Source organism: Salvelinus namaycush, chromosome 22 (assembly GCF_016432855.1).
Source record: "Salvelinus namaycush isolate Seneca chromosome 22, SaNama_1.0, whole genome shotgun sequence".
NCBI lineage: Eukaryota > Metazoa > Chordata > Actinopteri > Salmoniformes > Salmonidae > Salvelinus > Salvelinus namaycush.
The window spans coordinates 1,487,153-1,553,519 of record NC_052328.1 but is presented as its reverse complement, the minus strand read 5'-3'; the positions used below and the strand labels follow the sequence as shown (position 1 = coordinate 1,553,519).

At 42.8% G+C, this 66,367-nt stretch overlaps 3 protein-coding genes and 1 pseudogene across 4 annotated transcripts; 1 reads left to right on the top strand and 3 right to left on the bottom strand.

The window, feature by feature from the left end:
• Positions 1-532: 532 nt before the first annotated feature.
• LOC120066972 (protein transport protein Sec31A-like) lies at positions 533-12,963 on the bottom strand. The gene is made up of 15 exons (XM_039018309.1): positions 12,839-12,963; positions 11,557-11,671; positions 10,976-11,099; positions 10,665-10,860; positions 10,375-10,470; positions 9,739-9,879; positions 7,912-8,054; positions 7,442-7,541; positions 7,105-7,266; positions 6,557-6,709; positions 3,946-4,179; positions 3,191-3,358; positions 2,837-2,972; positions 2,419-2,597; positions 533-727 (listed from the first exon to the last, which is right to left on the bottom strand). The coding sequence occupies exons 2-15, from the start codon at positions 11,633-11,635 to the stop codon at positions 533-535; spliced, it is 2,106 nt and encodes a 701-aa protein (XP_038874237.1). The 5' UTR covers positions 11,636-11,671; positions 12,839-12,963.
• An 8,411-nt stretch (positions 12,964-21,374) lies between these two features.
• LOC120017448 lies at positions 21,375-26,957 on the bottom strand (annotated as a pseudogene).
• Positions 26,958-28,229: 1,272 nt separating this feature from the next.
• On the bottom strand, positions 28,230-29,262 carry LOC120017449 (glutathione peroxidase 6-like). The gene is made up of 4 exons (XM_038960200.1): positions 29,178-29,262; positions 28,639-28,769; positions 28,393-28,523; positions 28,230-28,287 (listed from the first exon to the last, which is right to left on the bottom strand). The coding sequence occupies exons 1-4, from the start codon at positions 29,260-29,262 to the stop codon at positions 28,230-28,232; spliced, it is 405 nt and encodes a 134-aa protein (XP_038816128.1).
• Positions 29,263-30,584: 1,322 nt separating this feature from the next.
• On the top strand, positions 30,585-53,195 carry LOC120017447 (F-box/LRR-repeat protein 15-like). Of its 2 annotated transcripts, none has more exons than XM_038960199.1 (6): positions 30,585-30,727; positions 31,000-31,159; positions 31,282-31,784; positions 33,675-33,822; positions 34,117-34,201; positions 52,507-53,195. In XM_038960199.1, exons 1-5 carry the CDS (start codon positions 30,702-30,704, stop codon positions 34,156-34,158), a joined length of 879 nt encoding a protein of 292 aa, XP_038816127.1. In that variant the 5' UTR covers positions 30,585-30,701; the 3' UTR covers positions 34,159-34,201; positions 52,507-53,195. The 2 variants fall into 2 exon arrangements, with proteins under 2 accessions (XP_038816127.1, XP_038816124.1); XM_038960196.1 differs by lacking the exon at positions 52,507-53,195 and adding an exon at positions 35,584-36,081.
• The last annotated feature ends 13,172 nt before the right edge of the window (positions 53,196-66,367 follow it).

The window sequence follows — 66,367 nt, the reverse complement described above, 5'->3', positions numbered from 1 at the left end:
GAAGCAGAAGAGCTTACACAGCATTAAGAATCGTTATAGGTCTAAAGGAGAAGAAAGGAGGGAGGGGTTAGGAACAGGAAGCAGAAGAGCTACACAGCATAGAGATCAGTTATAGTTCTACCAGGAGAAAGGGAGGGAGGGGTTAGGAACAGGAAGCAGAAGAGCTACACAGCATAAAGATCAGTTATGTCCTACCAGAGAAAGGGAGGGGAGGGTTAGGAACAGGAAGCAGAAGAGCACACAGATAGAGATCCAGTTATATAGTCCTACCAGGAGAAAAGGAGGGAGGGGTTGGGAACAGGAAGCAGAAGAGCTACACAGCATAGAGATCAGTTATAGTTCTACCAGGAGAAAGGGAGGGAGGGGTTAGGAACAGGAAGCAGAAGAGCTACACAGCATAGAGATCAGTTATAGTCCTACCAGGAGAAAGGGAGGGAGGGGTTAGGAACAGGAAGCAGTAAGAGACCATCAGGTACAATCAGGTCTCTCTTGTGAAATAGATTTCTAGTGACTGCAGAAATAAGTGCTGAACTCAAGGTAAAAGCAAGTCAGGGTTTACTGATTCCTTTGTTACAATCCTCAACATCCTGGTGTTCTTACCACACAGATGAGCAAACTGTTTGGGATGAGCGTAGGTCAGAAGAGCAGCGAGGGCCTCCTTCCAGTTATCCAAGTCACAGCTCTGCACCATGTCTCCCCAGTTCTGGGTCACCACGGATGAGATCAGCTGAGGACAGTCGATAGTAGACTTAACCATGTTGGATTTATTCATGTTGACTCAGTAAATCAGATTATTTTGCACTCTTGATATAAAAGAACTATATTCTGAACGAAACTAACTTTGCTAGCTAGTAATCAAGTCATACAAATATAATATAAATCAAATAGTCGTGTGGGTAAGTCCCAAATTGGCCCCGGTTCAAAGTTCCCCGTCTTACCATAGACATACCGTTCCTCTGCTCGTCCAGGTATGTCCCCCGTCTTACCAGAGATGCTGTTCCTCTGCTCGTCCAGGTATGTCCCCGTCTTACCATAGAGATGCTGTTCCTCTGCTCGTCCAGGTATGTCCTCCGTCTTACCATAGACATACCGTTCCTCTGCTCGTCCAGGTATGTCCCCCGTCTTACCAGAGATGCTGTTCCTCTGCTCGTCCAGGTATGTCCCCGTCTTACCATAGAGATGCTGTTCCTCTGCTCGTCCAGGTATGTCCCCGTCTTACCGTAGAGATGCTGTTCCTCTGCTCGTCCAGGTATGTCCCCAGTCTTACCATAGAGATGCTGTTCCTCTGCTCGTCCAGGTATGTCCTCCGTCTTACCATAGAGATGCTGTTCCTCTGCTTGTCCAGGTATGTCCCCGTCTTACCGTAGAGATGCTGTTCCTCTGCTCGTCCAGGTATGTCCCCAGTCTTACCGTAGAGATGCTGTTCCTCTGCTCGTCCAGGTATGTCCTCCGTCTTACCGTAGAGATGCTGTTCCTCTGCTCGTCCAGGTATGTCCTCCGTCTTACCATAGACATACCGTTCCTCTGCTTGTCCAGGTATGTCCCCTGTCTTACCATAGAGATGCTGTTCCTCTGCTTGTCCAGGTATGTCCTCCGTCTTACCATAGAGATGCTGTTCCTCTGCTTGTCCAGGTATGTCCTACGTCTTACCGTAGAGATGCTGTTCCTCTGCTCGTCCAGGTATGTCCTACGTCTTACCATAGACATACCGTTCCTCTGCTCGTCCAGGTATGTCCCCCGTCTTACCGTAGAGATGCTGTTCCTCTGCTCGTCCAGGTATGTCCCCAGTCTTACCGTAGAGATGCTGTTCCTCTGCTCGTCCAGGTATGTCCCCCGTCTTACCGTAGAGATGCTGTTCCTCTGCTCGTCCAGGTATGTCCTACGTCTTACCATAGACATACCGTTCCTCTGCTTGTCCAGGTATGTCCTCCGTCTTACCATAGAGATGCTGTTCCTCTGCTCGTCCAGGTATGTCCCCCGTCTTACCATAGAGATGCTGTTCCTCTGCTTGTCCAGGTATGTCCTCCGTCTTACCATAGACATACCGTTCCTCTGCTCGTCCAGGTATGTCCCCCGTCTTACCATAGAGATGCTGTTCCTCTGCTTGTCCAGGTATGTCCCCCGTCTTACCATAGACATACCGTTCCTCTGCTCGTCCAGGTATGTCCCCCGTCTTACCATAGAGATGCTGTTCCTCTGCTTGTCCAGGTATGTCCCCTGTCTTACCATAGAGATGCTGTTCCTCTGCTTGTCCAGGTATGTCCTCCGTCTTACCATAGAGATGCTGTTCCTCTGCTCGTCCAGGTATGTCCCCAGTCTTACCGTAGAGATGCTGTTCCTCTGCTCGTCCAGGTATGTCCCCCGTCTTACCATAGAGATGCTGTTCCTCTGCTCGTCCAGGTATGTCCTCCGTCTTACCATAGAGATGCTGTTCCTCTGCTTGTCCAGGTATGTCTGCTGGGTCTTCTGCAGTAGCTCCTGTCCTCCACTGATAGCCAGCAGGATGGCCTCAGCGTATCGCCCGTCGCTCAGACACAGATCCACCGCTCCCTCAAAGTTTCCCACCAGCAGAGCCTGGCTGATCAGACCATCTGCATCTGCCACAACAGAGGCATAAAGCAACTGAATGAGATACGGAGAGTTACAGGCATACAAAGGGCCAGGTACCAGGACAACAGATTCATATTAAGCCTAACGCCGGACTAAAAAGGTTTTACATTGAACGTGCTTTTTGTTATGTGTCCGGGAAACCAGTCCGTACTGTTTAGATTTCACAGGAAGAGAGAGCTGAAGTCACGTCCAACTGCTGTGATACTGAACCGAAGACAAGCAGTACCTGCTGAGACAGGGATTTGGAAGCTGATCTTCTCCTTGTCCTGTGGTTGTGGTGGGATCTGACTGAAAAAGTCAGATGGGGAGGATGAACCCGGAGTCTTGGTGGAGTCGACCGCATCCCCAGATTCTTCTGACCTCTGGAAACAAAACGGAGGACAACGTACTTTTATGGAAGGTTACTGGTGATAATATAAAAAAGGTGACAGGATTCATGTTGTTATGAAAAAGAGACCACATATCACTGCTGATACTCGTCACTGCCCTCTAGTGGACGGTGGAAGATATGCAGTCTAGACTAGAATTAGGAGTACTATAAAAGAGAACGGGCTATGTAGAGGTATGTTCCTGGACTGACCTGAGTAGAGAGGAGCTGTATCTTCTCAGCCAGATCGTTGGCATCCACTCCATGTCCGTTAGGCTGCAGGTTCTTCCCCAAGCAGGTGGATATCTTTCTCTCTAAATCCACTTTGCTGAAACCCAAAAGTCTCAGGAATTTGACCCGGGCTTCATCTTCAAAGTTGACCTGCAAACGTCAGGAGGTGGACAACATTAGAAACCTAAACAACCCTTGCAGAACTTGTGTTCATCATATGTCGGTCTTGGCTCCTGAGTGACGTTCTACCCAAATACATTGTACAGAGAAGCCTACTGTTCATGGAAATGAGTCATCTCCATGGGTGTTCTGTGAGTCCTACTACTGTTCAGTCTGAAGGACAGACAGGACCACAGATGTCACAGATAACTGGACTTTTTAAAAAACATTTTGGCAATTAAGCAACGTTTCTACTTAACGAGGGTCAGATGAACTCATGGATACCATTTTAGCATGCTAACAGTTCCAGGAGACTTCCAGTCATTGTGCTAACGCTAGTTAGCAATGGCTCCCGAAACTACCTTCAAAACTGCATGCAGAGGCAAAAATGGTATCCATGAGATCATGTGACTCTGGGTGAGTAGAAACAGGGATTAAATGCCAAAATATCACACTGTCTCTATAATATTACATTGTTTGACCCTGGGGTATGTAGAAAAGTTGCTTAATTGCCAAAATCGTCCATTATTCCTTTAAAATGAACCGTTCATGCCACTGTGCAGTGTCATAACACCTACCAGGAGAAATTTCCATATGTCCTGTTCAGAGTCTGTGGGGGCCTTGTGGATCTTGGCCTGGCAGTAGTCTGACAAGGATCCAGATTGCAGAGCAGCCTGCAGCTCCCTGGAACGTTGGAGGAGCTCTGTTTCCGTGGTGACTTGGCTCACAAACACCTGCCTGGGGACAGGGACGGGCTGTGGGCTCTGGACTGGAGCCTTAGGACTCTCAAAGGTGATCAGCTTCCCACCAAACTACAAGGAGAAGAGGATGGGGGGGAAATGTACTATTACTATGATGCAGTCAGTTATAATACATTGTAAGACTTGTCATAAGCACATATAGTCCCTTTATAAGTAGAGCGTGACCGAAGAGTAACACTTTACGTCATGCCCAAGTACACACTTTAACCGTGTGTTTCCACCATAATCCACAGGTTGTCATGCCCAAGTACACACTTTAACCGTGTGTTTCCACCATAATCCACAGGTTGTCATGCCCAAGTACACACTTTATCCGTGTGTTTCCACCATAATCCACAGGTTGTCATGCCTAAGAATACACTTTATCCGTGTGTTTCCACCATAATCCACAGGTTGTCATGCCTAAGAATACACTTTAACCGTGTGTCTCCACCATAATCCACAGGTTGTCATGCCCAAGTACACACTTTAACCGTGTGTTTCCACCATAATCCACAGGTTGTCATGCCTAAGAATACACTTTAACCGTGTGTTTCCACCATAATCCACAGGTTGTCATGCCTAAGAATACACTTTAACCGTGTGTTTCCACCATAATCCACAGGTTGTCATACCCAAGTACACACTTTAACCGTGTGTTTCCACCATAATCCACAGGTTGTCATGCCTAAGAATACACTTTAACCGTGTGTCTCCACCATAATCCACAGGTTGTCATGCCTAAGTACACACTTTAACCGTGTGTTTCCACCATAATCCACAGGTTGTCATGCCTAAGAATACACTTTATCCGTGTGTCTCCACCATAATCCACAGGTTGTCATGCCCAAGTACACACTTTATCCGTGTGTTTCCACCATAACCCACAGGTTGTCATGCCTAAGAATACACTTTAACCGTGTGTCTCCACCATAATCCACAGGTTGTCATGCCTAAGAATACACTTTAACCGTGTGTCTCCACCATAATCCACAGGTTGTCATGCCTAAGAATACACTTTAACCGTGTGTCTCCACCATAACCCACAGGTTGTCATGCCTAAGAATACACTTTAACCGTGTGTCTCCACCATAATCCACAGGTTGTCATGCCCAAGTACACACTTTAACCGTGTGTTTCCACCATAACCCACAGGTTGTCATGCCTAAGAATACACTTTAACCGTGTGTCTCCACCATAACCCACAGGTTGTCATGCCTAAGAATACACTTTAACCGTGTGTCTCCACCATAATCCACAGGTTGTCATGCCTAAGAATACACTTTAACCGTGTGTCTCCACCATAATCCACAGGTTGTCATGCCTAAGAATACACTTTAACCGTGTGTTTCCACCATAATCCACAGGTTGTCATGCCTAAGAATACACTTTAACCGTGTGTCTCCACCATAATCCACAGGTTGTCATGCCTAAGAATACACTTTAACCGTGTCTCCACCATAACCCACAGGTTGTCATGCCTAAGAATACACTTTAACCGTGTGTCTCCACCATAACCCACAGGTTGTCATGCCTAAGAATACACTTTAACCGTGTGTCTCCACCATAACCCACAGGTTGTCATGCCTAAGAATACACTTTAACCGTGTGTCTCCACCATAATCCACAGGTTGTCATGCCTAAGAATACACTTTAACCGTGTGTCTCCACCATAATCCACAGGTTGTCATGCCTAAGAATACACTTTAACCGTGTGTTTCCACCATAATCCACAGGTTGTCATGCCTAAGAATACACTTTAACCGTGTGTTTACACCATAATCCACAGGTTGTCATGCCCAAGTACACACTTTAACCGTGTGTTTCCACCATAATCCACAGGTTGTCATGCCTAAGAATACACTTTAACCGTGTGTTTACACCATAATCCACAGGTTGTCATGCCCAAGTACACACTTTAACCGTGTGTTTCCACCATAATCCACAGGTTGTCATGCCTAAGAATACACTTTAACCGTGTGTTTCCACCATAATCCACAGGTTGTCATGCCCAAGTACACACTTTAACCGTGTGTTTCCACCATAATCCACAGGTTGTCATGCCTAAGAATACACTTTAACCGTGTGTTTCCACCATAATCCACAGGTTGTCATGCCTAAGAATACACTTTAACCGTGTGTTTACACCATAATCCACAGGTTGTCATGCCTAAGAATACACTTTAACCGTGTGTTTCCACCATAATCCACAGGTTGTCATGCCTAAGAATACACTTTAACCGTGTGTTTACACCATAACCCACAGGTTGTCATGCCTAAGAATACACTTTAACCGTGTGTTTACACCATAACCCACAGGTTGTCATGCTTTACTGCTTAAACGTATTGGGGTTCCTCACAATAGGCATTTACTTATGTTATTTACCTTCTAAAATACAAAAGATGGATATAAAAAGCAACAAAAAAAAGTCAAGTACATTGTACTTACAGCGAATGAGGCTCCTACGGGCCTACGAACCCACTTGGGGGGCTTCTTCAGCGGAGCGACCAGGGTGGTCTGAGGGGTGGCTTGGGGAACTTGCAGAGGGGGCAGCACCTGGCCTGTCCCAAATGGATCCATGGTGTCAAAGGACGAGGAGATCTGTGGCAAAGTACCACACAAAGACTGCATTCCAATCTAAATATTATATAAAAAGGTAAGAGAAATGAGCAGAGGTCTTTAAATGAGGTCTACAACCATACCCTACCATTATAGCAGCAGTAGCAACCACATTCAACACTAGGCTAGACGCCTGACTACGCCAAAATGTTACAACAATCAAATCACATCTATTCCATAAATAGTGCACTACTTTTGGCCCCTGTTCAAAAGTAGTGCACTACACAGGAAAGAGGGAGCCTTTGACGTTTTAGCATTTAGCAGACACTCTTATCCAGAGCGACTTCCAGTGGCAACATGGGATTGTGGGTGGTTTCCTTTCGACAGTAAATAGACATGGCCACAGATAGAGCTGTAAGACAGATGGAGCGCTCTACCTGATCAGCCCTGCTCTGCTGCTGGGCCTCCAGGCTTCCTCCCATCACGCTGTAAACACTGATCCACCCGTCAAACGAGGCCGCCGACAGCAGAGCTGGGTTCCTGGGACACCACTGGATGTCAAAGCACCACTGGTTGGTGGTTGGTAATTCATAGATCACCTAGAGAGACGGGAGAGAGATTGGATCACCACGACATTGTAGAAACAGATCACCTAGACAACAGAGGCATCTGAAGAAACCCTGGGCAGGGAAAGATGGCGGGGGCCTTGTGATGGAGGCCATATACACCACATGACGCGATGAGGCCTTCAGAACAGAGCCGAAAAGCAGGTACCTCTCCAGTGTTTGGGTTCCAGCAGAGGATCCTGTTGTCTTTAGCACTACTGAGCAACAGCTCTGGGTCTGCTTGGCTCCACGCTATGGACAGAAGTCCCCTGAGGAGGAAAAACATCAAGCCATCATCACTGACAGTCGAGGCTTTCTCTTTTAACTTCAACTATGAAACACAACAGCCGCCGAGCTAGAAGAACGAATTATACTTTATTAATCCCTAAAAAGGAAATGTGATTGAACCACTTAATACATACACCATTAAAAACACAACAAACGACATAGACAATTAAAGTAGCACATCCCATCCCCAAAAATTATTATGTGGATTACTATTGTTAGATATTACTGCACTGTTGGAGGTAGAAACATGAAGTATTTAGCTGCACCTGCCATAACAGAGACCATATCATCACCATCATACATAACAATTCCATTTAAAGCAATGTGTGGCACAATGTCCCAAAGGCTCACCTTGTGTGGTTCTCCAGGACTTTGAGAGGGGACGTGGCAAAGCGCAGGTCCCACATCTGAATGACTGGCATGCGGTCATCTTCTGAGGCCAGGACCAACTGTGTGGCCACCTCAGGGTGCCAGAGCATCCCTGAACAGTGCATCTACAACACAACACTACATCAGACCAGAGCATCCCTGAACAGAGCATCTACAACACAACATCAGACCAGAGCATCCCTGAACAGAGCATCTACAACACTACATCAGACCAGAGCATCCCTGAACAGAGCATCTACAACACTACATCAGACCAGAGCATCCCTGAACAGAGCATCTACAACACAACATCAGACCAGAGCATCCCTGAACAGAGCATCTACAACACTACATCAGACCAGAGCATCCCTGAACAGAGCATCTACAACACTACATCAGACCAGAGCATCCCTGAACAGAGCATCTACAACACAACACTACATCAGACCAGAGCATCCCTGAACAGTGCATCTACAACACAACACTACATCAGACCAGAGCATCCCTGAACAGAGTATCTACAACACACCAGAGCATCCCTGAACAGAGTATCTACAACACACCAGAGCATCCCTGAACAGAGCATCTACAACACAACATCAGACCAGAGCATCCCTGAACAGAGCATCTACAACACTACATCAGACCAGAGCATCCCTGAACAGTGCATCTACACCACACCAGAGCATCCCTGAACAGTGCATCTACAACACTACACCACACCAGATCATCCCTGAACAGAGCATCTACAACACAACATCAGACCAGAGCATCCCTGAACAGAGCATCTACAACACAACATCAGACCAGATCATCCCTGAACAGAGCATCTACAACACTACATCAGACCAGAGCATCCCTGAACAGAGCATCTACAACACAACATCAGACCAGAGCATCCCTGAACAGAGCATCTACAACACTACACCACACCAGATCATCCCTGAACAGAGCATCTACAACACAACATCAGACCAGAGCATCCCTGAACAGAGCATCTACTACATCAGACCAGAGCATCCCTGAACAGAGCATCTACAACACAACAGCCTTTCAACATTTCTACATGCCATGTTGTGTGTTAACTTCTGGTATCCATGTCACACGGTTAACTTCTGACTAGAGTCAGTATGAGAGGGGAGCTAACATGATACAGTCCAGTCTCACAGTGGTTCCTCAGGACAGACTAGTGTACCCACCCGGTTGCTGTGGTCACCAATCTACTGTACCCACCCGGTTGCTGTGGTCACCAATCTACTGTACCCACCCAGTTGCTGTGGTCACCAATCTACTGTACCCACCCGGTTGCTGTGGTCACCAATCTACTGTACCCACCCGGTTGCTGTGGTCACCAATCTACTGTACCCACCCGGTTGCTGTGGTCACCAATCTACTGTACTCACCCGGTTGCTGTGGTCACCAATCTACTGTACCCACCCGGTTGCTGTGGTCACCTATCTACTGTACCCACCCTGTTGCTGGTCACCAATCTACTGTACCCACCCGGTTGCTGTGGTCACCAATCTACTGTACCCACCCGGTTGCTGTGGTCACCAATCTACTGTACTCACCCGGTTGCTGTGGTCACCAATCTACTGTACCCACCCTGTTGCTGTGGTCACCAGTCTACTGTACTCACCCGGTTGTTGTGGTCACCAATCTACTGTACCCACCCGGTTGCTGTGGTCACCTATCTACTGTACCCACCCGGTTGCTGTGGTCACCTATCTACTGTACTCACCCGGTTGCTGTGGTCACCTATCTACTGTACTCACCCGGTTGCTGTGGTCACCAATCTACTGTACTCACCCGGTTGCTGTGGTCACTAATCTTGATGATGGGCTCGTTCTTCCTCAGGTCCCAGACCACTGCTTTCCCACTGGGGTTTGCAGAGGCCAGGATGTGTTGGACCTGTCTGTTCCACGACACTACACTGATATCTTCAGGAGGCTAGGTGGACGGGGAGAGAAGGAACAGCACTGTTACAAATATAGATATTCCTCCAGGAATTATTGATTGGAGAATGTCACGGCACACATTTTAGAGATTAACAAAAAAGAAAAGTGTTATTACACATCAAAAAGCAAAGCCAAAATTCCCAACACTGCCAATTCCCAACACTGCCACACTGTGGAAGAGTATCGCCACAGGCTATTTCTTTGAGACTTCAGTAACATCTTGATAGGGGGAAGTGTTATGTTATTTAACATTCCCACCAGCCCACACATGTTAAAGCCACCACACAACAACCACACACACACACACAGGCTTTCACTCTTACCTCACAAAGCTACAAAGAGGGGAAACATGGAGAAAAGGGTTCAAAATTCAATGAAGACTCATTCCAGGGATTTAAATCACCCTGGAATACCCACCATTTTGATTTAGAGAAGAAGTTCAATGGAAACAGAAGAGAACGGGACAAACTTCCCCAGAGACATTTACCTGTGACTTTGTCCCGGGTGTCATTGGATTGCTGAAATTGTTCAGATCCCAGATGTAGATCTCTGAATCGTTTGCCCCTGACGCCAACAGATTACTCTGAGAGAGTACATTCAAATGAGAAAACAACACATGAGGGGAATATGATACTGTACAGAACATTGGATTGAACATATCCTTTAAGTGTTCATATTAAAAGCTTCATTTAATGTAATTTAGTAGCTATTTTAAATTGCATGCCAAACTACAAGTGAGAATTGGCTAAAGACTTGACGGGCTGCTACCATTATTACCTGAAAGGGGTTGAAGTCTAGTGCTCTGACAGGCCCAGTGTGTTTGTCAGACTGTCCTATAATTGCCTCTTCCCCTGATGTTACGATGGCTTCTGGGCTATACACCGTTACCGTGCCATTATCACTGCCTCCAATCAGTCTCCCTCCCAAACCGTCTTCTCCTGCTCCAAAGTTTACCCACACCAGACTATGCAGCCTTGGGCACAGAGATCAAATCACATTTTATAGGTTGAATCATATGTATTGATACAATAATATATTAACTTGATAACTCGTATAGTATTGGGTTAGCAGCTCATTTTGTTGCTTACCTGTTAGAAGTAGGTAGGGACCCCTTGAGTTTCATGTCCAGGGAAGGATCGGCAAAATCCACCTGGAATATTTCCAAGGCGGCAGTGGTGTTGAACGACGCATCCAGCTGCTGAGCTGACGTGCCTGTTTGTCAACAAAAACAGACCAAGAAAGAAATCTAATAAATCACAAGAACTCAAGGGTATGTTATTCAGAACTCAAAGTGAAGCCTGTTATCATCAGTTACAGGTTACAGGTCACAGTTGTAAATGAGAACTTGTTCTCAACTTGCCTACCTGGTTATTAAATAAAGTTGAAATTAAAAAAATATATTAAAAAAAACATCACTCCTGATTTTAGAAGCCTGCTCCCAAATCTGTTTATGCACACTTGCCAAATTAGGCAAGTTGGCTAGATAGCATAAACAGATCTGGGAGGCTACTGCCAAGAATGCCTAAACATCTGTAACTATTTACTGTATAAGTGCATGACAGTCCTGATACACAAAACAGTTCTACCCTACCTAAGGTTAGGTAGAAGAGTTAGGGTTAGTGCAGGACAGGTATGTACAGGCCTGATACAGGTAACATTTGTGCCCTACCTAAAGCCAGGCAGATAGGGTGGTGGGGGGCAGGACTCCATGCTGGATGAGCTGTCCTCTGGATCTCTTTCAGCCTCATCTTCCTCTATTGGGATAGGATGCCTCTATCAAAGTCCTAAATAATGGAAAACAAGCACTTTTAATGACGTTTCAATACTGGGGTGCATTCAGTTCAGTTCAACGTTTGCTACATTGTGTAGCAATGGTATGCACCAAACGGTGCGCACCATTCTTCAACAGCTTTTGAGGTCTGTTTGCTGCTGTTTGGTGGGTGTACCCTGATCAATATGGGTGTGACACACTGAGATACATACATCACCAGTGTGACCATTTGTAGCTAATCGCACAATATTGTGCAGCCCACCATACACAATAGCCCTCTGAGCCACCATAATCACACCGTTCTTCTCTTCAGCACCGTTTCCCTTGACTAAAACGTTTAACATAGCCAAAAACATTTCGAAATGTTTTTGGCTATGTTGAACATACCCCTGACGTTATGACCCCTGGTCATTCATTACGGAAATTCTGTTGCAAAAATGTTTCCTCCAAACTGAAAAAGTTTTGCAACGAAAACGAGAGTTTCTATCGGAAAAATTCAGGTAGGTCTCTCTCAGTTGACTTCTTAAAACCCAAGGTACGCGCATTGCATTGGCCAGTAATGGATGTCATATGGGACTAGACAACTTCTAAACACTAAGAACCCACCTACACCTAACTGTCAAACGTTAATCGTTTCTGAATAATCAAAACAAAATATTGTAGGGCGTTACAGTGTGGGTATGGTTAATAACCTGAAACATAATTTACTAACGTTAGAAGAATCAATTCCAATCACGTCTCATGAATCAACAACACTAGAAGCGAGCGTACCGTTAGATAGCGTTAGATGGATAGCTGCTGGGTGATGGGAAAACGTTGAGCTAGCTAACATCCATCATTTGGTTAGCTAGTAATACACGTCTGCTAACGGCTTTTCTTCGCCGTAATGTATATGTTCTATAATGTTAGCTAGATAGGTAATGCTGGTTGAGCTATTAGATATAAACCATCCCTGGTTCAACCAGTTTCTTTAGCTAGCTAACGGTAGATAGCTAGGCTAGTTACCGATACGTGTCATTGGCTTCTGCTAGAGCTACTAATGCTAGCTTGACAGCTAAATCATGCAGACGTGTCGTTCAGCTTATAAATCTAGTAAACTAGCTAAAAGCTAGAATAAATATATTCTAACACTATATTATTAGTACCCCCATATCTTCATATAAAAATATAAAATACATACGTCGGAATTGATGATTATCAATCTTTCTAGCTACAAATGATGTAGAAAACCACCGGGCACTCCCAACGTAATCATGGATGTTTAGCCTCTTCTACGGTGGCCGACATGGTATCAAATATCACAGCAGTCAGTATCTTGATTTGACCTGTAGCTGTGTTTTGCAATGTTTTCAGTTCAGCAAAGATTGTCTCGCCTCTTATATGTCAGTAGTTGTATCCGTACTGGGCTTGGTTGATGAAAGTACTGAATACATATTTTTCATTTTTTCAAAACAGTATTACATCTATAACTATAAATTGTAATTTCCTGATGAACAATGTTGCAACTAGCTTCAGCCAGCCAAACGTACAGTACCTTCAGAAAGTATTCATACCGCTTGATTTAGTCCACATGTTGTGTTTTTTTTACACACAATACCCATAATGAAAACATGTTTTAGACATTTTTACTAATGTATTGAAAATAGAAATATAGATATCTAATTTACATAAGTCTTCACATCCCTGAGTCAATACAAGTTAGAATCACCTTTGGACGTGATTACAGCTGTGAGTCTTTCTGGGTAAATCTGTAAGAGTTTTGCACACCTGGATTGTACAATATATGGTAGTGAGAGGAAGCCCGATGGCGGGCAGCGGGATACGATGGAACCAGATGGATTTTAGCCGATATTCTACACATTTTCTTATCGATGAAACGTTTGATCTCAATACAGTTTTCTGTTCCCAAAACTATAATATGTTATGAAAAGAGTGGCCTAAGTTTTGCAGACTTTGCCCTTTGCAAAAGTTTTAAAAAATTGCGTTGTTTAGAAGCGGCGCAAAGGCGAATTGAGTTATTGCATACGCGCACTTCACAGAGTAGAGGTTCCCTAACGGACATAACGCAGATGTGTGCAAGAACACGCCAATAGGATCTCGCTAGCTCATGCTTGGCTCATTTGTTCCCATTGGAAACGAGAGGAGGTGGTCTATCTTGGTTTACTTGTAAAATCTTTGATTCATTGTCGTCTTGGTAAGCAACTCTTTCTTCTTCTTTTTTGAGATTGGGTTGGCGGATAGCATCCAACTTTTAAGGTGCATCACCGCCACCTACTGTACTGGAGTGTGAGGCCAGTCACAGCCTTTCTTCTTCTTCTTTTTTGTCTTCTTCTTCTGTGGGGGTTTATCGACGGGTGGCATCCAACATGATGGTGCGTTACCGCCAACTACTGTACTGGAGTGTGGGCCAGAGACGGAGAAACTAAACCCTACCGTTACTCAACAAAAAAAAGATCTAAAATATTTGAGACTATATCTAATGATGTTCTACACAATACACTCTTTAAACTAATTTCCTGTATCCCCTTCTCCCTCATACTAGATCTCAGCCTCTCTTTCCCTCTGATACTGCCCACACTAGCAATATATTCTCCACAGTCTCTGTTTCCTGGCAATAATCACACTTCCTGCCGACCTCCCCTCTCCGACTTTCCTCTGTACTTGAAATAAATGCCTGCCCTTAGTATCTCTATGCCATTGCTCCTGTCATCTCTGCACCATCACTGTCCATATCAGACTTTTAGCCTGCCATCTTTGCACCATCACTGTCCATATCAGGCTTTTAACCTGCTCCTGCCATCTCTGCACCATCACTGTCCATATCAGGCTTTTTGCCTGCTCCTGCCATCTCTGCACCATCACTGTCCATATCAGGCTTTTAACCTGCTCCTGCCATCTCTGCACCATCACTGTCCATATCAGGCTTTTAACCTGCTCCTGCCATCTCTGCACCATCACTGTCCATATCAGGCTTTTAACCTGCTCCTGCCATCTCTGCACCATCACTGTCCATATCAGGCTTTTAACCTGCTCCTGCCATCTCTGCACCATCACTGTCCATATCAGGCTTTTAACCTGCTCCTGCCATCTCTGCACCATCACTGTCCATATCAGGCTTTTTGCCTTGCTCATTGAAACTACAACATCAACATCCCCACTACTAAGTGCTTGTTTAGCCAGTACATCAACTGCCTCGTTCCCCTCCACCCCTACATGGGCTGGGACCAAGTAAATCTTATCTGTATACCCATCTGTCTAATCCTGCCATGGGTTTGTAGCACCTCATTCAGCAGGTCTTGTCTTCTACATGACCTAAAGGACTGAAGGCTCATGAACACTGCACATGAATCAGAGCAAATAGCTACTCTGTCTGGCTTGACTTCCTCCAGCCACTGAAAGGCCAACAGTATGGCCATCAGCTCTGCCGTATATACAGCCAGAATATCTGTAATACGTTTCCTGACTGCCACCCCACATTCCTGCACTACAAATACTGACCCAGTACGTCCTGTCCTTCCCTGGCTTCCGGATTGGTACCACTAGTGCTCCTTCCAGCTGTCTGGTAGTTTCCCCTATTCCCACACTCTGTTGTACAACACCAATACCTTATCCAGTGCTTCATCACTAAGATGGGCCAACATAACATAGCACATCTCATCTTTCCCAGGTGAAGTTAACCCAGCCTTACTTATTGCCCTTTCTACCTCTGCCATGGTAACTGGTGCATTCAACGCATCCTTTACATCCTCCCTCCTATCCAGCACTCTCTTGTTCTCTCTCGCCTCCTCTGACAAATTTACAGAGCTTTGCACTTGGACAAATGCTTTGGCCATCATCTCTGCCTTCTTCTCATCTTTTACTGCCACATCCTTCCCACTCGTCAACACTGGATAATCCCACTCCCTTCTGGGAAATGTCAGCTGTGAAATCCTGGAGATCTAAGAACCTATTAGCAGCTTTCACAATTTCTTCGATATTTTGTTAGTTTGTCATGTACAATTAATCACCTGCTCAATAAACACAACAAAATCCACCTCCTATATAGTATTTCAGGATCTCTCAATTGACTGACCTTCACAGACTGTTGGAGATCATCCTCTGCCATAGCTTCATCATCTCTACCCGCTGCTTCGGCAATTTTCACAGCCTCAGCATAGGACACCTTCTCGACAGCCCTGACCCTTCCTACTTTGACCTCCTTCACCCTAACAGGGCACTCAGGGAACTCTGGAACGTGATTTACATCACAATGGCCACACCGTGCATCCTCAGACTCTATTCCGTTTGCAAACACTTGACAAGTGGCCTTTTTTACATTTATGACATTAAAGTGGCTTTTGTACATCAGATCCCACCACATATCTCCTAAATCCCAGCTTTACATGGGTCGGGAGAACTTCTTCATCAAACATCAATAATACAAAGCCATTTCTCCTTCTTTCCATTCACAGTGTGGGTTAAGTGACATGAATCAACTATTCCTGGCATGTTCATCTTAAACCATGAAGCCTCAATCTCCATCGACACACCAGATATGACACCTATTATCAAATCAAATGTTATTGGTCACATACACATGAGTAGCAGATGTTATTGCGAGTGTTAGCGAAATGCTTATATGGACTTGAAGCGAAGCTGCCATCTCTATCGGCGCCATCTTGCTTATCAGTGCCCTACTCCAATAATCATAGCATTCACACTTTCTGCTTTTGTTCTTTTCACACAAATGAAATCAACAACTCACCACTCCTGGTCACACTGACTGACTCAACTTCTCCCAATGCATCCTTCACCTACTTTGTGACCATAAACGGGTTTCCCCGCCAAAAAAACATCCTTGTTCATGAATCGCACTCGAACAAGGAATGAGGCATTATCATACCAAGGCTTATCTTGATTTACAACTTCAGGCCTTTTAGCTCCATTAGATGTTACAGTATTCCAGTCATTTCCTCTATCTTCACTCGCGCCAACAGAATCAAGCATCACCTCTGCTTCCACTGTTACTCTCCCACCTTCGGTAAGCAACTCCAGTATATATTTGGCCTTGTGTTTTAGTTTATTGTTGACCTTTTATTTACCTAGGCAAGTCAGTTAAAGAACAAATTCTTATTTTACAATGACGGCCTACCCCAGTCAAACCATCCCCTAACCCGGACGAAACTGGGCCAATTATGCACCGCCCTATGGGACTCCCGATCACGGCCAGATGTGTGATACAGCCCGGGATCGAACCACTGAGATGCAGTGCCTTAGACCGCTGCGCCACTCGGGAGCATTTGTTCTCCTGCTGAAAGGTGAATTTGTTTCACAGTGTCTGTTAGAAAGCAGACCACCATGTTCTTCTCTAAGATTTTGCCTGCGCTGACCTCTATTCCATTTATTTTTATCCTAAAAAATGTCCCTAGTCCTTGCCGATGACAAGCGTACCCATAACCAATGTTCCCTCTAAACTGCGCGAGTGGGCGGGCGCCCCAGTCCCGCCATACAGTTTGCGCAGAGAAGCACGAGATTGAACTTCACTCAACTTTCCTCCCTTAGTTAATACTATCAACGTTTCCCTTTACTGTGGGAATTGTGATAGAATCAATGCAAAATTATCCACTTTCAATGCAACATACCGAAACAAAACGAACTAGGCAAGACATTGTGTTGTAGGCAGAACACATCAGTGTAGGATTCTACATCACTGACAAGCACCACTCAGCCCATACTCTACACACAGACCGGTGAGGCCTAACCAATCAGAGCTGCAGTAGGCCTATATGCAAATAGACCATTGCCATATCTGTGCCGTTCACTTTGAACTGGACTGTGTTTACAGCATGAGTGGTCTTGAGTAGATGCGCTTGTTTTGAGATCAAAGCGAGAGCTGCATGTGTGTACATTTGTTTATATCCTTTGCTAGTTAGTGATTTATTAGCTAAGTTATAGATCATTTATAGTTAACAATGGGGGAGTGATTGCTCCCTACAAGAGCACAACACTTGTGCATTTCTAGACATCTTTGAAAAGCCAGTCTGGTAAAGATCTTTGTTATGTCTTAAAGGGGCAGTGTTGTATTTTGAGGCATGCTTAAATAAGCTAAGTAGCCAATAGGCAGAGAGTAGCATAATTTGTTTGATTCTTTGTAATAATGGAATGAGAATAATAATGCATTTTATTTTGTAAAGTCATTTCTTGCATCAAACACATTTTCAGTCACCTCATCTGAAGGACAAGTGGATAAACAGGTTAATCAAAAAAGTCTGATGGAATGTAGGCCTACATTGGACACCACACATTGGCTGGTACTGTAGACAATTATAGAACAGCTATTTCCATGATAAAATGTTATGGGATGCATTTTCTTCATTGTTTTTGATGGTAGGCCATTCTGGTAGGCCTACATTATGACCAAATAGCCACAGTAGCCTACTTGACCACTGTCTGAAACTGTAACTTAAAGCGGGTAAAACCTCAGTGTTCACAGTAAACGTGTGCTGGAAGTTACACAAAATGTTCACAACATTTAAGTTTGCGCTCAGCAGGCCTGATATTTTTTCAGTGCTGAAATTGCTTTGAGGGAACATTGCCCATAACATGATGCAGCAAAATATGAAGAGTGGTACTGTCACGGTGCTGACTTTTGCCCGTAGCCTGCAGCAAAAGCCTCTATCCCGTCCTCTGGCTAGGCAGAGTACTTTAGGATTTTAGTTACTTCGGTGTAACGAGGGCCTAGCCGTGCGGCCCTACCAACCCTTCTATGTATTCGTACTGGCCCTTCGCGTGAGTTGGGTTTGTTCCCTCGTTCACGTTGTCACTCCCTTATTTCCCCGGTCTAGTGTGGGGCCTTGGATAGATGAGTACTTTATTACTTTATGTTTATAGATTCTTCCTATACTCCCTTACCTTGTGTCTTCCTCTCTTCTATATCAATACCTAATAACTAATCTTCCGTTAGTTATTATGCTCGTCAGCTAGTAGTCACTTGGAAACTAGTATTGTTATATGTTTGACTTTTCCAAAGATATATTATTGTCCACACAATGAAATATTCTTTAGTGCTATCACTTTAACCTATAACCCAGGGTCACTTTCCGTTTAGCGAGAGTGTCAAAGGCGTTTACTCTCCGGATAGTTTCTCTGGCCTAGTTGTCAAAGTTTCAAGCTTTTATTAAATCACTCTGTTTTTTGTCTTATACACGTTATTACAGCTAAATGGTTATACAGTCCTAATACATCAATAATGCTCAATCAATCCTTAATGCGTTATGCTATGCCAGATACTATTGCAAATATAATCAGCTTAAACACTTCTTATAACTCTTAAACAAAGCAAATAACAATATATTTACCTTAAAGCTCTATTCCCTTGGTCCTTCCCGAAACTGGTGTCTATAAGAGTAATATTGGCAGCCTCTGCTGTGTATAATATTTCATTCTCTTATTGTCTCCAAATTTCTTATGGTTACACTTTTCACTGCCTACTGCCTAGATACTGACCCCTTTCTGATGACCCTTGGCTCTCTACGAGGCTTACTTATATCTGGGCTTTTTCAATCCTTCAAACTGAAATTGTCTCTGGTACTCCAAAAGATAGAACTTGTTGCTCTCCAGGAGATTTCTCTCCTACACAACCGTGTCCTTTTACTCTTTTTAAATGGAGTGGTTTTCCAGGATACAACACAATTTTCAAGATATACCAGTCAATATATTGCTCGTGCCTCAATGTCAAAGTAGTCAATACAAGCAGAGTATAGCGAAGAGTAGTTTACCTTGTCTGATGATTCTCTATGATATCCAAATCATGTAGAGCGAGGATCATGCCCTAGGCACTGACCTCTCCTTCTTTTATACCTCTCTTAGACACTCAGTTTGGGGGAAGACACTTGGGAGTGCAATCAATTTGTCACATTGTGCCACTACTACTTCTCTTGTAGTTGCTACTACGACTTCTCTTGCAATATACTCAAAGTTTGGTGGGACTCAGTCCAATGTCAAGTCTTTCAGCACTGATGCCCAAAAGTCTTCTTCTGCTGGGGCTTCGGTTTGGTCGAGCGGTTCATACCACTCTCCCGCAGTCTTCATGCTGATTGGTTCTTGTTTTATGTCTAGCTCTTTTAGGTCCTGTTCATTTGGCTCCCCCTGCTGGTTTATTTCCGTTGTGGCAGTTCCCTCCTGCATTCCCCAGTCAATAGTTGGTCCTAGGGCCCATGAGTGTAGCTCTGGATCTGGCCCGATTTCTAGGGGAGGGGTCTGATCTCTTTTACTTTTCGCTACAGTACTCAGTGATGGATTTGAGAAAAACATAACAGTTTGTATTCAGGACATAAGGTTCATTTATTTGCTGTTTTACTTTAGTGCCTTATTGCAAACAGGATGCATGTTATGGAATATATTTAATCTGTACATTCTGTCCTTTTCAGTCTGTCATAGCTACAATGTTGTAGATCCATCCTGTTTTCCATCACACTCATTAAACTCTGTTTTAAAGTCACCATTGACCTCATGGTGAAATCCCTGAGTGGTTTCCTTCCTCTCCGGCAACGGCGTAAGGAAGGAGGCCTGTATCTTTGCAGTGACTGGGTGTATTGATACACCTTCCAAAGTGTAATTAATTACTTCTCCATGCTTAAAGGGATATTCAAATGTCTGCTTTTTTAATTTTACCCATCTACCAATAGGTGCCCTTTGCACCTATTGGTAGATGGGTATCTGTTTGAATCTGTGCTTGAAATTCAATGCTCGACTGATACCTTACAGATAATTGTATGTGTGGGGTACAGAGATGAAGTAGTCATTACAAAATCATGTTAACCCCTATTATTGCATACAGAATGAATCCATGCAACTTATGACTCGTTATGCATAATTCCACTGTGACATTATGGGATATTGCTTGTAGGCTCGTGACACAATCTAAATTCAGTCTAACAACATGGGAAAAGTCAAGGGGTGTGAATACATTCTGAAGGCACTATTTTTATGTTAGTCAAAGAAGTTTAGAAGTTGAAATTGAGCGTAGTAGTGACTGTATGCACTATGAAAGTGACACAGCATTTAAGGATGTAACCTTATAATTTTTGTAGGCTTTTTGAATGGTCTTCAATGTAGAAAAAATATTTGGCAGAAGTAAATTCATTCACACAAAAAAATATAATTTGATATCCTAAACGGCCTCGTTTTCACATTGTATTTTTAATTGTCAAACCCATCAAAAATATTAAGGGGACAAGACCCAGACGTACGATGACTCCACAGCGCAGCGTTTTACAGTAGTGGGATAGTATCCTTTAAATGATAGTCACCCTAAATTAAATATAACGTAGCCCCATAATGCACTATGATATAAAGGACTTCATTTAAATACACAAACAAGTAATTTACTATTTACCATGTAGCCTAATTAATTAGCCATGTATTTACCATGTCAATTGGCTGTAGGACTATCCACTGATCTCGTCCCACTAAGCTCTCTCTCCCTCTGCGTGTCTTTCCTCTGCTGCACTCTTGTTCTGTGGTCCTGCTGCATCAGTGTGTTTTTTCTCTCTCTGTCTCTCGAGGAAAGGAGAGCCACGGGAAGCAGGCGACGACACGGATAAGTGATATTAAAAAGTTGTACGCAAGCAACCTATTCCAGAGTCGTCTGCGCGTTTTAAAGTTTGAAAAGCCATTCAATCTTAAAAAGGGATTTAGAAGGAGTAGCTTTCCAAAGAATAAGATAAAGGTCAAAGATCAGGAATGTGACTGAAGTCACACTAAAATCTCTTTATTAGACAGAAATATACACATTTAGAGAAGCAGATATTTAAATGTTAAAATGTTTGACTTCTTCAGGCTGTTTCTCGGGATCCCCTCCTCTCTCTAGGTGCAGGTTGTTGTAAGGATATTGTTTGGGTGCCTGGAATAGAGAACAGGGATGACCTAACAGGGGGCATCAGACAGGATGTACCTGTTCACCTTTCCTACAGAAGAGGACATTTGAAGACCTTTTTACTTTTTAAAAACAGGTGTTTGGTGAGTGTGTGAGGTGCTCAATGGTCTCCCATAAATACCAGAAAGCTATCATAAGATAGGAAATGAAATGGCAAAATATAGTGGAATATGATAATTGCGCTTCAGTTACCAATGCATGTCTTCACTCTATTGAATTGGTAGCAGGGCAAGGAAACAAATGAGAACACTAACAGCAGTAGCATCATCTCCGTGTACACCCGTCATTAAACTGTATTCAGGGATCAGATCTGTTGCTCCAACTGTAAAATCCAATATTAGTGTCCACGGGACAGATATGAGGGGTAGACCCAAAGGCTGTTATTGGATAAGTCCTTTTCAAATCCAGATGTCATAGTAAAAAAAAAGGTATTGAGATGGGAAAGGGTTTCAATACAACAGGAAAGCATATAATTACATTATCTTCTGGTCTGTGACATCTTAGGGGTTACAACGGCGATTACAACGGAGACAAAAGACTGATGCTTTGCTCAATGCAATACTTACCACAGGCTGGTAAGATGGAAACTTCTCCCCAAAGTAGAACATCAGCAGCATGAATCCAACGAAACCAAACAGATGTTTGCACATGGTGTGCCAGTCCACAGGGCTGGGCGACGTGTCCACTCGATTCCTGATGAACATGTCAAAATCCCAGTGGATCTAGAACAAAAACATGACAACAGGGGCGAGAACCCACTGTAAATGAGTCCGGGGGGGGGGGAAATACATGAGCAAACAATGATTCATAACTTAAACACATTCACGTACTGCCATTTCAAATGTCTACGTACATAAATGTACACAATACTTTACAGTAAACAGGTGGCGTACTGTGTACAATATACAGTAGGGCTGTAACGATACCAGTATTGTAATATTTTCCCCATGGCAAAACATTTACACGAAGCAGCGCAAACTCTTTGGTTCTTTTATAAAACCTGCTTTGTGTCAAATGTTGTGTGCTATAGCTTGGAAAATAAATACAAAATGTGACTCTGGGTAACATGTTTGTTTCCAACATTAACGCTGTTTTCCTAAATTAGTTAATCCGCTTTGTGTTGTTTTCTTGCCGCGATACTAAACAAGTATCGGGATACTGGTATTGTCCCAGACCTAATATATAGTCTTATTAGTCAGTTGTGTAGTCACGATACTTGTAGGTAGATGTCTTTTATTTTTAATATTCACTGAAAAATAAATAAACCAAACATGCAAAGATTTGACTGAGTTACAGTTCATGAGGAAATCTGTCATTGAAATAAATTCATTAGGCCGTGATCTATGGATTTCACATGACTGGGAATACAGATATACATCTGTTGGTCACAAACACCTTTAACGAAAAAAGGTTGGTGTGTGGATCAGAAAACCAGTCAGTATCTGGTGTGACCACCACTTGACTCATGCAGCGCGACACATCTCCTTCGCATAGAGTTGATCAGGCTGTTGACTGGCCTGTGGAATGTTGTCTCACTCCTCTTCAATGGCTGTGAAAAGTTGCTGGATATTGGCAGGAACTGGAAAACTCTGTCGTACATGTGGATCCAGAGCAACCCAAACATGCTCAATGGGTGACATGTCTTGTGAATATGCAGGCAATGGAAGAACTGGGACTTTTTCAGCTTCCAGGAATTGTGTACAGATCCTTGTGACATGGGGCTGTGCATTATCATGCTGAAACATGAGGTGATGGCGGCGGATGAATGGCACGACAATGGGCCTCAGGATCACATCACGGTATCTCTGTGCATTCAAAATGGCCATTGATTAAATGCAATTGTGGTCATTATCCGTAGCTTATGCCTGCCTGCCTATACCATAACCACACCATGGGGCACTCTGTTCACAACAGAAAACCGCTCGCTCACACAACGCCATACTTCACCCTTGAAGAGCACACCTCCCCCTCTTTCCCAGTGGCCATCTGCCCACTGAAGTCAGTTACGACACCAAACTGCAGTCAGGTCAAGACCCTGGTGAGGACAACAAGCACGAAGATGAGCTTCCCTGAGATGGTTTCTGACAGCTTGTGCAGAAATTCTTTGTTTGTGCAAACCCACAGTTTCATCAGCTGTACGGGTGGCTGGTCTCAGACGATCCCGCAGGTGAAGAGGCCGGATGTGGAGGTCCTGGGCTGGCGTGGTTACACGTGGTCTGCGGTTGTGAGCCCGGTTGGAAGTACTGCAAAATTCTCTAAAATGACATTGAAGCGGCTTATGGTAGAGAAATTAACATAACTCCGGTGGACATTCCTGCAGTCAGCATACCAACTGCACACTCCCTCAAAAATGGAGACATCTGTGGCATTGTGTTGTGTGAAAAAAACTTTACATTTTAAGTGGCCTTTTATTGTCCCCAGCACAAGGTGCACCTTTGTAATGATAATGCTGTTTAATCAGCTTCTTGATATGCCACACCTGTCAGGTGGATGGATTATCTTGGCAAAGAAGAAATGCTCACTGACAGGGATGTAAACAAATTTATCAAAATTGGAAAGAAATACGCTTTTTTTGCATATGAAACATTTGTGATGTTTTATTTCAGCTCATGAAACCAACCTATTAACATGTTGCATTTATATTTTTGGTCAGTGTAAGTATTGTGAGATCTGATACTGTATCTTGACAACACTATTAGTCAGTCAGTGTGTAGAAATATACCCCACTTCTATCTTACCGTCTCTCCCCAGTTCCTCCTCAGGTCTGGATGGTCCCAGGAATACCAGGGGTCTCTCTCATGCTGGGATCTGTCTGGCAATTGTGGGTAGTCTCCATACCTACAGAAACACAACAGGAAAAAAAGTGTGTGGGTGAATAACCTTAGGTAATGCACAAATCCTTAAACGTTCAACTCCCATTGCGGTCCAATATTTGCTCTCATACCCTATATATAGTGCATCCCATAGGGCTCTGGTCAAAACTAGTGCACTATGTAGGGAATTGTATACCGTTTGGGATGCAGAGCCTCAGTCATTTCAGTGAGTTCAACCCACAGGTTGAATTACCAAATCAATTTGCTAGTTGTCTGGTAAAGGAACATAGCTCCTGCTGTAATGGGGTGGTGTATCGATGACAGGAAAACAATGGCATGTGTGTCCTTCCTTATCCATGGTACCCCGCGTCCTTACCCCTCGCCATTATCCGGGATTGGTTCATAATCCTCCACCCTCATGTTGTACTTCTTTGCTGCAGCTGCTCTCTCCTCGGGCGTCTTGGGGTATGGCCCTGGCAGCATGCCCTTGGAAGGTCCAGAGGCTATACAACATTTGGAAAGAAGTCAATACAGTACCATTTATCCCCATGATCAACCAGAGAGTGTGATTGTAGGCTAACTAGCCATTTGAGAGTAACGTTAGGAATTGCTTAAAAAAAAAATATATATATATATCACAGTCGTGGCCAAAGGTTTTGAGAATGACACAAATATTAATTTTCACAAAGTTTGCTGCTTCAGTGTCTTTAGATATTTTTGTCAGATGTTACTATGGAATACTGAAGTATAATTACAAGCATTTCATAAATTTCAAAGGATTTTATTGACATTACATGAAGTTGATGCAAAGAGTCAATATTTGCAGTGTTGACCCTTCTTTTTCAAGACCTCTGCAATCCGCCCTGGCATGCTGTCAATTAACCTCTGGGCCTCATCCTGACTGATGACAGCCCATTCTTGCAGAATTTGTGGGTTTTTGTTTGTCCACCCGCCTGGTTGGGAGAAGTTGCTCTCGAAGGATGTGTTGGTACCATTATTTACGGCTGTGTTCTTAGGCAAAATTATGAGTGAGCCCACTCCCTTGGCTGAGAAGCAACCCCACACATGAATGGTCTCAGGATGCTTTACTGTTGGCATGACACAGGACTGATGGTAGCGCTCACCTTGTCTTCTCCGGACAAATTTTTCTCCTGATGCCCCAAACAATCGGAAAGGGGATTCATCAGAGAAAATGACTTTACCCCAGTCCTCAGCAGTCCAATCCCTGTATCTTTTGCAGAATATCAGTCTGTCCCTAAAGTTTTTCATGGAGAGAAGTGGCTTCTTTGCTGCCCTTCTTGACACCAGGCCATCCTCCAAAAGTCTTCGCCTCACTGTGCGTGCAGATGCACTCACACCTGCCTGCTGCTATTCCTGAGCAAGCTCTGTACTGGTGGTGCCCCGATCCCACAGGTGAATCAACTTTAGGAGATGGTCCTGGCGCTTGCTGAACTTTCTTGGACGCCCTGAAGCCTTCTTCACAACAATTGAACCGCTCTCCTTGAAGTTCTTGATGATCTGATAAATGGTTGATTTAGGTGCAATCTTACTGGCAGCAATATCCTTGCCTGTGAAGCCCTTTTTGTGCAAAGCAATGATGGCGGCACCTGTTTCCTTGCAGGTAACCATGTTTGATAGAGGAAGAACAATGATTCCAAGCACCACCCTCCTTTTGAAGCTTCCAGTCTGTTATTCGAACTCAATCAGCATGACAGAGTGATCTCCAGCCTTGTCCTCGTCAACACTCACACCTGTGTTAACGAGAGAATCACTGACATGATGTCAACTGGTCCTTTTGTGGCAGGGCTGAAATGCAGAGGAAATGTTTTTTGGGGATTCAGTTCATTTGCATGGCAAAGAGGGACTTTGCAATTAATTGCAATTCATCTGATCACTCTTCATAACATTCTGGAGTATATGCAAATTGCCATCATACAAACTGAAGCAGCAGACTTTGTGAAAATTTATATTTGTTTTGTGTCATTCTCAAAACTTTTGGCCACGACTGAGATATCTATATATATAGATATCTCTCTCTCTCTCACACACACACACACACACACACACACACACACACACACACACACACACACACACACACACACACACGCGCGCGCCTAGCGTATGTACTTGCACAAGTTATCCAAAGACAGTAACGTTGGCTGGCCAGGTAACCGTGTATGGGATCTAGCCTAATATTTGATCGTAGACAGCTAGCTACATACTACTGAATGAAGCTTTTACCAACGTTAGTAAACCACTGAACAAGATGCAGCTCAGTTGTAGGCAAGCTAGGCTAGCTCAAGGTTAGCGACACTTTGCCTGGCATGTTCTAACTTCCATTCCAACTTGATGCAGGCATTTTGCATTTGTACAACGATATCGCAAAAACCATAAAGATCCATGAACCAACCTGCTCTGACTTGAGAGAAAAGCGCCGAGAAGCCTGTCTGTTTCCCCTTGGAAAGAGCTCGAGCCCAATTTCTGAAACCCACGGCAGCCATGTTCAATTGTTGCGGTGACATTGAACAGTGAAATACGCATGCGTCCGGTGATAACTACGGGAAATCCAATGTTTTTTTTTTTTTTTCTCTCTCTCTCTCGTCGCTTCTTCTTCTTTGGGATTTGGTTGGTGGATTGCATCCAACTTGAAGGTGCATACACTGCCATCTACTGTACTGGAGTGTGAAGCTAGTCACAGTAAACCTACACGGCGGGCGTCACAAACACTAGGAATCTTCAACTTCAATCGCTCCATCTCCACACTTAACGCTACCCCAGAAATCACTCCTTTCAACGGTGTCCTGTTCCTAAGAGCAAATCAAGAAACAGATCTTGACTCAAGTTGCGTGACACGGAGCGTCTGCTCCCTCTGATCAGAAGAGACACACAAAAATATCACAAGTCCACTACTAGTTTATTTCATCCTTTCTCACCCACCCTGAAAATACAAATGGATCCGCCAAAAGGCAAGCGTCCACTTTCTCCAAAAATGTCACTCCTACTGGACCAGATTCTTCTTTATTCAAACTCGGCGGTCCTCACCATACTGCATCCTCCCTCTCAGGTTCCATCTCTGACCTACTGGAGGACGGATCCCTGTTTTTACACATGATGCCAAGCTCCCTCAACCACACCACCTGCCACCGCAGTTAATTCAACCTCACTCTCGTCACGTTCAATTTCCTTCTGTAGCTTTTCCAAAGGTTCTGTGATATCCTCCATTCCATATTCACTCAAAACATATTCCACTTTTCTTCCTTGTCTACCATCTTACCACCTTAAAAAAGGGGGTATTTTTTCAGAATAGCAGTCTCTTTGATCAGAAAAACGTCAAAGTATAGAAACGTCAAACATAAAACAATCCAAATAGTGAATTGTATTTTATCCTCAAACATCCACAGTGCTCAGTTAAATTGTGTATATTCTTTGGATATTGTATATCCTTCCATACAAGTAGGTTTGAGTTTATATGCAGCTGGAGACTTGGGTTTCTCCTACTGTAGCCTACAAATGTTGTTTTAACAATGTTAAACAATTAAATGGACAACACATTTTAAGATTTCAGCCAAAAGATTTATTCACTTCCTCTGTTTTGCAACAATAACAAAAGGGAGTAATTAGTTATATTGAGACCATAGTGATAGGCCTACTGATCACCAACAGGGGCTGGAGGGATCTGATATTCTGAGTGAATGCACTGAAACTCAGAGTCCTTCTCCCTTCCTCATCAGATCCAGCTCAGCTGCATTTAGTCTGCATTTACTGAGGGATCGTCACTCTGCCTCTGCTGATGAAGGACCCACTTTCTTGACAACCATAAAGGGAACAGATGACTCCATTTATAGTAGGCCTGCGATGTCTTTCTCCACGTTCTCAGTAGGGCCATGAAGTTCATAACTGGGGAAAAGGAGAGGCTATTATAGAATAGGACATTAAGTATTTTCAAATCTTATTTGTACATTAATGAATGAATTAATTATATGAATGAATGCATGAACTTACCGCCTGAAAGGCGCCCCATCAGAATCGATTAGAAACTTCTCAAAGTTCCAGCGAATGTCATTGACTTTGATGGGTGACCAGTAGAGCCTCTTTATATCTCCTATGACAGGGTTCACATAGGGCAAAGACTCCTGTTGTACAAGACATGAACAAATGCTGTTAGTGAGGTCTAATGCCCATAAGGTATTCAACTTGCCCCCAGAGTGCAGTACATAATAGTGCATAAGGACATGTCAAATATACTACCTTGAGATAGGCGAAAAGAGGTTCTTCGTTCAACCCATTGACCTCGATCTTGCCAAACACAGGGAACTTGGGGACAAACCCCCCACCTGGCCTTACATACTTGAGAAGGTTGAGTGTTTCATGATTTACCTCTGAAGAAACAACAACAAATGTAACAGACCAGTGAGCTTATTAGTTCTGAAACAGAGGCATTCATAAAACAGACTGGTCTCGTCATCACGCATGACAAACAAGCATACTATTTAACTTGGCAAGTCAGTTATGAACAAATTCTTATTTACAATGACGGCCTACCCCTAACCCAGACGACAATGGGCCAATTGTTCGCCGCCCTATGGGACTCCCAATCACGGCTGGTTGTGATACAGCCTGGAATTGAACCAGGGTCTGTAGTGAGATGCAGTGCTTTAGACCGCTGCGCCACTCGGAAGCCCACACATGAGCATTTTGATACTTAGCATTACTCCTAGAGACAAAGTAGGCCTATAAGTTACAACAGATCAAAAACCTTTATTGTTATTTCAAAAAGAATCTCTTACCAGGTGCCTGAAGGCCAAACTGATTGCAGGAGAATCCCAGGACAGTGAAGTTGAGGTCACCAAACATTTCCATGAGTGCATTCATTCTGTGGTACTGTTAGATGACACATACAATTAGAACACCACCTAAACATTCCACCTTGGGCTGACTGTTGAATATCTCTAATACTACAACACAATCAAAAGTTCGGCCTATGCCAGCTGACCAGCATGAGGCTTTTAGCCTGTATAGGCTAGCACCATGAATCATTGTTAGCCTACCTCCTCTATTGTTGACCCTCAGAAGGTGGCCAGGTTGACAATGAGGAGCACCTTGCCCCTGTAGATACTGAGAGGAACGCTCTGACCGTCCAAGGTCTCAGCACTGAAATCATAGATTGATTTAACGCACGCCATTAGAGGTTATACTTCTTCTTTAGCTTGTAGCCTATATCCAGAGCAGAGCAGTCAGTCAGCGGTGGGTATTCACCTAGCCACCCTGTTGGTCCTCCTCATTCAGAGAACCATAACTATAGGCTCAGCAATTGTTCAGCATGGTTGACTCCATTGTGTCACTGCATGCTAAGAGATGAATTGACAGGATGGTTATTTGTTCAGCAGTTTGCATGGGTATGCAGATCATGTTAGTGACAGTTAGTCATCGGTTATCTCTCATTATTCACTTGACAGGTATGTAAAAAAAATCTATGCATATATTGGAAATACTGTAGAACCATAGTAAACTAATATTGGTGCTGTTCCTGGGGTCATTATAGGACATGTGATCTATTTTACAATAAAAAGAAAGTACTATATCGTCAGATTATTGATTATTTTTTACATGGTAGAGAATTAAGTATGATCAACATAGCCAAAGCTTAGATGGAATTTAATATTTAATTAATTGAGCCTGTTGGTTATTGCTGTGTCAAAGCTTGGCCTATACCTTTTGTTTGCCATACATAATACATTGCATTTGTAGAACAATTTTCATTTTTCTGACATGAATCAAAGCTCTTCACATTGTGAGCAACCATTGGATAATAAAAATTATTCCTTCTGATAAAGAACTGATCAAGTCATTCCTACAGTTGCCAATATGACAAAAGAAAAGCAATGCTTTTCCTTATTTGGAGCGGTTACAGCAAAGATATTATTCCTCTCGTGTTACAGACATTGACCGGGGGTGCGTATCGGTAAAATCCACAGGCGTCGAATGTCACTTGGATCCTAACGCTCGGTCGTATATTTTTACCAAAACATTGCACATACTTGTCAAAGACCATCAATAATTACTCCAATGTATTATTTTTCTCAGCTTTATTTCTCCCAAAACAAACACATTTACTGAGATATAGATTCCCTATTCCTACGCAGAGAGGTTGACTCTGCATTCTGGAACGTACCCAGTGTACGAACCCGGAAGTTTGGGAATACAGCCATAAAAGCTGTCGCTGAGCCAGAAAGCTTCAACCAAGGCTCATAAGATAGCTACATGTACAACGACAGTTTGTTGGCTATCTCGCATATTTCTGCGGATTCAAAATGGATGCGGAAAAAGAGTGTTGCAAGTATGTATTTTTGTTTTAACGTTACAAAAAAAACGTCAGCAGAACTAGCTAGCTAACCGTTAGTTACCTATTCTTACTACTGTAGCTTGCTGCGGCAGTTGGAGAATGCATGTCCTGCGCTGTCTTGCAGAATCATCACATTATGCCTTACGGTTGAGCTAGCTATCAATCTTTGTAGAGCTAGTTCGAACGCGAGGCAGACGTTGATGTGTGACTGTGCTAAATTTGTCCATTAATAACTTGTTGATCAAGTTTGAAATGTCTGTTGGCAGATGTCACCTCTTGGATTTGCCCTGGGAGGATGTGTTGGTAACACACATCTTCTGCTACCTGCCATTACGCCAGCTGGTGCGGCTACAGAGAGTGAGCAAGCAGTTCTATGCCCTCATCCAGGTGTACCTGGCCAACTGTCGCACCTTTGACCTCACACAGGTAGGCCACACATGATCCATTCTATTTATTTCAGGATTTCCTTACAGTTTCTTGTACTTAAATGCTCATAAACTGGGTATTAGGCTAAATAGTGTAAGATCACACTCCTGTAATGTTCACAGATAGGGCCTAGCCTTCCCAAGGAGGCATTCTGCAACATACTAAGGGACAACAAAGTCCTACAGAACTTGTCCGTCCAGAACTGCTCCGATTGGGTGACAGACACGGAGCTGCTGCCTGTGATTGGCCAGAACCAGCACCTGCTGAGAGTAGACATGAGGGGGTGTGACCGGCTGACCCGTCACTCCTTAGTAGCCGTGTCGTTGAGCTGCACACACCTGCAGCACCTGGGCCTGGCCCACTGTGAATGGGTGGACAGCCTGTCCATACGCAGCCTGGCTGACCACTGTGGGGGCCTGAGGTCCATCGACCTGACCGCCTGCCGCCAGCTCAAAGACGAGGCCATCTGCTATTTATCCAAGAAGTGTCTGAAGATGAGGTCGCTGTCTGTGGCGGTCAACGCCAACATTACAGACGTGTCTGTGGAGGAAGTGGCCAAGAACTGCAGGGAGCTGGAACAGCTGGACCTGACAGGCTGCCTGAGGGTTAGGAATGACTCCATCAGGTACTGTTGTTTTGATACACTGACTGCTCAAATCATTGGTATCATCTCTCTCTGTGTGTGTTTGTTTGTTTGTTTGTATTTTGCTAATATGTCTTATCTATATACTAGTCAGGTTTATATACTATTTAGGTTCTAGTCAGGTTCATATACTTAGTCAGGCTCGTATACTAGTCAGGTCTGTATACTAGTCAGGTTAATATACTATTTAGGTTCTAGTCAGGTTCATATACTTAGTCAGGTTCTAGTCAGGTTTATATACTAGTCAGGTTCTAGTCAGGTTCTTATACTAGTCAGGTTCATATACTTAGTCAGGTTCTAGTCAGGTTCATATACTTAGTCAGGTTCATATACTTAGTCAGGTTCATATACTTAGTCAGGTTCATGTCATGTTCCACCTGTATGTCTCGCTCTGGGCTGACATTTTACAGTGACATTTGTCGTGTCTCTAGTATAATTAAATGAGATGACAGGCTATTTTATCAAATCGATTACCTAACGTTTGACGAATAAACTCTTAAAGGTCTGAAGATCTTTTATATCAATAGCAGTCAATTATTAATCGTTACCTTATTCAGTCTCATCTGAACATCATCAAATTCTTGGTTATCTTCACGAACCCTGGCTAACAAGTTGAATCAGCAATACAGTAATTGGCTAAATTATTTATTTACTAAATACCTAAATAATCACACAGAATTACATAGGATGGATCATACATCGATTACTAATCATGTCATAAAAGAAAGTCCCTAGTGGACGAAACCGATATGACGGCTGGTTACACATTTTACATTTACATTTTAGTCATTTAGCAGACGCTCTTATCCAGAGCGACTTACAGTAGAGTGCATACATTTTATTACATTTTACATACTGAGACAAGGATATCCCTACCGGCCAAACCCTCCCTAACCCGGACGACGCTATGCCAATTGTGCGTCGCCCCACGGACCTCCCGGTAGCGGCCGGCTGCAACAGAGCCTGGGCGCGAACCCAGAGACTCTGGTGGCGCAGCTAGCACTGCGATGCAGTGCCCTAGACCACTGCGCCACCCGGGATGGGTACACAAAGAAAGGGGCTTGGGTTTGAATGAAAGAGCGGGATCTGGTCTCATGTACATTTCGTTATGTAGAGTGAATATTCAACCATTCGCAACCACAGCTCACGCTGGGGTTTGCGTAGTCTGATGTGAATTGGATCACGGGGGCTTTATACTGGGGAAGAGAAGGGCATGTTTCATCCCTCTCCAACCAATGTCTGTTCAGTTGGGCGTGGCCACCGAGTAAGCATAAAATGACTTATGAAAACAATTCTCTCATTTAGAAAGATAAAATTACGTTTAATATTTTCACAAATAGTTTCATATTTAAACATTTAAATTGCATAACAATTCCATGTGAATCTGATGACTAGAATGTGTAGACTTTCCAAGATATAATTTATGCCGTCCTATCATCAGTAATAATGTCTCAGAAGACAACTGATCTGACATCATATTCTTTAAGTAACAACGGACACTTTCAACTGGTTGGATTACAGAAATATTGTTCCATTCCCCAACCTTTTGATGTTACCATGCTATCTCTATGTTAAAAAAAGGCTTTCCAAGAGTCCATTCTGTAGAGTAGAGAGAGAAAAGGGGAAAAGGTATTTATGGTGGGGGGGGTCATAAACCTCACCCAACAGGGTAACGTCATGACACATGTTTTAGATCTGCAATGGCACACCTGTAAGAACCCTCTTCGTGCTGTGTCCAGGACGGTTGCAGAGTATGTCCTGCTCCAGCTTGCTTTGGATGAAGGGGAGACTGGCACTCCTACTTTGATATTCACTGGTTAACCTGTCCTTACACCTTTTGGTCCTGCTGTGTGTGTATGTGCATGCGTGCAGGACTGTTGCAGAGTACTGCCCCAAGCTGCAGTCTCTGAAGGTGAACCACTGTCACAACGTGACTGAGTCCAGTCTGGACCCCCTGCGGAAGAGGAACGTTGAGATTGACGTGGCGCCACCACTACAGAGGGCCCTTGTGCTGCTGCAGGTATGAGGGCGAAGGACACACTCATGTACAATTATTACTGTCATTTATAACACAACAATTAGTGTATTTGAATAATCACATATCACCCCCCCAGTTTTATCACTTAACATCCGGGACCCTATACATTTAATGTGAAGGGCTGAACACACAGCGTCTTGTATTGTTTCACTGAGGCATTGATGAAAGCAATTGTACTGTAAGGACCATACAAAACAAAATGTCCATCTGAAAGGATATGAAGTATCATCTATAATGTATTGTTGTTCTCTGTCTATTTCCCTGGTGATACTGCAGGATGTGGTGGGGTTCGCTCCCTTCATCAACCTCCAGATCTAGGCTAAAGTACATCTGTATTACTCATCCAACCAACTGAAAACAGGTAGGCTAGCTAGGCTAAGGAACATCTGTATTACTCATCCAACCAACTGGAAACAGGTAGGCTAGCTAGGCTATAATACATCTGTATTACTCCTCCAACCAACTGAAAACAGGTAGGCTAGCTAGGCTAAAGTACATCTGTATTACTCATCCAACCAACTGAAAACAGGTAGGCTAGCTAGGCTAAAATACATCTGTATTACTCATCCAACCAACTGAAAACCGGTAGGCTAGCTAGGCTAAAGTACATCTGTATTACTCATCCAACCAACTGAAAACAGGTAGGCTAGCTAGGCTATAATACATCTGTATTACTCCTCCAACCAACTGAAAACAGGTAGGCTAGCTAGGCTAAGGAACATCTGTATTACACATCCAACCAACTGGAAACAGGTAGGCTAGCTAGGCTAAAGGACAGCTGTATTACTCATCCAACCAACTGGACACATGTAGGCTAGCTAGGCTAAATGACATCTGTATTACTCATCCAACCAACTGGAAACAGGTAGGCTAGCTAGGCTAAAATACATCTGTATTACTCCTCCAACCAACTGAAAACAGGTAGGCTAGCTAGGCTAAGGAACATCTGTATTACACATCCAACCAACTGGAAACAGGTAGGCTAGCTAGGCTAAAGGACATCTGTATTACTCATCCAACCAACTGGACACATGTAGGCTAGCTAGGCTAAATGACATCTGTATTACTCATCCAACCAACTGGAAACAGGTAGGCTAGCTAGGCTAAAATACATCTGTATTACTCATCCAACCAACTGAAAACAGGTAGGCTAGCTAGGCTAAAGGACATCTTTATTACTCATCCAACCAACTGGACACATGTAGGCTAGCTAGGCTAAATTACATCTGTATTACTCATCCAACCAACTGACAACAGGTAGGCTAGCTAGGCTAAAATACATCTGTATTACTCATCTAACCAACTGACAACAGGTAGGCTAGCTAGGCTAAAATAAATCTGTATTACTCATCTAACCAACTGGAAACATGTAGGCTAGCTAGGCTAAAATACATCGGTATTACTCCTCCTTCGAATTGGAAACAGGTAAGCTAGCTGACGCTTCTCAGAATCAGCTAAATATTTGAATCTTTTTGCTCTAAATAGCTGTTTAGGTGTGTTCCTATGTGTTCATGGAGTATCAATGTTATGTAACTACAAATCTCCTGAAGTGTGCACTTGTTCACCACTCCCCATATATAAAGTATTGGATAGGTGTAGGTACGGGCTAGACAGTTTCCACAATGTTTATTATACCAGTAATTACCAGTAAATGCAGTGCATACTTAGGGACAAAGGACAGAATATTGGACTCTACTTTAATGTTCTGCAGTCTATGTAACCAGCGGTATTGTTTTTTTGCAGGTTTTCCTCCACTAGGAGAATGACCTGTTTCAATTGAAACACACCCTGTGTGCTGGGACGTCAATTAAGCAATTCAAGGACAAACAAAAACGGATGTATATGGGAAATATATTGTAGAACTTGTCTCTTATTTATTACAGTGATGTTGCAGATTATAATTATGCACTTAGGAAAAGACTGAAGGAAGCCATGCACTTTTCAGTAACGCTGTCATGAGTCCAAAAGATTCCTGCAGTATTTATTTGTATTTCATCACACCCTAACAACACTTTAGATGTTCTTGTGATCTATAGCTTTAGAAAAGGACCATTCCAACCAAAGGAGAAGACGTAAATATAAGAGCATATTGTTGAGTTTTTGTGTGTTTATTGACATGTTACTCTGCTAAATGTATGATACATACACCTCTAAATGTTTCATTCAGATTAGCTAGGTGAACTTTTTATATATTAGGTAGGTACACTTTTTATATGACGTAAATAAACGTTTTATATTGTGTGTTTGCATTGACCTTACATTGACTGAAACTATGCTCTTACAATATCCGTTTTAATGGTAGTTGAGCTGATCAGTTCAGGCCTGGCCCACCATTTTGTTAAAATGTCATTTTAAAATGTTGTAAGAATCTGGATACCATGATCTTGAAATCCTCCTTTTGTCTGTTTACTTCAGGAAATCTGGTTTTCCATTTGAACGTCTGAAAACATGTAGGACTAGTTGTAAAACCACATTAGTTCAATAAGCTTTCTCATATGGTAGGCTATGAAGAAGGACACATTTCTGTTTGTTTTTTCAATAGTCACATATTACAATCCCAGTTTTACATCTTGGAAGAAACATGAGAAGAACTTGCAGTGTAAAGTACATTTTAATGTGATTGGCTGATCACCCCACATTGTATTGTTTCACTGAGGAGTTGCAGTATTGAAAACGGTTGTATTCTATGTGTAATGAGGACCATCCAATCATGTCTATCTGAGAATATAAAGTTCTATCTATAACCTATGAGCTTTGTCTTGCTAGTTATCGTACTACATTATCTCTGGGTGGCAGTTGGAAGGAACAGGACTTCTCTTTGTGTAGACATAACATTACAACCAGAAGGAATGTTCTCTTCCTGTAACAAACATATGCCTGTACATGTGCACGTCGGTGAACTTCAAGTGAAATGGTTTGAAAACGTACTTCAATTCAGGCATGGAAGGTGCCACTGTACTACTAATTATCCCACAATGCTTCACTGCGAGTTGAGAAGTGGGTATTTTTACTGTCACAGTACTCAGGCAGGTAGCCTAGAGGTTAGAACATTGGACCAGTATCCGAAAGGTTGCTGGATTGAATCCCCGAGCTGACAATAATAAAAATCTGTCGTTCTGCCCCTGAACAAGGCAGTTACCCCACTGTTCCTAGGCTGTCGTTGTAAATAAGAATTTGTTCTTAACTGACTTGCCTAGACTGTGGAGTTTTTCAGGATAAAAAAATGAACAGAAAGGAGCTAAGCACAGCCAAAGTCATAGAGGACAACCTGATTCAGTCTGCTTTCCACCAGACACTGGGAGATGACTTCACCTTTCAGCTGGACAACAACCTAAAACACACATCTACACTGAGGTTCTATACCAAGACGACATTGAATGTTCCTGAGGGGACTAGTTACAGGTTTGACTTGAAAATATATGGCAAGACTTGAAAGTGTCCATCTAGCATTGATCAACAACCAACTTGACAGAGCTTGGAGAATTTTGAAAAAAGAATAATGGGCAAATATCCAATCCAAGGCTCTTAAGACTTACCCAAAAAGACCTGCGGCTGTAATCGCTGCCAAAGGTGATTGTAACGTATGTTTTTTTCGATGTGCTACAGGCCAGAACAAGCCTGTTTGACATGTTGTTTTGCATATGGATGTGGATTCATCTGGATCATAACAGTCTTCTAGGGTTGTGATGACAGAGGCTGTGGTCATAGAGCTGTGTGGTCTTCAGTGTGCTGGGAACATGGTCAATTAAAGACCTGTTGTGACGTTAACTCATTTATTTATTCATCACTTTGTTCATCTTACCAGGTTGGTGGTTTACTGCAAACTAATGATATTGTCTTATATTGGTTTATCTTGTCAGAGAACACACTGCAGGTTTGATATAACAGTTACACCAGGTTGTCTGGACCAGAACACACTGCAGGTTTGATATAACAGTTACACCAGGTTGTCTGGACCAGAACACACTGCAGGTTTGATATAACAGTTACACCAGGTTGTCTGGACCAGAACACACTGCAGGCCTGATATAAAATGGCGCTACAAGATGGCGTAGCAGTCAGACGTCTTTGTCTTGTCTCGTCCCATGTATATATATTTTTATATATTTTTCTTCACATTAAAAAATATATTTTTCCTAAACCTCAACTTCAAAATACTCTCCCGCAACCCACCTCACCCAATGTGGTGTGGATCTGTTTTTTTCTAAAGTATTTCTATTTACCTCCGAACTGGAATACCTCAACTGAAGCTAGCTAGCTAACTAGCTACCAGCTATCAGTCAGTTAACCACTGCTAGCGGTCATCAGCTAACCTTTAGCTCGGAAAGCTCTCGCCATTTCGTACAACACGTTTCAAACCAGAGCATACCAGACCTATTTTTCTCTCCATATCTCCGGATTCCTGCCGCAAACTCTGAACCTTTTCATCTGGATCATCGCAGCTAGCTAACCGCAACCCGGGTTGACTACTCCTGGCTAACGTTTCCGTCCCGGAGCTAGCACCAACTAGCCTGGAGCTAGGCCATGCTAGACCCATCTCCCGGATAGGGCTCCTGGGCTACTCCTGAAGCCCACTCCTCGGCTACAATATCCGGACCCCTTCTACTGCCGGTATGGGGCACGGAACCCCGCCGATCCTTCACGACTGGAATACCGACATAATCTGCCCAAGGATCCCAACAGGCCCCTCAGGCGTGACGTCCCCTGAAGGCCCATTCTACTAACCGCGGCCTGCTAGCTATCTAGAGCATATTGGACTGTTAGCTGATCCATCGGCCAGTTTCTTGGACCACTATACCCATTTTGCCAATTGGACTTGGACCCCTCTGCTACTTGGAACCCTACTAATTCCACGACTGGTCTATCGACATCACAGCACGAGGAGGAGAAAACAGACTTTCCCCCATCGCGACGTCCCTCTAAGGCCCTTATGCTAGCTTGCTAGCCCCAGCCTGCTAACTGCTAGCTTGCTAGCCCTGGCCTGCTAACTGTCTGAATCGCCGTGTCCCCAGCCAGCCCAACCACTCACTGGACCCATACGATCACTTGGCTACGCATGCCTCTCCCTAATATCAATATGCCTTGTCCATTACTGTCCTGGTTAGTGATTACTGTCTTATTTCACTGTAGAGCCTCTAGCCCTGCTCAATATGCCTTAACCAACCATGTTGTTCCACCTCCCACATGTGATGACATCACCTGGTTTAAACGTCTCTAGAGACTATATCTCTCTCATCATTACTCAATGCCTAGGTTTACCTCCAATGTACTCTCTTCCTACCATAACTTTGTCTGTACATTATGCCTTGAATCTATGCTATCGTGCCCAGAAACCTGCTCCCTTTTCTCTCTGTTCCAAACATGCTAGACGGTCAGTTCTTATAGCCTTTAGCCGTACCCTTATCCTACTTCTCATCTGTTCCTCTGGTGATGTAGAGGTTAATCCAGGACCTGCAGTGCCTAGCTCCACTCCTACTCCCCAGGTGCTCTCATTTGTTGACTTCTGTAACCGTAAAAGCATTGGTTTCATGCATGTTGACATTAGAAGCCTACTCCCTAAGTTTGCTTTATTCACTGCTTTAGCACATTCTGCCAACCCGGATGTCTTAGCCGTGTCTGAATCCTGTCTTAGGAAAACCACCAAAAACCCTGAAATTTCTATCCCTAACTATACAATTTTCCGCTAAGATAGAACTGCCAAAGGGGGCGGTGTTGCAATCTACTGCAAAGATAGCCTGCAGAGTTCTGTCTTACTATCCAGGTCTGTACCAAAACAATTCGAGCTTCTACTTCTGAAAATTCACCTTTCCAGAAACAAGTCTCTCACCGTTGTCGCTTGCTATAGACCACCCTCTGCCCCCAGCTGTGCCCTGGACACCATATGTGAATTGATTGCACCCCATCTATCTTCTGAGCTCATGCTGCTAGGTGACCTAAACTGGGACACGCTTAACACCCCGTCAATCCTACAATCTAAGCTTGATGCCCTCAATCTCACACAAATTTATGAACCTACCAGGTACAACCGCAGATCCGTAAACACGGGCACCCTCATAGATATCATCCTAACTAACTCGCCCTCCAAATACACCTCTGCTGTTTTCAGACAAGATCTCAGCAATCACTGCCTCATTGCCTGCATCCGTAATGGGTCTGCGGTCAAACGACCACCCCTCATCACTGCCAAACGCTCCCAAAAACACTTCAGCGAACAGGCCTTTCTAATCGACCTGGCCGGGGTATCCTGGAATGACATTGACATCATTTCGTCAGTAGAGGATGCCTGGTTATTCTTTAAAAGTGCCTTCCTCACCATCTTAAATAAGCATGCTCCATTCAACAAATGTAGAACCAGGAATAGATATAGCCCTTGGTTCACTCCAGACCTGTCTGCCCTTGACCAGCACAAAAACATCCTGTGATATGCAACTTTTCAGGGAAGTTAGGAACCAATATACACAGGCAGTTAGGAAAGCTAAGGCTAGCTTTTTCAAACAGAAATTTTCATCCTGTAGTACAAACTCCAAAAAGTTCTGGGACACTGTAAAGTCCATGGAGAATAAGAGCACCTCCTCCCAGCTTCCCACTGCACTGAGGCTAGGAAACACTGTCACTATCGATAAATCCACAATAATTGAGAATTTCAAGAAGCATTTTTTTATGGCTGGCCATGCTTTCCACCTGGCTACCCCTACCCCGGTCAACAGCCCTGCGCTCCCCACAGCAACTCGCCCAAACCTCCCCCACTTCTCCTTCACCCAAATCCAGATAGCTGATGTTCTGAAAGAGCTGCAAAATCTGGACCCGTACAAATCAGCCGGGCTAGAAAATCTGGACCCTCTCTTTCTAAAATTATCTGCCGAAATTGTTGCAACCCCTATTACTAGCCTGTTCAACCTCTCTTTCGTATTGTCTGAGATTCCCATAGATTGGAAAGCTGCCGTGGTCACCCCCCTCTTCAAAGGGGGAGACACTCTAGACCCAAACTGCTACAGACCTATATCTATTCTACCCTGCCTTTCTAAGGTCTTTGAAAGCCAAGTTAACAAACAGATTACTGACCATTTTGAATCCCACCGTACCTTCTCCGCTATGCAATCTGGTTTCAGAGCTGGTCATGGGTACACCTCAGCCACGTTCAAGGTCCTAAACGATATCATAACCGCCATCGATAAGAGACATTACTGTGCAGCCGTATTCATCGACCTGGCTAAGGCTTTCGACTCTGTCAATCACAACATTGGCAGACTCAATAGCCTTGGTTTCTCAAATGATTGCCTCGCTTGGTTCAACAACTACTTCTCTGATAGAGTTCACTATGTCAAATCGGTGGGCCTGTTGTCCGGACCTCTGGCAGTCTCTATGGGGGTGCCACAGGGTTCAATTCTCGAGTTGACTCTCTTCTCTGTATACATCAATGATGTTGCTCTTGCTGCTGGTGATTCTCTGATACACCTCTACGCAGACGACACCATTCTGTATACCTCTGGCCCTTCGTTGGACACTGTGTTAACTAACCTCCAGATGAGCTTCAATGCCATACAACTCTCCTTCCGTGGCCTCCAACTGTTCTTAAATGCAAGTAAAACTAAATACATGCTCTTGAACCAATCGCTGCCCGCACCTGCCCGCCCGTCCAGCATCACTACTCTGGACGGTTCTGACTTAGAATATGTGGACAACTACAAATACCTAGGTGTCTGGTTAGACTGTAAACTCTCCTTCCAGACTCACATTAAACATCTCCAATCCAAAATTAAATCTAGAATCGGCTTCCTATTTGCAACATCCTTCACTCATGCTGCCAAACATACCTTTGTAAAACTGACCATCCTACCAATCCTCGACTTCGGCGATGTCATTTACAAAATAGCCTCCTACACTCCACTCAACAAATTGGATGCAGTCTATCACAGTGCCATCCGTTTTGTCACCAAAGCCCCATATACTACCCACCACTGCGACCTGTATGCTCTCGTTGGCTGGCCCTCGCTTCATACTCGTCGCCCACTGGCTCCAGGTCATCTACAAGTCTCTGCTAGGTAAAGCCCCGCCTTATCTCAGCTCACTGGTCACCATAGCAGCACCCACCTGTAGCACGCGCTCCAGCTGGTATATCTCACTGGTCACCCCCAAAGCCAATTCTTCCTTTGGCCGCCTCTCCTTCCAGTTCTCTGCTGCCAATGACTGGAACGAACTGCAAAAATCTCCGAAGCTGGAGACTCTTACCTCCCTCACTATCTTTAAGCACCAGCTGTCAGAGCAGCTCACAGATCACTGCACCTGTACATCTGTAAATAGCCCATCCAATCTACCTCATCCCCATACTGTATGTATTTATTTATCTATCTTGCGCCTTTGCACCCCAGAATCTCAACTTGCACATTCATCCTCTGCACATCCTACCATTCCAGTGTTTAATTGCTATATAGTAATTACTTTGCCACCATGGCTTATTTATTGCCTTACCTCTCTTATCCTACCTCATTTGCACATGCTGTATATAGATTTTCCTACTGTATTATTGATTGTATGTTTGTTTATTCCATGTGTTGTTGTATGTGTCAAATGCTTTGCTTTATCTTAGCCAGGTTGCAGTTGCAAATGAGAACTTGTTCTCAACTAGCCTACCTGGTTAAATAAAGGCGAAAAAAAAGACAGGTACACCAGGTTGTCTGGCCCAGAACACACTGCAGGTCTGATATAACAGTTACACCAGGTTGTCTGGACCAGAACACACTGCAGGTCTGATATAACAGTTACACCAGGTTGTCTGGACCAGAACACACTGCAGGCCTGATATAACAGTTACACCAGGTTGTCTGGACCAGAACACACTGCAGGTCTGATATAACAGTTACACCAGGTTGTCTGGACCAGAACACACTGCAGGCCTGATATAACAGTTACACCAGGTTGTCTGGACCAGAACACACTGCAGGCCTGATATAACAGTTACACCAGGTTGTCTGGACCAGAACACACTGCAGGCCTGATATAACAGTTACACCAGGTTGTCTGGACCAGAACACACTGCGGGCCTGATATAACAGTTACACCAGGTTGTCTGGACCAGAACACACTGCAGGCCTGATATAACAGTTACACCAGGTTGTCTGGACCAGAACACACTGCAGGCCTGATATAACAGTTACACCAGGTTGTCTGGACCAGAACACACTGCAGGCCTGATATAACAGTTACACCAGGTTGTCTGGACCAGAACACACTGCAGGTCTGATATAACAGTTACACCAGGTTGTCTGGACCAGAAGACACTGCAGGTTTGATAAAACAGTTACACCAGGTTGTCTGGACCAGAAGACACTGCAGGTTTGATAAAACAGTTACACCAGGTTGTCTGGACCAGAACACACTGCAGGTCTGATATAACAGTTACACCAGGTTGTCTGGACCAGAAGACACTGCAGGCCTGATATAACAGTTACACCAGGTTGTCTGGACCAGAACACACTGCAGGCCTGATATAACAGTTACACCAGGTTGTCTGGACCAGAACACACTGCAGGTCTGATATAACAGTTACACCAGGTCGTTCTTCTCCACGTCTCTTTTGGATGTCCTGGATTTCTCTTCCCATCCGGTGTACTGTGTATTAATTGCAGGCTGTGTTTTGGTGATAGTCTGCATACTATATGTCCCAGCCATTGCCATCTTTTGTTCTTCACCATCAAGGTCAAGGGTGTTGTGTCTGTCTCAAATTAAACGTCCCCTCAAACAGATCTTTATTCATCCATTGTCAGTGGAAATGTGTATATTTCCTGCCACAGACAGTACCCAACCCTCTGAAACACTGTTCACGTAACAGGCAATTAAACAATTAAGATATATTTCATCTGAAAATGTTTATTGAAAACATAAATACATTTGCCCAATAAGCACTTGTTGTCTTTAAAAGACAGTGTTACAGTTGTTGTTTAGCTAAAATGGTTCTATGTAGATCTTTTAGGGGTCTCGTATATTAAGAATGCAATAAAACCCCTTTAAGTTGTATCTATATATTATTTTCTAAGAGTATAGTGAGTGACATTGTGTGCATTGAGTGTTGACTTATTTGATGACCTGGAGCGAGTTTGCATAGGTTTTCTGAAGAATCAATTTACATCATGTTTTTGTACCAAGATTAGCCAAAATCATGTGTTCTTAGGGAAATGCTTAGGGGGTTGGGGTAATGGAAATGACCTGGACAGGTAGGATAAAAGACGTAACAGCAGAGAGGCAACTCATTCTCTGGACCACATCGCAGTCTGCTTCTACCAACTCCAGAATCTCCAGGTTAGTTGAACTTTATTATTATTGTTGTCCTAGGAGGAAGGGTTTTCTAGACAATGTGTGTCTGCTTCTGCTTTGCTTGTTCTTTGGAGTCTGGAACGCCCAGGTTACTGTAAAATGTCTTTGTGACAAATGCTGATGTAAAAAAAGGATTTAGAAATTAATTTGATTAATTGATTAATTGATTGGTTGGTTAATTGATTGACTTATTGTCCAACCTGGATGGGGGTGTTTTTTGTGTAGGAAAGGATGAGGCACCAGGGTGTGTTAGTGCTGGTCACTCTGCTGGGTTTCCTGTTGGCAAACCAGCTCAACCAGGTTAACGCTAAGGAAGGTATGTCTAGTGTGTGTGTGTTTGTATGTTGTGTGTGTACATTTTTTCCTACCTTATCAGGACCACAATCTCCTGACAAGTCACTAGAATGTCCTGACAAGTCACTAGAATGTCCGGACAAGTCACTAGAATGTCCGTACAAGTCACTAGAATGTCCGTACAAGTCACTAGAATGTCCGTACAAGTCACTAGAATGTCCCGACAAGCCACTAGAATATCCCGCCAAGCCACTAGAATGTCCCGACAAGCCACTAGTGTCCCGCCAAGCCACTAGAATATCCCGACAAGCCACTAGAATATCCCGACAAGCCACTAGAATGTCCCGACAAGCCACTAGAATGTCCCGACAAGCCACTAGAATGTCCCGACAAGCCACTAGAATGTCCCGACAAGCCACTAGTGTCCCGACAAGCCACTAGTGTCCCGACAAGCCACTAGAATGTCCCGACAAGTCACTAGAATGTCCTGACAAGGTAGGAGAACAAGAAAAATGTTGAAACGTCAGGACTTTTGTCATGTCCTGAATTAGTTTAAATGCTATTTTAGGTTTAAGGGTTAGGTTTGAGGTTAAGGTTAGAGTTGGGGTTAAGATTAAGGTTAGGGTTAAAGTCAGGGTAAGGTTATGGGTCAGGGTTAGGTTTAGGCTTAGGAAAAATAAGATTTTGAATGGGAATACATTTGTACTCCACAAAAAGTCCTGAAAATGCACGAAAACAAAGCTGTTTGTGTGTTTAAAAGAGAAAGGTGTTTTTGAGTATGTAGAAGATGCATCGTTTTAATACAGTTCAATAAATTGTACTGCATGTCCTCTCTGACAGATGTGGCTGTCAGTGGTCCCAGAAAACTGGATTCTGCAGAGATTGATCCTATTGCTGACAAGCAGGGTAAGTGTGTATGTTTCTCTTGGTTTTCTATCTATCTATCTACTAATCTATCTATCTATCTATCTATCTATCTATCTATCTATCTATCTATCTATCTATCTATCTATCTATCTATCTATCTATCTATCTATCTATCTATCTATCTATCTATCTATCTATCTATCTATCTATCTATCTATCTATCTATCTATCTAGGGGCTTTATTGACATGGGAAACATGTGTTAACATTGCCAAAGCAAGTGAGGTAGATAATATACAAAAGTGAAGTAAACAATAAAAATTAACAGTAAACATTACACTTACAGAAGTTTCAAAACAATAAAGACATTACAAATGTCATATTATATATATATACAGTGTTGTAACAATGTACAAATGGTTAAAGTACACAATGGAAAATAAATAAGCATAAATATGGGTTGTATTTACAATGGTGTTTGTTCTTCACTGGTTGCCCTTTTCTTGTGGCAACAGGTCACAAATCTTGCTGCTGTGATGGCACACTGTGGAATTTCACCCAGTAGATATGGGAGTTTATCAAATTTGGATTTGTTTTCGAATTCTTTGTGGATCTGTGTAATCTGAGGGAAATATGTCTCTCTAATATGGTCATACATTGGGCAGGAGGTTAGGAAGTGCAGCTCAGTTTCCACCTCATTTTGTGGGCAGTGAGCACATAGCCTGTCTTCTCTTGAGAGCCATGTCTGCCTACGGCGGCCTTTCTCAATAGCAAGGCTATGCTCACTGAGTCTGTATGTATCTATCTATCTATCTATCTATCTATCTATCTATCTATCTATCTATCTATCTATCTATCTATCTATCTATCTATCTATCTATCTATCTATCTATCTATCTATCTATCTATCTATCTATCTATCTATCTATCTACAAATAATAATGAAAGTAGACACTTAATGTAGACACAGATCATGATATCTCTTATACTATGTACAGTATGACAGCTGATATTGAAAGTAGACACTTGTGTTTCATGTTTAACAACTTTTGTTTAATCTTTCTCTGAAAAGACTCTTTGCCTCAAGAAGAACCAGAGGCTCAAAATGACGGTAAGTGAATCTCTCTACAACATAGTACATTGATACTAACTTTACTACTACCAGTAATGATAATAATGTAGCTTGCTGAGCAGTCAATACCTAGCTGGAACTAGTGTGTACATGTCCTGACACACTACCAGATAATGATGTCTCTTATACTATGTACAGTATGACAGCTGATATTGAAAGTAGACACTTGTGTTTCATTTTTAACAACTTTTGTTTAATCTTTCTCTGAAAAGACTCTTTGCCTCAAGAAGAACCAGAGGCTCAAAATGAAGGTAAGTGAATCTCTCTACAACATAGTACATTGATACTAACTTTACTACTACCAGTAATGATAATAATGTAGCTTGTTGAGCAGTCAATACCTAGCTGGAACTAGTGTGTACATGTCCTGACACACTCGCAGATAATGATTTCTCTTATACTATGTACAGTATGACAGCTGATATTGAAAGTAGACACTTGTGTTTAATTTTTAATAACTTTTGTTTAATCTTTCTCTGAAAAGACTCTTTGCCTCAAGAAGAACTAGAGGCTCAAAATGACGGTAAATTAATCTCTCTACAACATAGTACATTGATACTAACTTTACTACTACCAGTAATGATAATAATGTAGCTTGCTGAGCAGTCAATACCTAGCTGGAACTAGTGTGTACATGTCCTGCCACACTCCCAGATAATGTTGTCTCTTATACTATGTACAGTATGACAGCTGATATTGAAAGTAGACACTTGTGTTTCATTTTTAATAACTTTTGTTTAATCTTTCTCTGAAAAGACTCTTTGCCTCAAGAAGAACTAGAGGCTCAAAATGACGGTAAATTAATCTCTCTACAACATAGTACATTGATACTAACTTTACTACTACCAGTAATGATAATAATGTAGCTTGCTGAGCAGTCAATACCTAGCTGGAACTAGTGTGTACATGTCCTGAAACACTCCCAGATAATGTTGTCTCTTATACTATGTACAGTATGACAGCTGATATTGATATGAATATTTCATATATACAGAGGCAGCTGCAGTAGGATTACTGCAGGAGATGCAGGGGACACCCAAATCAGAGAAGTTGCAAAATCTGTTTTGGGGATGGCGTCACAGATTTCGCAGGATTTACTGGAATCTCAGACGTTTCAACCAGCGGCTGATCAGGCGTCTCAGACGTATCATGGGTCGTAGATGGTGGCGCCATCAGCATTGTGGATAAGCACCTGTAAGTCCTACTCTTTCTTTGAGAGGTGAGATGTCTGTGTGACCTGGATATCTGAAAGTAAAGTAATGTCATAAAGTCAGGAGGGAGGGTAAATACATCACATCCTGGACATCTGAAAGTAAATTCATGTATTACCCTCCCTCCTGACTTTATGACATCACATCCTGGACATCTGAACTGCATCCACCACCTGGGTTCTTTAATCCTGCCTCCACTGATACAACAACCAATTAGAAACAAGTGTTTGTACAAATTAGTATTATAGCATTATAAAAAGTTACAGTAATATATATATATGTGTGTGTGTGTTGCCATAAGGTATTGAGGATCCTCTCCTGTCTCCATATTGAATGGACCACTATGGAACTCACACGTCACCTGACATCACCTGCCATTATTATCAACGGATGCAGATCTGCACATCACAATATATCCATCCATTGTACCATCCATATCTTCTGAATGTACCATCCATATCTTCTGAATGTACCGTCCATATCTTCTGAATGTACCGTCCATATCTTCTGAATGTACCGTCCATATCTTCTGAATGTACCGTCCATATCTTCTGAATGTACCGTCCATATCTTCTGAATGTACCGTCCATATCTTCTGAATGTACCGTCCATATCTTCTGAATGTACCGTCCATATCTTCTGAATGTACCGTCCATATCTTCTGATTGTACATCAGTATTAATGATGTGCTTGATAAACGATGACGATGTGAATTCATGGTGGAAACGTTGTATGGCTCACCTGTTTAACTGTAATCCTTCAATAAACCTATATTAAGCATCATACATTTGTTAGCTGTGATTTTAAAATCTGCCAAATATGTTAAAACCTCCCTCTCTTTCCTTGTCTGATTGGCTGTTCAGGGGTTGTAGAAGCCTCCCTCTCTTTGCTCATCTGATTGACAGATCAGTAGTTGTCATCATGTTGCTAGGTAGAGTAGGGTGATATGCTAGTTTACACACTCTGCATGTGTCCTAAATGGCACTCTATTCTGTCCAGAACCCCGTGGTCTCTGGTCTAAAGTAGTGCACTGCATAGAGAATGTGGTACCATTTGGAATGCAGTCTATCATGTACTTCCTGCTGACTTTATAGATCAAAGGTCACATTGGGGGATCTAGACACTGAGCAAAAGGAAGATTAAAGGTCACATTAGGGGAACTAGACACTGGCCAACAGAAAACATTTCACTATCTCTGCTCTGACTCTACCTTGTGGACATGAATTGTAGTTACATCTTTGGTTTCCGGGATTCATCCGATGACTTAATTAATAAACTTTCACTTTCAAGTTAAAATCCTTAGTTGCTACATACAGTTTTGGACTTATAAATGAATGTTATATCCATTGATTCTCCAATAAAATAACTTACAAATGCATCATGAGCAGTCTGAGAACCTGAGCACTCTGGAACAGGTTTTCATCAAGGATCTCTCTGTACTTTGCTCTGTTCACCTTTCCCTCGATCCTGACTAGTCTCTCAGTCCCTGCCACTGAAAAACATCCCCACAGCATGATGCTGCCACCACCATGCTTCATCATAGGGATGGTGCATGTTTCCTCCAGAGCACTCAGGACCTCAGACTGGGGTGAAGGTTCACCTTCCAACAGGACAACGACCCTAAACACTCAGGCAAGACAACGCAGGTGTGGCTTCGGGACAAATCTCTGAATGTCCTTGAGTGGCCCAGCCAGAGACCAGACTTTAACCTGATTGAGCATCTCTGGAGAGACCGGAAATAGCTGTGCCACAACGCTCCCCATCCAACCTGACAGAGCTTGAGAGAATCTGCAGAGAAGATTGGGACAAACTCCCCAAATACAGGTGTGCCAAGCTTGTAGCGTCATGCCCAAGAAGACTCAAGGCTGTAATCACTGCCAAAGGTGCTTCAACAAAGTACTGAGTAAAGGGTCTGAATACTTATGTAAATGTGATATTTGAGTTTTTGTATATTTTTCAACAATTTCCTGTTTTTGCTTTGTCATTATGGGGTATTGTGATGTCATTATGGGGTATTGTGATGTCATTATGGGGTATTGTGAAAAGGAAAATTCAAGATATATATTTCCACTGAGCTGCGCTTCGATAGATGGGTCGAAGATGGAAGCCTGGTTTGCCCAGCAGAGATCGCCATTGACCTTTGAAGAATCTATCTGGTCGTAATGTTGTCGAGCGGATACGTTATAGCCTGTCGTTGTTATTAGGAGATTGTCTGTCCTACGCCACGTACGTTTACAGCTGCAGCTGATACATCCTAGAAGTCGAGTTATCACTTCTTCTTTAGTCAATTAGAGTTCAAAGTTCATACCATTTTGCCATAATTAGCTCGTGCTGAATTCTGGCTAGTCTAGTAGAAATTCATCCTTCCAGCGTAGTGATCGTCACCTCCACGTGATCTGGTCTCATGTACATTTCGTTATGTAGAGTGGATATTCAATCATTCGCAACCACAGCTCACGCTGGGGTTTGCTTAGTCTGATGTGAATTGGGTCACGGGGGCTTTATACTGGGGAAGAGAAGTGCATGTTTCATCCCTCTCCAACCAATGTCTGTTCAGTTGGGCGTGGCCACCGAGTAAGCATAAAATGACTTATGAAAACAATTCTCTCATTTAGAAAGATAAAATTACATTTAATATTTTCACAAATAGTTTCATATTTAAACATTTAAATTGCATAACAATTCCATGTGAATCTGATGACTAGAATGTGTAGACTTTCCAAGATATAATTTATGCCGTCCTATCATCAGTAATAATGTCTCAGAAGACAACTGATCTGACATCATATTCTTTAAGTAACAACGGACACTTTCAACTGGTTGGATTACAGAAATATTGTTCCATTCCCCAACCTTTTGATGTTACCATGCTATCTCTATGTTAAAAAAAGGCTTTCCAAGAGTCCATTCTGTAGAGTAGAGAGAGAAAAGGGGAAAAGGTATTTATGGTGGGGGGGGGTCATAAACCTCACCCAACAGGGTAACGTCATGACACATGTTTTAGATCTGCAATGGCACACCTGTAAGAACCCTCTTCGTGCTGTGTCCAGGACGGTTGCAGAGTATGTCCTGCTCCAGCTTGCTTTGGATGAAGGGGAGACTGGCACTTCTACTTTGATATTCACTGGTAAACCTGTCCTTACACCTTTTGGTCCTGCTGTGTGTGTATGTGCGTGCGTGCAGGACTGTTGCAGAGTACTGCCCCAAGCTGCAGTCTCTGAAGGTGAACCACTGTCACAACGTGACTGAGTCCAGCCTGGACCCCCTGCGGAAGAGGAACGTTGAGATTGACGTGGAGCCACCACTACAGAGGGCCCTTGTGCTGCTGCAGGTATGAGGGCGAAGGACACACTCATGTACAATTATTACTGTCATTTATAACACAACAATTAGTGTATTTGAATAAACACATATCACCCCCCAGTTTTAACACTTAAGAACATCCGGGACCCTATACATTTAATGTGAAGGGCTGAACACACAGCGTCTTGTATTGTTTCACTGAGGCATTGATGAAAGCAATTGTACTGTAAGGACCATACAAAACAAAATGTCCATCTGAAAGGATATGAAGTATCATCTATAATGTATTGTTGTTCTCTGTCTATTTCCCTGGTGATACTGCAGGATGTGGTGGGGTTCGCTCCCTTCATCAACCTCCAGATCTAGGCTAAATGACATCTGTATTACTCATCCAACCAACTGGAAACAGGTAGGCTAGCTAGGCTAAGGAACATCTGTATTACTCATCCAACCAACTGGAAACAGGTAGGCTAGCTAGGCTATAATACATCTGTATTACTCCTCCAACCAACTGAAAACAGGTAGGCTAGCTAGGCTAAAGTACATCTGTATTACTCATCCAACCAACTGAAAACAGGTAGGCTAGCTAGGCTAAAATACATCTGTATTACTCATCCAACCAACTGAAAACCGGTAGGCTAGCTAGGCTAAAGTACATCTGTATTACTCATCCAACCAACTGAAAACAGGTAGGCTAGCTAGGCTATAATACATCTGTATTACTCCTCCAACCAACTGAAAACAGGTAGGCTAGCTAGGCTAAGGAACATCTGTATTACACATCCAACCAACAGGAAACAGGTAGGCTAGCTAGGCTAAAGGACATCTGTATTACTCATCCAACCAACTGGACACATGTAGGCTAGCTAGGCTAAATGACATCTGTATTACTCAACCAACCAACTGGAAACAGGTAGGCTAGCTAGGCTAAAATACATCTGTATTACTCATCCAACCAACTGAAAACAGGACATCTTTATTACTCATCCAAACAACTGGACACATGTAGGCTAGCTAGGCTAAATTACATCTGTATTACTCATCCAACCAACTGACAACAGGTAGGCTAGCTAGGCTAAAATACATCTGTATTACTCATCTAACCAACTGACAACAGGTAGGCTAGCTAGGCTAAAATACATCTGTATTACTCATCTAACCAACTGGAAACATGTAGGCTAGCTAGGCTAAAATACATCGGTATTACTCCTCCTTCGAATTGGAAACAGGTGAGCTAGCTGACGCTTCTCAGAATCAGCTAAATATTTGAATATTTTTGCTCTAAATAGCTGTTTAGGTGTGTAATCCTATGTATTCATGCAGTATGAATGTTATGTAACTACAAATCTCCTGAAGTGTGCACTTGTTCACCACTCCCCATATATAAAGTATTGGATAGGTGTAGGTACGGGCTAGACAGTTTCCACAATGTTTATTATACCAGTAATTACCAGTAAATGCAGTGCATACTTAGGGACAAAGGACAGAATATTGGACTCTACTTTAATGTTCTGCAGTCTATGTAACCAGCGGTATTGTTTTTTTGCAGGTTTTCCTCCACTAGGAAAATGACCTGTTTCAATTGAAACACACCCTGTGTGCTGGGACGTCAATTAAGCAATTCAAGGACAAACAAAAACGGATGTATATGGGAAATATATTGTAGAACTTGTCTCTTATTTATTACAGTGATGTTGCAGATTATAATTATGCACTTAGGAAAAGACTGAAGGAAGCCATGCACTTTTCAGTAACGCTGTCATGAGTCCAAAAGATTCCTGCAGTATTTATTTGTATTTCATCACACCCTAACAACACTTTAGATGTTCTTGTGATCTATAGCTTTAGAAAAGGACCATTCCAACCAAAGGAGAAGACGTAACTATAAGAGCATATTGTTGAGTTTTTGTGTGTTTATTGACATGTTACTCTGCTAAATGTATGATACATACACCTCTAAATGTTCCATTCAGATTAGCTAGGTGAACTTTTTATATATTACGTAGGTACACTTTTTATATTACGTAAATAAACGTTTTATATTGTGTGTTTGCATTGACCTTACATTGACTGAAACTATGCTCTTACAATATCCGTTTTAATGGTAGTTGAGCTGATCAGTTCAGGCCTGGCCCACCATTTTGTTAAAATGTCATTTTAAAATGTTGTAAGAATCTGGATACCATGATCTTGAAATCCTCCTTTTGCCTGTTTACTTCAGGAAATCTGGTTTTCCATTTGAACGTCTGAAAACATGTAGGACTAGTTGTAAAACAACATTAGTTCAATAAGCTTTCTCATATGGTAGGCTATGAAGAAGGACACATTTCTGTTTGTTTGTCAATAGTCACATATTACAATCCCAGTTTTACATCTTGGAAGAAACATGAGAAGAACTTGCAGTGTAAAGTACATTTTAATGTGATTGGCTGATCAACCCACATTGTATTGTTTCACTGAGGAGTTGCAGTATTGAAACCAGTTGTATTCTATGTGTAATGAGGAGCATCCAATCATGGAATATAAAGTTCTATCTATAACCTATGAGCTTTGTCTTGCTAGTTATCGTACTACATTATCTCTGGGTGGCAGTTGGAAGGAACAGGACTTCTCTTTGTGTAGACATAACATTACAACCAGAAGGAATGTTCTCTTCCTGTACCAAACATATGCCTGTACATGTGCACGTCGGTGAACTTGAAGTGAAATGGTTTGAAAACGTACTTCAATTCAGGCATGGAAGGTGCCACTGTACTACTAATTATCCCACAATGCTTCACTGCGAGTTGAGAAGTGGGTATTTTTACTGTCACAGTACTCAATCTCCTGACTGTTAATGCACCAGGCTGGGAGCAACACAGGGTCAGTATTACAGCCTTACCCTTGTAACTGTTTAGGGGTTAAATGCCTTGCTCAAGGCCACAATGGCAGTAGGGGATGGCACCAGCCCTGTGCCTGTTGTCTTTTAAATGTTGTGCTTGATTTAGCTTGCCTGGTGCAATGGAATAGTCCCAAAAGTGCAAACCCCACTCACCCATCTGGCACTCCAGACAGGCTCAAGCAAACGCTCAAACAACAGGCTGAATGAAATCAACTTGAACTTTAGTACTGTTGGTCCTACTTCAGGAACCCTCACATGCTGACAGCTTTCTGACTAGCTGGAGGATCCAGTGTTACACCTCCTCACAGTAATATTATGCCAGTAAATATCTGAAGGCAAATGCACAAACATACAGAGATAGTCCTGAGGTAACCAAATACTGTATATGAACAATGTTGTGTATTTTGAAGTGTTCTTGTGGGTTGGCTAAGGCTTAATGCCCGAGGAGGCAGAGTAACCTATTATGCTTTTGAGAATAGAATGTTGATGCCTGGACGATGTAGAAACGATGTAGAATTGCATCATTTAAAATGTAGGCTTTTCTTAAATACGTCTGCAAGACATCTTGCCAATTAACAAACTATGTCTAAACTGCATCTTCCCAATGCGTAATGTATATAGGTTACATTGTGCCTACGTTGGGCAGAGGTTTGTGTGCTGGGTTATTGCCTGATGATCTTCCTTGATTTTTGGGGTCGGCAGGTAGCCTAGAGGTTAGAACATTGGACCAGTATCCGAAAGGTTGCTGGATTGAATCCCCGAGCTGACAAGAGTAAAAATCTGTCGTTCTGCCCCTGAACAAGGCAGTTAACCACTGTTCCTAGGCTGTCATTGTAAATAAGAATTTGTTCTTAACTGACTTGCCTAGACTGTGGAGTTTTTCAGGATAAAAAAATGAACAGAAAGGAGCTAAGCACAGCCAAAGTCATAGAGGACAACCTGATTCAGTCTGCTTTCCACCAGACACTGGGAGATGACTTCACCTTTCAGCTGGACAACAACCTAAAACACACATCTACACTGAGGTTCTATACCAAGACGACATTGAATGTTCCTGAGGGGACTAGTTACAGGTTTGACTTGAAAATATATGGCAAGACTTGAAAGTGTCCATCTAGCATTGATCAACAACCAACTTGACAGAGCTTGGAGAATTTTGAAAAAAGAATAATGGGCAAATATCCAATCCAAGGCTCTTAAGACTTACCCAAAAAGACCTGCGGCTGTAATCGCTGCCAAAGGTGATTGTAACGTATGTTTTTTTCGATGTGCTACAGGCCAGAACAAGCCTGTTTGACATGTTGTTTTGCATATGGATGTGGATTCATCTGGATCATAACAGTCTTCTAGGGTTGTGATGACAGAGGCTGTGGTCATAGAGCTGTGTGGTCTTCAGTGTGCTGGGAACATGGTCAATTAAAGACCTGTTGTGACGTTAACTCATTTATTTATTCATCACTTTGTTCATCTTACCAGGTTGGTGGTTTACTGCAAACTAATGATATTGTCTTATATTGGTTTATCTTGTCAGAGAACACACTGCAGGTTTGATATAACAGTTACACCAGGTTGTCTGGACCAGAACACACTGCAGGCCTGATATAAAATGGCGCTACAAGATGGCGTAGCAGTCAGACGTCTTTGTCTTGTCTCGTCCCATGTATATATATTTTTATATATTTTTCTTCACATTAAAAAAAATATTTTTCCTAAACCTCAACTTCAAAATACTCTCCCGCAACCCACCTCACCCAATGTGGTGTGGATCTGTTTTTTTCTAAAGTATTTCTATTTACCTCCGAACTGGAATACCTCAACTGAAGCTAGCTAACTAGCTACCAGCTATCAGTCAGTTAACCACTGCTAGCGGTCATCAGCTAACCTTTAGCTCGGAAAGCTCTCGCCATTTCGTACAACACGTTTCAAACCAGAGCATACCAGACCTATTTTTCTCTCCATATCTCCGGATTCCTGCCGCAAACTCTGAACCTTTTCATCTGGATCATCGCAGCTAGCTAACCGCAACCCGGGTTGACTACTCCTGGCTAACATTTCCGTCCCGGAGCTAGCACCAACTAGCCTGGAGCTAGGCCATGCTAGACCCATCTCCCGGCTAGGGCTCCTGGGCTACTCCTGAAGCCCACTCCTCGGCTACAATATCCGGACCCCTTCTACTGCCGGTATGGGGCACGGAACCCCGCCGATCCTTCACGACTGGAATACCGACATAATCTGCCCAAGGATCCCAACAGGCCCCTCAGGCGTGACGTCCCCTGAAGGCCCATTCTACTAACCGCGGCCTGCTAGCTATCTAGAGCATATTGGACTGTTAGCTGATCCATCGGCCAGTTTCTTGGACCACTATACCCATTTTGCCAATTGGACTTGGACCCCTCTGCTACTTGGAACCCTACTAATTCCACGACTGGTCTATCGACATCACCGCACGAGGAGGAGAAAACAGACTTTCCCCCATCGCGACGTCCCTCTAAGGCCCTTATGCTAGCTTGCTAGCCCCAGCCTGCTAACTGCTAGCTTGCTAGCCCTGGCCTGCTAACTGTCTGAATCGCCGTGTCCCCAGCCAGCCCAACCACTCACTGGACCCATACGATCACTTGGCTACGCATGCCTCTCCCTAATATCAATATGCCTTGTCCATTACTGTCCTGGTTAGTGATTACTGTCTTATTTCACTGTAGAGCCTCTAGCCCTGCTCAATATGCCTTAACCAACCATGTTGTTCCACCTCCCACATGTGATGACATCACCTGGTTTAAACGTCTCTAGAGACTATATCTCTCTCATCATTACTCAATGCCTAGGTTTACCTCCAATGTACTCTCTTCCTACCATAACTTTGTCTGTACATTATGCCTTGAATCTATGCTATCGTGCCCAGAAACCTGCTCCCTTTTCTCTCTGTTCCAAACATGCTAGACGGTCAGTTCTTATAGCCTTTAGCCGTACCCTTATCCTACTTCTCATCTGTTCCTCTGGTGATGTAGAGGTTAATCCAGGACCTGCAGTGCCTAGCTCCACTCCTACTCCCCAGGTGCTCTCATTTGTTGACTTCTGTAACCGTAAAAGCATTGGTTTCATGCATGTTGACATTAGAAGCCTACTCCCTAAGTTTGCTTTATTCACTGCTTTAGCACATTCTGCCAACCCGGATGTCTTAGCCGTGTCTGAATCCTGTCTTAGGAAAACCACCAAAAACCCTGAAATTTCTATCCCTAACTATACAATTTTCCGCTAAGATAGAACTGCCAAAGGGGGCGGTGTTGCAATCTACTGCAAAGATAGCCTGCAGAGTTCTGTCTTACTATCCAGGTCTGTACCAAAACAATTCGAGCTTCTACTTCTGAAAATTCACCTTTCCAGAAACAAGTCTCTCACCGTTGTCGCTTGCTATAGACCACCCTCTACCCCCAGCTGTGCCCTGGACACCATATGTGAATTGATTGCACCCCATCTATCTTCTGAGCTCATGCTGCTAGGTGACCTAAACTGGGACACGCTTAACACCCCGTCAATCCTACAATCTAAGCTTGATGCCCTCAATCTCACACAAATTTATGAACCTACCAGGTACAACCGCAAATCCGTAAACACGGGCACCCTCATAGATATCATCCTAACTAACTCGCCCTCCAAATACACCTCTGCTGTTTTCAGACAAGATCTCAGCAATCACTGCCTCATTGCCTGCATCCGTAATGGGTCTGCGGTCAAACGACCACCCCTCATCACTGCCAAACGCTCCCAAAAACACTTCAGCGAACAGGCCTTTCTAATCGACCTGGCCGGGGTATCCTGGAATGACATTGACATCATTTCGTCAGTAGAGGATGCCTGGTTATTCTTTAAAAGTGCCTTCCTCACCATCTTAAATAAGCATGCTCCATTCAACAAATGTAGAACCAGGAATAGATATAGCCCTTGGTTCACTCCAGACCTGTCTGCCCTTGACCAGCACAAAAACATCCTGTGATATGCAACTTTTCAGGGAAGTTAGGAACCAATATACACAGGCAGTTAGGAAAGCTAAGGCTAGCTTTTTCAAACAGAAATTTTCATCCTGTAGTACAAACTCCAAAAAGTTCTGGGACACTGTAAAGTCCATGGAGAATAAGAGCACCTCCTCCCAGCTTCCCACTGCACTGAGGCTAGGAAACACTGTCACTATCGATAAATCCACAATAATTGAGAATTTCAAGAAGCATTTTTTTATGGCTGGCCATGCTTTCCACCTGGCTACCCCTACCCCGGTCAACAGCCCTGCGCTCCCCACAGCAACTTGCCCAAACCTCCCCCACTTCTCCTTCACCCAAATCCAGATAGCTGATGTTCTGAAAGAGCTGCAAAATCTGGACCCGTACAAATCAGCCGGGCTAGAAAATCTGGACCCTCTCTTTCTAAAATTATCTGCCGAAATTGTTGCAACCCCTATTACTAGCCTGTTCAACCTCTCTTTCGTATTGTCTGAGATTCCCATAGATTGGAAAGCTGCCGTGGTCACCCCCCTCTTCAAAGGGGGAGACACTCTAGACCCAAACTGCTACAGACCTATATCTATTCTACCCTGCCTTTCTAAGGTCTTTGAAAGCCAAGTTAACAAACAGATTACTGACCATTTTGAATCCCACCGTACCTTCTCCGCTATGCAATCTGGTTTCAGAGCTGGTCATGGGTACACCTCAGCCACGTTCAAGGTCCTAAACGATATCATAACCGCCATCGATAAGAGACATTACTGTGCAGCCGTATTCATCGACCTGGCTAAGGCTTTCGACTCTGTCAATCACAACATTGGCAGACTCAATAGCCTTGGTTTCTCAAATGATTGCCTCGCTTGGTTCAACAACTACTTCTCTGATAGAGTTCACTATGTCAAATCGGTGGGCCTGTTGTCCGGACCTCTGGCAGTCTCTATGGGGGTGCCACAGGGTTCAATTCTCGAGTTGACTCTCTTCTCTGTATACATCAATGATGTTGCTCTTGCTGCTGGTGATTCTCTGATACACCTCTACGCAGACGACACCATTCTGTATACCTCTGGCCCTTCGTTGGACACTGTGTTAACTAACCTCCAGATGAGCTTCAATGCCATACAACTCTCCTTCCGTGGCCTCCAACTGTTCTTAAATGCAAGTAAAACTAAATACATGCTCTTGAACCAATCGCTGCCCGCACCTGCCCGCCCGTCCAGCATCACTACTCTGGACGGTTCTGACTTAGAATATGTGGACAACTACAAATACCTAGGTGTCTGGTTAGACTGTAAACTCTCCTTCCAGACTCACATTAAACATCTCCAATCCAAAATTAAATCTAGAATCGGCTTCCTATTTGCAACATCCTTCACTCATGCTGCCAAACATACCTTTGTAAAACTGACCATCCTACCAATCCTCGACTTCGGCGATGTCATTTACAAAATAGCCTCCTACACTCCACTCAACAAATTGGATGCAGTCTATCACAGTGCCATCCGTTTTGTCACCAAAGCCCCATATACTACCCACCACTGCGACCTGTATGCTCTCGTTGGCTGGCCCTCGCTTCATACTCGTCGCCCACTGGCTCCAGGTCATCTACAAGTCTCTGCTAGGTAAAGCCCCGCCTTATCTCAGCTCACTGGTCACCATAGCAGCACCCACCTGTAGCACGCGCTCCAGCTGGTATATCTCACTGGTCACCCCCAAAGCCAATTCTTCCTTTGGCCGCCTCTCCTTCCAGTTCTCTGCTGCCAATGACTGGAACGAACTGCAAAAATCTCCGAAGCTGGAGACTCTTACCTCCCTCACTATCTTTAAGCACCAGCTGTCAGAGCAGCTCACAGATCACTGCACCTGTACATCTGTAAATAGCCCATCCAATCTACCTCATCCCCATACTGTATGTATTTATTTATCTATCTTGCGCCTTTGCACCCCAGAATCTCAACTTGCACATTCATCCTCTGCACATCCTACCATTCCAGTGTTTAATTGCTATATAGTAATTACTTTGCCACCATGGCTTATTTATTGCCTTACCTCTCTTATCCTACCTCATTTGCACATGCTGTATATAGATTTTCCTACTGTATTATTGATTGTATGTTTGTTTATTCCATGTGTTGTTGTATGTGTCAAATGCTTTGCTTTATCTTAGCCAGGTTGCAGTTGCAAATGAGAACTTGTTCTCAACTAGCCTACCTGGTTAAATAAAGGCGAAAAAAAAGACAGGTACACCAGGTTGTCTGGCCCAGAACACACTGCAGGCCTGATATAACAGTTACACCAGGTTGTCTGGACCAGAACACACTGCAGGTCTGTTATAACAGTTACACCAGGTTGTCTGGACCAGAACACACTGCAGGTCTGATATAACAGTTACACCAGGTTGTCTGGACCAGAACACACTGCAGGTCTGATATAACAGTTACACCAGGTTGTCTGGACCAGAAGACACTGCAGGCCTGATATAACAGTTACACCAGGTTGTCTGGACCAGAACACACTGCAGGCCTGTTATAACAGTTACACCAGGCCGTTCTTCTCCACGTCTCTTTTGGACGTCCTGGATTTCTCTTCCCATCCTGTGTACTGTGTATTAATTGCAGGCTGTGTTTTGGTGATAGTCTGCATACTATATGTCCCATCCATTGCCATCTTTTGTTCTTCACCATCAAGGTCAAGGGTGTTGTGTCTGTCTCAAATTAAACGTCCCCTCAAACAGATCTTTATTCATCCATTGTCAGTGGAAATGTGTATATTTCCTGCCACAGACAGTACCCAACCCTCTGAAACACTGTTCACGTAACAGGCAATTAAACAATTAAGATATATTTCATCTGAAAATGTTTATTGAAAACATAAATACATTTGCCCAATAAGCACTTGTTGTCTTTAAAAGACAGTGTTACAGTTGTTGTTTAGCTAAAATGGTTCTATGTAGATCTTTTAGGGGTCTCGTATATTAAGAATGCAATAAAACCCCTTTAAGTTGTATCTATATATTATTTTCTAAGAGTATAGTGAGTGACATTGTGTGCATTGAGTGTTGACTTATTTGATGACCTGGAGCGAGTTTGCATAGGTTTTCTGAAGAATCAATTTACATCATGTTTTTGTACCAAGATTAGCCAAAATCATGTGTTCTTAGGGAAATGCTTAGGGGGTTGGGGTAATGGAAATGACCTGGACAGGTAGGATAAAAGACGTAACAGCAGAGAGGCAACTCATTCTCTGGACCACATCGCAGTCTGCTTCTACCAACTCCAGAATCTCCAGGTTAGTTGAACTTTATTATTATTGTTGTCCTAGGAGGAAGGGTTTTCTAGACAATGTGTGTCTGCTTCTGCTTTGCTTGTTCTTTGGAGTCTGGAATGCCCAGGTTACTGTAAAATGTCTTTGTGACAAATGCTGATGTAAAAAAAGGATTTAGAAATTAATTGATTAATTGATTGGTTGGTTAATTGATTGACTTATTGTCCAACCTGGACGGGGGTGTTTTTTGTGTAGGAAAGGATGAGGCACCAGGGTGTGTTAGTGCTGGTCACTCTGCTGGGTTTCCTGTTGGCAAACCAGCTCAACCAGGTTAACGCTAAGGAAGGTATGTCTAGTGTGTGTGTGTTTGTATGTTGTGTGTGTAAATTTTTTCTTACCTTATCAGGACCACAATCTCCTGACAAGTCACTAGAATGTCCTGACAAGTCACTAGAATGTCCGGACAAGCCACTAGAATATCCCGACAAGCCACTAGAATGTCCCGACAAGCCACTAGTGTCCCGACAAGCCACTAGAATATCCCGACAAGCCACTAGAATATCCCGACAAGCCACTAGAATATCCCGACAAGCCACTAGAATATCCCGACAAGCCACTAGAATATCCCGACAAGCCACTAGTGTCCCGACAAGCCACTAGAATATCCCGACAAGCCACTAGAATGTCCCGACAAGCCACTAGAATGTCCCGACAAGCCACTAGAATATCCCGACAAGCCACTAGAATATCCCGACAAGCCACTAGAATATCCCGACAAGCCACTAGAATGTCCCGACAAGCCACTAGAATGTCCCGACAAGCCACTAGTGTCCCGACAAGCCACTAGTGTCCCGACAAGCCACTAGAATGTCCCGACAAATCACTAGAATGTCCCGACAAGTCACTAGAATGTCCTGACAAGGTAGGAGAACAAGAAAAATGTTGAAACGTCAGGACGTTTGTCATGTCCTGAATTAGTTTAAATGCTATTTTAGGTTTAAGGGTTAGGTTTAGGGTTTGAGGTTAAGGTTAGAGTTGGGGTTAAGATTAAGGTTAGGGTTAAAGTCAGGGTAAGGTTATGGGGGTCAGGGTTAGGTTTAGGCTTAGGAAAAATAAGATTTTGAATGGGAATACATTTGTACTCCACAAAAAGTCCTGAAAATGCACGAAAACAAAGCTGTTTGTGTGTTTAAAAGAGAAAGGTGTTTTTGAGTATGTAAAAGATGCATCGTTTTAATACAGTTCAATAAATTGTACTGCATGTCCTCTCTGACAGATGTGGCTGTCAGTGGGCCCCGAAAACTGGATTCTGCAGAGATTGATCCTATTGCTGACAAGCAGGGTAAGTGTGTATGTTTCTCTTGGTTTTCTATCTATCTATCTATCTATCTATCTATCTATCTATCTATCTATCTATCTATCTATCTATCTATCTATCTATCTATCTATCTATCTATCTATCTATCTATCTATCTATCTATCTATCTATCTATCTATCTATCTATCTATCTATCTATCTATCTATCTATTCAAGGGGCTTTATTGACATGGGAAACATGTGTTAACATTGCCAAAGCAAGTGAGGTAGATAATATACAAAAGTGAAGTAAACAATAAAAATTAACAGTAAACATTACACTTACAGAAGTTTCAAAACAATAAAGACATTACAAATGTCATATTATATATATATACAGTGTTGTAACAATGTACAAATGGTTAAAGTACACAATGGAAAATAAATAAGCATAAATATGGGTTGTATTTACAATGGTGTTTGTTCTTCACTGGTTGCCCTTTTCTTGTGGCAACAGGTCACAAATCTTGCTGCTGTGACGGCACACTGTGGAATTTCACCCAGTAGATATGGGAGTTTATCAAATTTGGATTTGTTTTCGAATTCTTTGTGGATCTGTGTAATCTGAGGGAAATATGTCTCTCTAATATGGTCATACATTGGGCAGGAGGTTAGGAAGTGCAGCTCAGTTTCCACCTCATTTTGTGGGCAGTGAGCACATAGCCTGTCTTCTCTTGAGAGCCATGTCTGCCTACGGCGGCCTTTCTCAATAGCAAGGCTATGCTCACTGAGTCTGTATGTATCTATCTATCTATCTATCTATCTATCTATCTATCTATCTATCTATCTATCTATCTATCTATCTATCTATCTATCTATCTATCTATCTATCTATCTATCTATCTATCTATCTATCTATCTATCTATCTATCTATCTATCTATCTATCTATCTATTCAAGGGGCTTTATTGACATGGGAAACATGTGTTAACATTGCCAAAGCAAGTGAGGTAGATAATATACAAAAGTGAAGTAAACAATAAAAATTAACAGTAAACATTACACTTACAGAAGTTTCAAAACAATAAAGACATTACAAATGTCATATTATATATATATACAGTGTTGTAACAATGTACAAATGGTTAAAGTACACAATGGAAAATAAATAAGCATAAATATGGGTTGTATTTACAATGGTGTTTGTTCTTCACTGGTTGCCCTTTTCTTGTGGCAACAGGTCACAAATCTTGCTGCTGTGATGGCACACTGTGGAATTTCACCCAGTAGATATGGGAGTTTATCAAATTTGGATTTGTTTTCGAATTCTTTGTGGATCTGTGTAATCTGAGGGAAATATGTCTCTCTAATATGGTCATACATTGGGCAGGAGGTTAGGAAGTGCAGCTCAGTTTCCACCTCATTTTGTGGGCAGTGAGCACATAGCCTGTCTTCTCTTGAGAGCCATGTCTGCCTACGGCGGCCTTTCTCAATAGCAAGGCTATGCTCACTGAGTCTGTATGTATCTATCTATCTATCTATCTATCTATCTATCTATCTATCTATCTATCTATCTATCTATCTATCTATCTATCTATCTATCTATCTATCTATCTATCTATCTATCTATCTATCTATCTATCTATCTATCTATCTATCTATCTATCTACAAATAATAATGAAAGTAGACACTTGTGTTTCATTTAATAACTTTTGTTTAATCTTTCTCTGAAAAGACTCTTTGCCTCAAGAAGAACCAGAGGCTCAAAATGACGGTAAGTGAATCTCTCTACAACATAGTACATTGATACTAACTTTACTACTACCAGTAATGATAATAATGTAGCTTGCTGAGCAGTCAATACCTAGCTGGAACTAGTGTGTACATGTCCTGCCACACTCCCAGATAATGATGTCTCTTATACTATGTACAGTATGACAGCTGATATTGAAAGTAGACACTTGTGTTTCATTTTTAATAACTTTTGTTGAATCTTTCTCTGAAAAGACTCTTTGCCCCAAGAAGAACTAGAGGCTCAAAATGACGGTAAATTAATCTCTCTACAACATAGTACATTGATACTAACTTTACTACTACCAGTAATGATAATAATGTAGCTTGCTGAGCAGTCAATACCTAGCTGGAACTAGTGTGTACATGTCCTGACACACTCCCAGATAATGATGTCTCTTATACTATGTACAGTATGACAGCTGATATTGATATGAATATTTCATATGTACAGAGGCAGCTGCAGTAGGATTACTGCAGGAGATGCAGGGGACACCCAAATCAGAGAAGTTGCAAAATCTGTTTTGGGGATGGCGTTACAGATTTCGCAGGATTTACTGGAATCTCAGACGTTTCAACCAGCGGCTGATCAGGCGTCTCCGACGTCTCCGACGTCTCAGACGTATCATGGGTCGTAGATGGAGGCTCTATCCGCATTGTGGATAAGCACCTGTAAGTCCTACTCTTTCTTTGAGAGGTGAGATGTCTGTGTGACCTGGATATCTGAAAGTAAAGTAATGTCATAAAGTCAGGAGGGAGGGTAAATACATCACATCCTGGACATCTGAAAGTAAAGTCATGTATTTACCTTCCCTCCTGACTTTATGACATCACATCCTGGACATCTGATCTGCATCCACCACCTGGGTTCTTTAATCCTGCCTCCACTGATACAACAACCAATTAGAAACAAGTGTTTGTACAAATTAGTATTATAGCATTATCAAAAGTTACAGTAATATATATATGTGTGTGTGTGTTGCCATAAGGTATTGAGGATCCTCTCCTGTCTCCATATTGAATGGACCACTATGGAACTCACACGTCACCTGACATCACCTGCCATTATTACCAACGGACGCAGATCTGCACATCACAATATATCCATCCATTGTACCGTCCATATCTTCTGAATGTACCGTCCATATCTTCTGAATGTACCGTCCATATCTTCTGAATGTACCGTCCATATCTTCTGAATGTACCGTCCATATCTTCTGAATGTACCGTCCATATCTTCTGAATGTACCGTCCATATCTTCTGAATGTACCGTCCATATCTTCTGAATGTACCGTCCATATCTTCTGAATGTACCATCCATATCTTCTGAATGTACCATCCATATCTTCTGAATGTACCATCCATATCTTCTGAATGTACCGTCCATATCTTCTGAATGTACCGTCCATATCTTCTGAATGTACCGTCCATATCTTCTGAATGTACATCAGTATTAATGATGTGCTTGATAAATGATGACGATGTGAATTCATGGTGGAAACGTTGTATGGCTCACCAGTTTAACTGTAATCCTTCAATAAACCTATATTAAGCATCATACATTTGTTAGCTGTGATTTTAAAATCTGCCAAATATGTTAAAACCTCCCTCTCTTTCCTTGTCTGATTGGCTGTTCAGGGGTTGTAGAAGCCTCCCTCTCTTTGCTCATCTGATTGACAGATCAGTAGTTGTCATCATGTTGCTAGGTAGAGTAGGGTGATATGCTAGTTTACACACTCTGAATGTGTCCTAAATGGCACTCTATTCTGTCCAGAACCCCGTGGTCTCTGGTCTAAAGTAATGCACTGCATAGAGAATGTGGTACCATTTGGAATGCAGTCTATCATGTACTTCCTGCTGACTTTATAGATCAAAGGTCACATTGGGGGATCTAGACACTGAGCAACAGGAAGATTAAAGGTCACATTAGGGGAACTAGACACTGGCCAACAGAAAACATTTCACTATCTCTGCTCTGACTCTACCTTGTGGACATGAATTGTAGTTACATCTTTGGTTTCCGGGATTCATCCGATGACTTAATTAATAAACTTTCACTTTCAAGTTAAAATCCTTAGTTGCTACATACAGTTTTGGACTTATAAATGAATGTTATATCCATTGATTCTCCAATAAAATAACTTACAAATGCATCATGAGCAGTCTGAGAACCTGAGCACTCTGGA

What these genes read in the sequence shown, in the direction of transcription:
- LOC120017449 (XM_038960200.1), bottom strand. Translation starts at nt 29,262, where the DNA reads ATGAATGCACTCATGGAAATGTTTGGTGACCTCAACTTCACTGTCCTG. An exon ending in GTTTGGCCTTCAGGCACCTG is followed by an intron (nt 28,770 to 29,177) that starts GTAAGAGATTCT and finishes TTGTTTCTTCAG; the next exon opens with AGGTAAATCATGAAACACTC. An exon ending in CTCTTTTCGCCTATCTCAAG is followed by an intron (nt 28,524 to 28,638) that starts GTAGTATATTTG and finishes CTTGTACAACAG; the next exon opens with GAGTCTTTGCCCTATGTGAA.
- LOC120017447 (XM_038960199.1), top strand. Translation starts at nt 30,702, where the DNA reads ATGGATGCGGAAAAAGAGTGTTGCAA. An exon ending in GCGGAAAAAGAGTGTTGCAA is followed by an intron (nt 30,728 to 30,999) that starts GTATGTATTTTT and finishes GTCTGTTGGCAG; the next exon opens with ATGTCACCTCTTGGATTTGC. An exon ending in GGGCCCTTGTGCTGCTGCAG is followed by an intron (nt 33,823 to 34,116) that starts GTATGAGGGCGA and finishes GTGATACTGCAG; the next exon opens with GATGTGGTGGGGTTCGCTCC.
- LOC120066972 (XM_039018309.1), bottom strand. Translation starts at nt 11,635, where the DNA reads ATGAGGCTGAAAGAGATCCAGAGGACAGCTCATCCAGCATGGAGTCCT. An exon ending in AGCAGAGCAGGGCTGATCAG is followed by an intron (nt 6,710 to 7,104) that starts GTAGAGCGCTCC and finishes ACTTTGCCACAG; the next exon opens with ATCTCCTCGTCCTTTGACAC. An exon ending in CCAAATCCCTGTCTCAGCAG is followed by an intron (nt 2,598 to 2,836) that starts GTACTGCTTGTC and finishes CTGTTGTGGCAG; the next exon opens with ATGCAGATGGTCTGATCAGC.